This window comes from Hypomesus nipponensis, chromosome 18, assembly GCF_054491055.1.
Source record: "Hypomesus nipponensis isolate SF chromosome 18, ASM5449105v1, whole genome shotgun sequence".
NCBI classification, from domain to species: Eukaryota; Metazoa; Chordata; class Actinopteri; order Osmeriformes; family Osmeridae; genus Hypomesus; species Hypomesus nipponensis.
Genome location: NC_140378.1, coordinates 20,961,549 through 21,030,000, shown reverse-complemented (window position 1 = coordinate 21,030,000; position 68,452 = coordinate 20,961,549). Strand labels below are relative to the sequence as shown.

General features: G+C 49.2%; 3 protein-coding genes across 3 annotated transcripts in view; 1 reads left to right on the top strand and 2 right to left on the bottom strand.

Moving 5' to 3' along the window:
- The first annotated feature begins 7,778 nt into the window (after positions 1-7,778).
- LOC146252677 (serine/threonine-protein kinase SBK1) lies at positions 7,779-13,806 on the top strand. The gene is made up of 4 exons (XM_084681203.1): positions 7,779-7,995; positions 10,623-10,835; positions 12,594-12,796; positions 13,012-13,806. Exons 2-4 carry the CDS (start codon positions 10,673-10,675, stop codon positions 13,780-13,782), a joined length of 1,137 nt encoding a protein of 378 aa, XP_084537329.1. The 5' UTR covers positions 7,779-7,995; positions 10,623-10,672; the 3' UTR covers positions 13,783-13,806.
- Positions 13,807-18,555: 4,749 nt separating this feature from the next.
- Positions 18,556-36,381, bottom strand: LOC146252676 (scavenger receptor cysteine-rich domain-containing protein SCART1). The gene is made up of 19 exons (XM_084679111.1): positions 36,321-36,381; positions 34,862-35,191; positions 34,448-34,555; positions 33,379-33,585; positions 32,546-32,758; positions 31,948-32,254; positions 31,234-31,283; positions 30,614-30,925; positions 29,759-30,061; positions 29,040-29,333; positions 27,852-28,142; positions 26,017-26,325; positions 25,559-25,740; positions 25,281-25,413; positions 24,070-24,354; positions 23,140-23,274; positions 21,611-21,709; positions 19,902-20,027; positions 18,556-19,733 (listed from the first exon to the last, which is right to left on the bottom strand). The coding sequence occupies exons 1-19, from the start codon at positions 36,379-36,381 to the stop codon at positions 19,495-19,497; spliced, it is 3,984 nt and encodes a 1,327-aa protein (XP_084535237.1). The 3' UTR covers positions 18,556-19,494.
- A 16,651-nt stretch (positions 36,382-53,032) lies between these two features.
- klhdc8b (kelch domain containing 8B) overlaps positions 53,033-68,452 on the bottom strand; it is a 37,114-nt gene continuing 21,694 nt past the window's right edge. The window contains exons 4-5 of the mRNA XM_084681089.1: positions 60,706-60,807; positions 53,033-58,422 (exon numbers count right to left, since the gene is read on the bottom strand). Of these exons, the coding sequence (XP_084537215.1) occupies positions 58,226-58,422; positions 60,706-60,807 (299 nt within the window). The 3' untranslated portion in view covers positions 53,033-58,225. The remainder of the gene's footprint in view (positions 58,423-60,705; positions 60,808-68,452) is intronic.

The window sequence follows — 68,452 nt, the reverse complement described above, 5'->3', positions numbered from 1 at the left end:
TCCTGGCTCCTCACTGCATCCTGGCTCCTCCTCACTGCATCCTGGCTCCTCCTCACTGCATCCTGGCTCCTCACTGCATCCTGGCTCTTCACAGCATCCTGGCTCCTCCTCACTGCATCGTGGCTCCTCCTCACAGCATCCTGGCTCCTCCTCACTGCATCCTGGCTCCTCCTCACTGCATCCTGGCTCCTCCTCACTGCATCCTGGCTCCTCCTCACAGCATCCTGACTCCTCCTCACTGCATCCTAGCTCCTCCTCACTGCATCCTGGCTCCTCCTCACAGCATCCTGGCTCCTCCTCACTGCATCCTGGCTCCTCACTGCATCCTGGCTCCTCACTGCATCCTGGCTCCTCACTGCATCCTGGCTCCTCACAGCATCCTGGCTCCTCCTCACTGCATCCTGGCTCCTCCTCACAGCATCCTGGCTCCTCCTCACAGCATCCTGGCTCCTTCTGGGTGAGAAACAGGTTTTAGGGCTATGGTTTATGAATGCAGCCGTCTGACAGGAATAGGAGCAGGAACAGAAAGAGAAAAAGAAAGAGGAGCAGGAAGAGGAAGAGGAGCAGGAAGAGGAAGAGGAGCAGGAAGAGGAAGAGGAAGAGGAAGAGGAAGTGGAGCAGGAAGAGGAAGAGGAAGAGGAGCAGGAAGAGGAAGAGGAGCAGGAAGAGGAAGAGGAAGAGGAGCAGGAAGGGGAAGGGGAAGAGGAGCAGGAAGAGGAAGAGGAAGAGGAGCAGGAAGGGGAAGAGGAGCAGGAAGAGGAAGAGGAAGAGGAGCAGGAAGGGGAAGGGGAAGAGGAGCAGGAAGAGGAAGAGGAAGAGGAGCAGGAAAGGGAAAGGGAAGAGGAGCAGGAAGAGGAAGAGGAAGAGGAGCAGGAAGAGGAAGAGGAACAGGAAAGGGAAAGGGAAGAGGAGCAGGAAGAGGAAGAGGAACAGGAAGAGGAGCAGGAAGAGGAAGAGGAGCAGGAAGAGGAAGAGGAGCAGGAAGAGGAAGAGGAGCAGGAAGAGGAAGAGGAAGAGGAGCAGGAAGAGGAAGAGGAAGAGGGGCAGGAAGAGGAAGAGGAGCAGGAAGAGGAGCAGGAACAGGAACAGGAAGAGGGGCAGGAAGAGGAAGAGGGGCAGGAAGGGGAGGGATCATTCTAGACTTCCTCTTTCCTGGAAGCTCCATCACTGGGTTGTCACATGTCCTGTGTGTGTTCCCTCTTCCTGTTTCTGTAACACACACAGTGTGTGCAGTGGCTCTGCCAGAAGGTTTGGGCCCCATGAAAAAAGTGGATCATTTCTATTAGCCTATTTTTTCAACTTTTGGGGGCCCTGTCAGTCAGGGGCCCTTAGAATTGTCCTAACTTTTCCCCCCTATACGGCGCCCCTGAACACACACACACATGCACGTGCACACACACACATACGCATGTACGCACAAACAAACACACACCTCCAAGACAGTTTCTCAAGAACAGGGTTCATGACCTCAGTCCTCCACTAGAGGTCAGTATGGGACTGGGTCTGCATGGATGCTAACCACACTTACAGTAAGCTACACAGTCTTCACTTGATCAGTCATCAGATGTCGATGACATAGATGTTTTACGTTGCTGATCGTGTGAGTTGAGATGACCTTCCATCTGGTGTCGAAGGTCACACTGGTGTTTTGGATGGTTCTGCTGATTACGAATGACCTGCTGGCCTGGTTATGTAACAGTGACCAGTTACACCAACTGAGATCTTCTGGGAGAAGCTTGGGTAGCTGTACTTCAGAGATAGAAGGGGGAGAAAAGAGGGAGAGAGGGAGGGAGAGAGGGAGAGAGACATGGTGAGAGAGGGAGAGGGAGGGAGAGAGGGAGAGAGACATGGTGAGAGAGGGAGAGGGAGGGAGAGAGGGAGAGAGATATGGTGAGAGAGGGAGAGAGGGAGGGAGAGAGAGAGAGAGACATGGTGAGAGAGGGAGAGGGAGGGAGAGAGGGAGAGAGACATGGTGAGAGAGGGAGAGAGGGAGGGAGAGAGACATGGTGAGAGAGGGAGAGAGGGAGGGAGAGAGAGAGAGAGACATGGTGAGAGAGGGAGAGGGAGGGAGAGAGGGAGAGAGACATGGTGAGAGAGGGAGAGAGGGAGGGAGAGAGACATGGTGAGAGAGGGAGAGAGGGAGGGAGAGAGGGAGAGAGACATGGTGAGAGAGGGAGAGAGGGAGGGAGAGAGGGAGAGAGACATGGTGAGAGAGGGAGAGAGGGAGGGAGAGAGGGAGAGAGACATGGTGAGAGAGGGAGAGAGGGAGGGAGAGAGGGAGAGAGACATGGTGAGAGAGGGAGAGGGAGAGGGAGAGAAGGAGAGAGACATGGTGAGAGAGGGAGAGGGAGGGAGAGAGGGAGAGAGACATGGTGAGAGAGGGAGAGGGAGAGGGAGAGAGACATGGTGAGAGAGGGAGAGAGGGAGGGAGAGAGACATGGTGAGAGAGGGAGAGGGAGAGGGAGAGAGACATGGTGAGAGAGGGAGAGGGAGAGAGACATGGTGAGAGAGGGAGAGAGAGAGGGAGAGAGACATGGTGAGAGAGGGAGAGAGGGAGGGAGAGAGAGACATGGTGAGAGAGGGAGAGAGGGAGGGAGAGAGACATGGTGAGAGAGGGAGAGGGAGAGGGAGAGAGACATGGTGAGAGAGGGAGAGGGAGAGAGACATGGTGAGAGAGGGAGAGGGAGGGAGAGAGGGAGGGAATAGAGAGATTGGAAATAAATATATATAGAGTGAGAAACATCTCAAAAGGAGTAAAAGATCAAAAAGAAAGAGAAAAAAGAGAGATTTAGAGAGTTAGACAGAGTCAGAAAGAGAGTTAGAGAGAGTTAGAGAAGGTTAGAGAGAGTTAGAGAGAGAGACAGAGAGTAAGAAAGAGTGAGAGTTAGAGAGTTAGAGAAAGAGTCAGAGAGAGAGTTAGAGAGAGAGTTAGAGACAATGTCATCCCTGGTTCCTCCTGTCAGAGGCAGTAAAACAGGCTGCTGATACATTCCTCTGTCCTCACCGTGTCATCACAGCATAGGTCAGGACTCTTCACACTTCATTACCCACAATCCCCTGCTATTAATACCCAGCCGTGCTGCTGCTGGTCAGTGGCTGGGGGTCAGGGGTCAGAGGTGAGGGGTCAGGGCCGTGATCTGGCTGTGCTGTGCTGTGTTCTCAGGGTAACTGACTGTAAGGTTTGTACTTCCTGTGTACCAGCTTTCAAAATGTCCGCAGACGTACTTATCTACTGGTGGTGCCGACTCAGAAGCACACAAAAGCTACACTTGCGAGTGCGTATGGATTTAGCCAATCGTGTGCAAAATCGCGGGGTGTGGGGAGGGGGTGATGGGTGAGAAAAAGAGTGAGATAGGGACAGAGGGAAAGAGACAGAGAGAGAGAGAGAGAGGGGGGGGGGGTTACAGGTATTTAAAGCTGGTTTATCCTATTAGCCTGTCTCAGTCTTATGGAACCTGGTCTATTCTCAGCCCCAAGACAAGGACGAGCAGCAGGGGCGCGGGGGGCCAGGGGGGCGGGGGGCCAGGGGGGCGGGGGGCCAGGGGGGCGGGGGGCCAGGGGGGCGGGGGGCCAGGAGGGCGGGGGGCCAGGGGGGCCAGGGGGGCGGGGGGCCAGGGGGGCGGGGGGCCAGGGGGGTGGGGCCAGGGGAAGGGCAGCAGGTACAGTAGTGCGTAGAACCATACCAAACAATTATCCCCAATTATCACTTTCTCTAGCTGCAACTGGTGCAGGATCCGAGAGGGACACTTTGTCTCTGTTAAGGAGCCCAGTCAGTCATGTGTGAGTTTGTCTGTGTGTATGAGTGTGTATGAGTTTGTGTATGAGTGTGTATGAGTGTGTGTATGAGTGTGTGTGAGTGTTTCTTGGCGCAATGTTGAGAAGGCTCATAAAACAAACGTTCATGGACCTTCTACAAATACCCCCTCCGGTCAACCATTCACACACACCCACACACACACACAGACACACACACACACACACACACACACACACACACACACACACACACACACACACACACACACACACATAACCACCTGGACCTACAGCTCCATCATCTTGTTCTGTGAGGAGGAACAGAGGGAGGTGCTGTTCTGTTTGATGAGAACATAAAAGATGTTATCATGCCATGTCCTAATTCCAGGGTTGTCAAGACTATTCTAAAACTGAGGCATCGGATCCCCTGCCCCCCTGCCCCCCTGCTCCTTATGGGGGGCGGGGAGGAGGGGCAGCAGGAGAGGGGGTTACAGGGGGGCAGTATGCAGGGCTTACAGCATATCTCACTAACCTGTCACCACCCACTCTGTTTCTCCTAGTCCTGAGTTCTGGGGAGTCTGGAGGGCCTGGGGGGCCTGGGGGGCCTGGGGGGTCTGGAGGGTCTGGGGGGCCTGGAGGGTCTGGGGGGCCTGGGGGGTCTGGAGGGTCTGGGGGGCATGGAGGGTCTGGGGGGCCTGGGGGGTCTGGAGGGTCTGGAGGGTCTGGGGGGCCTGGAGGGTCTGGGGGGCCTGGGGGGTCTGGAGGGTCTGGGGGGCATGGAGGGTCTGGGGGGCCTGGGGGGTCTGGAGGGTCTGGGGGGCCTGGGGGGCCTGGAGGGTCTGGAGGGTCTGGGGGGCCTGGAGGGTCTGGGGGGCCTGGGGGGGATGATGATGATGAAGGTGAAGAGGTGGAGGTTTTCTGAGAAGAAGAGGAGAGAGAGAGAGAGAGAGAGAGAGAGAGAGAGAGAGAGAGAGAGAGAGAGAGAGAGAGGGGGACATGATTAGGGAAAAGGGAGAGGAGGATGAGGAGTTAACTCACTCTGATGTGAAAGTGAGTCGTCAGCTGGGACAGTAAAGCTGACTTCATCTCCATGTAGAACTTGATATCCACAATCATTACAAACCATCAATACATCATTTCTGCAGCACAAGGTGGCTAGTGTGTGTGTGTGTGTGTGTGCATTTGTGCATTTGTGCGTGTGTTTGATTATGTGTGCGGGTGTGTGGATGTGTGTGTGTGCGCGGGTGTGTGTGTGTGCGGGTGTGTGTGTTTGTGCGCGTGTGTGTATGTTTGTGCGTGTGTGTGTTTGCAGGTGTGTGTGTGGTCACAGATCGTGCTTTCATTGGCGTGGAGTGGAGAGAATAAGAGACCCTCTGCTTGTCCAACATACACACACGTATTAGTCACCCTGCTATATCACCCCTCACTCCCAGGGCAAAACAACCCTGTTCTCACACACACACCTGCGTACACACACACACACACACACACAGCAGCTGGGCTGGTTGCTAGCGTCCAGAAGATGTTGTTTTGGAAATGTGGGCCTGATGGAGGAGGAGCCTTCAATCTGTCCTCACCGCTGCCTCGTTCCATTCCTCTCTCACCCTGGGGACGAGAGACAGCGTGTGTGTGTGGGGGGGTTTGGGGGTGTGGTGTGTGTGTGTGTGGTGTGTGTGTGTGTGGGGGGGGCAGGTACAGTGGCGCCAGCGATCCCTAATGTATGAAGTCAAGATGTCACCAATCACTACAGTGATGCCATAACCTAAGACACAAGGCCGTCAGTAACTTAAATCATGGAGAACACTGTTTAGGACAGATGGAGGCAGATGGATGTACAATATTAGGTGAAAACCTACTATGCACTGTAAGCAGCTGTATTTTTGTCTGACTTTCACAACGTTCACATGACAAACGTCTCTCCTGTTTTAGTCACGTGTTGAAAGGCAAAAATAATGTGATGGACTGAACCTTAAAGACCCACCTGAGTGACAACTGATTAACCTCTGTCCCTCCTCCCCCCTCTCCTCCCCCCTCTCCTCCCCTCCTCCCCTCCTCAGCCTGTTTTCTGCAGCAAGTTCATGTTCTGATGTTCATGTTACACATCTAGCTGTTCTCAAGGCAGCCTCATCATCCCAACAGACACACATAGGAACACACACACACTGAGACACATATAGGAACACACACACACTGAGACACTTATAGGAACACATACACACACCTCTGTTCTTTGACACTCCCCCCGCCCCCTGCTGTCAGAGGTGGCCCCAGGCCCCAGAGAGGCGGCGTGGCCCAGCGAGGGGCCTCTGGGCTGGCCTCTCTCAGTGGCCTGACCCCCTGGTTACTCTGGAGGGTTGAGGATCTGTTGGACCAGCAGCTTCACATGCTGTGTGTCACTCTGTTTATTCTTGGTATCAATGATCCTACATCTAAAGGTTTTGACTCCTAAACTTTGTGTGTGTGTGTGTGTGTCCGCTGCGTGTGTGTGTGTGCGTTCTTCCCAGAGTGACTGTAACTCGCCTGTGTGGTGATCAGGGTTTCTGAACCCTGAGAGAGAAACTGCGATGCGGCTCGTGACTATCTCCCCGGGCAATCAGCCCGCGCGCTTGAGTTCTGTCTCATCAACACATTCTCAGTGTGCTCGCGTCGGCTCGGTTAAAAAGCAGATAACCCTAACAGCAGATGACAGGGTTTCTGCTTCACTTTTATTCGTTTTCACATCAAACATTTTCTCCCAAACCACGGTCAACCTCTAACTTTACGTTGAGGTTCTGATGCGGGAACAGCCTATATAAAAACACATGAAACATGAAAACATATGAGAACCGTACATTTGAGTCTGAAAGGCTGTGATGTGTATGTGTGTGTGTGTGTGTGTGATTCCACAGGCAGTGGAAAGAACATTCCCATAAGCACATGCTCCTCTGGTTCCCCTGGGAGCATGTGTGTGTGTATGAATGTGTGTGTGTGTGTGTGTGTATGATTGTGTGCGTGTATATGTGTGGTGTGTTTATGTGTTTGTGGCTGTTTTTGCATGCATGCATCTTTGTATTTCTGTGTGTGTGTCTGTGTGCATGTATGTTTGATTGGTGGGTTTTGCTTTTCTGTGTACAAGTGTGTGTATGTCTACGCATGAATGTTTGCTTTATGTGTGTGTGTTCTGTGTATGAATGTGTGCCCTTTGAGAAAGGCAGTTTTAAATCAGCTGTTGAAGTGAACTGAGACAGGCAGACAGACAGACAGACAGACAGACAGACAGATAGGCAGACAGACAGACAGACAGACAGACAGACAGACAGACAGACAGACAGGCAGGCAGGCAGGCAGGCAGGCAGGCAGGCAGGCAGGCAGGCAGGCAGGCAGGCAAACAGGCACACAGACAGATAGGCAGACAGACAGACAGACAGACAGACAGACAGACAGACAGACAGACAGGCAGGCAGGCAGGCAGGCAGGCAGGCAAACAGACAGATAGACAGGCAGACAGACAGACAGACAGACAGACAGACAGACAGACAGGCAGACCGACAGACCGACAGACCGACAGGCAGGCAGGCAGGCAGGCAGGCAGGCAGGCAGGCAGGCAGGCAGGCAAACAGACAGTCAGACAGGCAGACAGACAGTCAGGCAGACAGGCAGACAGGCAGACAGGCTGACAGACAGACAGACAGGCACACAGACAGGCAGACAGACAGGCAGACAGACAGACAGACAGACAGACAGACAGACAGACAGGCAGGCAGGCAGGCAGGCAGGCAGGCAGGCAGGCAGGCAGGCAGGCAGGCAGGCAGGCAAACAGACAGTCAGACAGGCAGACAGACAGTCAGGCAGACAGGCAGACAGGCAGACAGGCTGACAGACAGACAGACAGGCACACAGACAGGCAGACAGACAGACAGACAGACAGACAGACAGACAGGCAGGCAGGCAGGCAGGCAGGCAGGCAGGCAGGCAGGCAGGCAGGCAGGCAGGCAGGCAGGCAGCACTAGCCCCTTTCTCCAGTCCTCTGATCCACTGCACAGCTGCAGCTGAGGTGAGGGAAGGACAGAGGAGAGGTCTACACCTCCAGACACACACACACACTCACACACACACTCACACCTCAGAGCTCTCTGCACCTCCACACACACACACACACTCACACACACACACCCTCACGCCACAGGCAGGCACGAGGTGTGTGTTGCTGCATGGGCTCTACAGTGTTCATTCAGAAGTTTGTCATCGACCACAGCGAAGGTAAGACTGGAACTGTAAGCTCTGGGGTTGAGGGGATATCTATCTGGAACAGAGGATGAGCAACACTTTAATATGGAAAGAAATTAGTAATTCATTCAGTGAATTCAGTTATTCATATACTGTACCTGTATACTGTATCTTTTTAAGGGGAAAGAGTTTTCATTCATATTATGTTAGATTCCTGTGATATGTACTGTAATATAGATATCTTCTAAATGTTAATATTTACATGCTAGATGTGTGTTGGGGCAAAAAACATTGTCGTAGAAAAAGTGTGTACGTTTAATGTTTTAACATGAATGTTTTTTGCAATGTTACAAACATATTCCCAATACTAATACCAAAATGATAATTTGAGAAAATACTAATTGTAACATATTCTCAATTACTGAAAAAGATTTGTTTACATTGAAATTGGCATTTTGTTTACAAATTGCATTTGAAACTGACAGTCACTATCATAACTATATGGGAATATATATTCCACAAATATCAAAACCTTTTTTTCATTTAATTCGTATCGTAGATGTACTTGTACAACACCATATCCATAGAATACCAACTTGGTTCCCGATTGAGATGATTCCATCTTTGAGTTTAGCACAATTACACAAAACTGTTTGTAAACGATTGCATGCCGTCACCTGTAGTTTTTCAATTAGACTTTAATATTTAGGATATTTCATTAATTCATTTATTCAACATTATTAAGTTAATTAAAGTTAAAGTTACGAAGAAAAGATGGTGCCGTAATGAAAACCAACAATATTGCAAATACAAATGGTTGTACTGCACAGATAATAACTTTGAGTTTGTTGTTTTGCCCAGTTTTGTTTAAATTAAAATACATTTATATTGTATTATTTTTATATGTCCACAATACACAAAAAAGTGTTGATTTTGGAACTACTTTACACCTAACTAACAACCATGACAAACCAGCATCAGTGTGAAGGATTCGTTCATGTATTAAACTGACACTCACATTCCAAATAGTTCAAATCATAAAAGCTTTTTAAAATATTTATCGAATTCATTACAAAAGCATGGAATTGTGTCCTTGACTTCATGTCTACAATAGTTACAGTGTGAATTAAATGTAAGGTCCAAGACCATTTTTTCAACACGTCGAATCATTTTCGTAAACTCTTAACGCACCAACACACCGATGGCAAACGGCTCATTTCATGCTCCAAATCACACACTGTAAACTCAACTCCAACAAAAATTCATAACACAATGATACACTAACACAATACAATTTGTCTATCAAAACACATGTTCTCTTTCAACAGGAACGTTTAGTCAGTCAAAGCACAATGTCATAAAAACACATGTTCTCTTTCAACAGGAACATTTAGTCAGTCAAAGCACAATGTCATAAAAACACTGAAACACTCAAAAACGCTCAGATGGAATTACAGAAACTGCATTATTCTATATTTGTCAAGTTTCAGTATTTTGATGGATTTAGTTTTTGCACTGCAGTTTCTATTGAAGCCGCTCTACATTTTTGTTTTGTTGGTTTAGTAAATATGCATTTTGTTTCTTTTGCTGCAGAAATTCAGAACAAAAAATGAATGACCCATCTCAGAGTAGCCTCATAGAATGTACGGTTTATGAAAAAAGAAGACAGAGAATTGCTGCAGTAAAGGCTTCATTTGCAACAGGACATTACTGCAAGATAACAGAAATATGCAATATACCTGTCATTTACAGTATTTCATCCCTATCTAGCTTTCATCCCTCGCTAGTTACCCTAGCTCTGGTCCTTCTCTGAGCGCCACCACACATTCTAACTCCTCTCCCTCTCCCTTGCTCCACTCCTCTCCCTTGTCCTGGTACTTGTCTCCCTCTCCCTTGCTCCACTCCTCTCCCTTGTCCTGGTACTTGTCTCCCTCTCCCTTGCTCCACTCCTCTCCCTTGTCCTGGTACTTGTCTCCCTCTCCCTTGCTCCACTCCTCTCCCTTGTCCTGGTACTTGTCTCCCTCTCCCTTGTCCCACTCCTCTCCCTTGTCCTGGTACTTGTCTTCCTCTCCCTCGTGCAGCAATACTTTTTCCTTTCTATCTTCGTGTTGCTCTATTATTCTTTTTCCACACAAAATCATCCCAAAGAGGTCCTCTTTACTGTCTGTACCATATAGTCATTCGATATGGTCAACCTCAACACCTGAGTTCCTGGTTGGGAATCAGCTGTGATTTACGTATTTGCATAACTTCAAACAGCTGTTTCTCCGTAGCAATGGAATAACATACAGGGGATATATTTGTGTTTCAATTTACAATATGAGCAGCTTTTCACTTTGACTTTAGCCAATAAGTGAGGTTTAGAACATGATGTTATCTGTTCTGACAAAGTGTGAAACCATTTGTATATTGGGCAGTAAAAATCGATGGATTTGGTCTTGGTTGAGCTTGTGTGTAAAATAAGTTCAACCATTTTAAATTTGTGTTTACTCTATGCATTTTGTGCTAAAGCAACAACAAAAATGTGTTAATTGTATAGCCTACACAGACAGATGTTGTGCTAACTGTGTAAAGAGTTTAAGAAAACTGTATTGAAAAAGTTGTCATAGCGATTGTAAAAAAACTGTTATATGTTGTTGTTGTTGTTCTGTGGTTGCCAGGTTTGTAAGGAGACCTGAGTGCAGTTGCCAGGTTTGTGAGGTGAAGCATCATGATTGAGCTGGGTCTGGCAGACGGCAGCCTGATCGACGAGCTGGTGGAGCTGACGGCACAGAGCCTGAGCCAGCTGGAGATCAACGAGCACTTCAACGTCGTCAAGGAGATCGGCCGGGGGAAGTACGGGAAGGTGCTGCTGGTCACGCATCGCTGCAGAGGTGAGAGGCATTCTGGGAAATGCCAAACTCTGTGGAATGATCCAGGTTCTGCTGTTGTGGTTTGAAGGGGGCCTGACTCATGGGATGAGTGTAGAAATACAGAAATCCTTCAAATGATCAATGATGATGATGGTTTTGTTGTAGTTGTGTTGTGGTTGTGTTGTAGTTGTGTTGTGGTTGTGTTGTAGTTGTGTTGTGGTTGTGTTGTGGTTGGGGATAGCAGGGGTAATCTGGTAGCTCCCTGGATAATTGCGTACCATTTAGGCCCTACAGCAGTGGCCTGGGTTCAAATCCGGTTCTGGCATTTCCTATAACATTTAACTTAAAACTGTCCAGAAAAGCATGAAAACTAGCCAAATTTGTCTTTAAACATGATTAGGGGGTTTGGGTGTGGCTCAGTGGTCAAGACTTCAGCAGGTTTAAGGAAATCTGTTTGTAGCTTTGTTTATTGGTGATGTTTTATGATTGTCTTTTCCCTCTGTATAACTCGAGACATGTACAGCTGTGGCCAAAAGGATTTGGAACTATTTTAAGAGCAGATTGACCACTGTAAAAGAGGGGACTGTTTGCATATATTGAAAAAGTTTGCCCCAAAAATAAATGAAATGTGCCTTATTGTATTCCAGTAGTCTATAGAAAGATGTGAAAACATTTTCCTCAAAAACTAAACCAGCAAACTTGCAAAACACAACATTTGTCACGACTATCATCTCAGTGCGCCTGCGCCTCGTCCATGGCGGGACGAGTTATCCCTTATTTCTCAGCGTGAGAAACGGTTGAAAGGCGTGAGTCTCGCGGAGGATGCGTGAATCCTGAATTTAAAGCATTCTGACATGTTTTAAAGACAGCTCTGAGAGATTTAACAAAACTTTCAACAGTGTTTGACTAACCTTTGAGTGTTTTTCTCAGTGACGCTTTGAAAGGCCTGTTAGAGGGTTACCGAGACTTCTGACAGTTTTAGAGAGACCGTTTTGGGGGCTGTTTCTAGCAGTGCGACCAGATATCTGGAACAGGATCTGTGAAAACAGACAGGTTGTAGGCTACGTTTCCGTCTCAGGTTTCCCTCAGTAACGAGCGCCCCGCCCTGCTAGTATCAGTCACCGATTTGTTTTATTCGTTCTTCGCACAGGTCTCATTTGTTTGTCATAGCTTTAGATTATTTATTTTACGTTTAGGCTCTCAAAGTCTCATGCATTTGCCGTGAGACTCACGCATTTCAGCCATTTCTCACGCAATTACGCTATTACTCAAGCTGAGAAGTAAGGCATAGCTTGTCCCGCTATATACAGTAGGCTACAATTAATGGTCGAGGCGCAGGCATACGGAGATGATAGATGTCTCGAGTTATACAGGGTTATATGCCAATCAGAAAATATCACCAGCACCCTAGTCGGACTGAATTTTTACCCAAACGTTGACAGGTAGGCTATGGGAATCTCACACCAAACTTTTGATAAAACTTGAGATCCCTGCATTTAGCAGATTTTCTCTATATTTAGACACTTGAAACTTGAACAGAGCTCATTTGAACTGAAACAGATTAGTTACTTACTGATCAGACAGATTTTCCATTTTCAAAAAGTGGGTTATGTATGTATGATGAAACCAACATCTCCGAATCACTTATATAGATCGATTAGATCAAAAAGAAATTGATTAGAATTTAGTAAAAATTGATAAAAGTCTTACTGAAGCACAGTTTAGTTTGAATCATCCGGACTCAAGCGAATCTCCGTGACCAGGTGTCCTGTGTTGCAGGGACTCCCATGGCACTGAAGGTGATGCCCAAGGCCTCCACCCGGCTGCCGGCCTTCCTGAGGGAGTACTGCATCTCCCTGCATCTCTCCTGTCACCCCTGCATCGTGGGGCTGTTTGGCATCGCCTTCCAGTCGCACGATCACTACGGCTTCGCCCAGGAGCTTGTCATTGGACGGGACCTGTTTGCTGTCATCCAACCAAAAGTGAGTGAGGTTTGCGTTTCCGAACTGAAGCTTTTGTTGTTTATGTGGTTTCTCTCTTTTAGTCTTTTGCTTTTCTCCTTTCTTTCTCTGATCCTTTTTTCCTCCTTTCTCTGCCTCCCCTCCCTCCCCCTCTCTCTCCTCCCCCTCTCTCCTCCCCCTCCCCCCTCCCCTTCCCCCCTCCTCCCCCCCCCCCTCCCCTCCCCCCCCCTCCTCAGGTGGGCATCCCAGAAGCATCAGTGAAGCGCTGTGTCCTCCAGATCTCCAGCGCTCTGGAGTTCATCCATGCCTGTGGGCTGGTGCACCGAGACATCAAGCCTGAGAACATCCTCCTGCTGGACCAGCTCTGCTGCCGGGTCAAGCTGGCCGACTTCGGCCTGGCGCAGAAGACAGGCACCCTGATCCGCTCCATCACCGGGACGCTCCCCTACATGTCCCCGGAGCTGTGTGCCCTGGCTCCAGGGGAGGGTGACGGCCAGGCCCAGCCCCTCAGCGTGGAGCCCAGCCTGGACACCTGGGCCCTGGGCGTGGTGCTGTTCTGCATCCTCACCGGGTACTTCCCCTGGGAGCGCTGCTCTCCTGGAGACGACTTCTACCAGGAGTACGCTGACTGGTGGAGGACGAGGGCGGTGTCGCGAGCCACCAGGAAACAGGAAGAAGAGGAAAGAGGAGAGGGGAAACAGGAAGAGGAGAAACAGGAAGAGGAGGAAAGAGGAGAGGGGAAACAGGAAGAGGAGAAACAGGAAGAGGAGGAAAGAGGAGAGGGGAAACAGGAAGAGGAGGAGGGAGGAGAGGAAGTCCCGCCCCTCTGGCGGAGGTTCACGCCGGTTGCCATGGAGATGTTCGGCCGCCTGATGGCGCTGGAGGCGGGGCAGAGGTGCGATGTACAGGAAGTGAGGTTGTACGTGGAGAAGGACTGGATCAAGGAGGCGTTCGTTAACGGGCAAACGGAGAGCGGAGGGGGCGGGGCTAATGTCCAGAGCGGGTAGGAGAAGCCCCGCCCACCTGGAGAAGGTGGGGTTTGAGGAGAAACCACCCCACTCCACCCCCCCCCCCCCCCCCCCATGTATCTCTCCCCCCTCTCCTCCACCCCCCCACCACGTGGACGGCTGAAGTGAACAATTTCACACCAGCGTGGGTGATCACAACCCCTGTGGTCGGTGCGGGGGCGTGTGTGTGTGTGTGTGATCCGCAGAGTTCATAATTCAGACATTGTGCACTAAACCTGTGACATCTTGATATGCAGTCAAATGCAAAGAAAATGTACAGATGACTAAATAGTTGGGCTGTGAAAAAATCTGATTAATCACATATTACCGATTTTGGGCCTTCTCGCTTTGATGCTCGTAGCCACTCGCAAAACTTTGGTGAACCCCTTGTCCTCAACAATATTAATCGGTGTACAGCTTTTTTCAATCAATTTGGCAACTGTTCTAGTCACCTTGTCCCAGGGTTAGTGAGGGGCCTACGCTGTTCAGTGAGGGTGGTTTGGCACATTCCACTTAAACTCCCCTCGCCGACCAATGCATGCTTCGTGTTGTCTTCCCGCAGAGTGTGCATATCACTTTGGTTTTATTGAATGTTCCATCTTTGTTTTTTAGGAACATGAACTTTCCATCCAGAAGGTTCCTCAGGTCCTCAGGTTCCATGTTTTGTATAAGAGTGGCGACTAGTGCAGATTGGGTGGAATTGTGGGTATATTACATTAAATGCGTAAAAAACAACTAAATAACCCTGTAATTTAATCATAAAGTGTTAACAGAATATTTTTCACAGCTCTACTAAATAGTAATCCTGTTAGGAGGAGACATCTAGGTATTACCAGTTAGCTGTGACACTGAGTAAGTGTGAACGCAGGATGTCTTTATGGGAATAGTTATGGATTGAATAGGTATTTACATGGGGATTGAGGGTGTTTATGCATTGTAAATATTCTAGAACTCTTGGAAGGGTATCGCTCAGTGTTCTAGATCTCTTGGGAGGGTATCGCTCAGTGTTCTAGATCTCTTGGGAGGGTATCGCTCAGTGTTCTAGATCTCTTGGGAGGGTATCGCTCAGTGTTCTAGATCTCTTGGGAGGGTATCGCTCAGTGTTCTAGATCTCTTGGGAGGGTATAGCTCAGTGGGAGGGCGTTAGAACTTCTATTATGTTCACGTTTTGGACAAAGATTTTCTGTTGAAAGAATATGTTATTATTTACGTATATTATTATATTGAATATTGACTATATTATTATTTACGCTGTAACTTCTCTATAAAGTAGCACGTTGTACACTTGTGACTGTGTGTCCTGAGAAGCACAAGAAGCAGCAGTTCTTCTGATTTGTATCTGTAGTAGCCCGTGGACGACGTCTAAACCCAGGCATCCGCCCTGGGGTGGGTGGGGAGGGGGTCACTGTGTTTCAGAGGGGTGGGTGGGGAGGGGGTCACTGTGTTTCAGAGGGGTGGGTGGGGAGGGGGTCACTGTGTTTTAGAGGGGTAGGTGGGGAGGGGGTCACTGTGTCTCAGAGGGGTGGGTGGGGAGGGGGTCACTGTGTTTCAGAGTGCTTTTGAAAATAAACACACGCATCTTTCATCTCTGCACTCCGGACTTTCATGCTGTCTCCTGGGAGGGTCGCATGTCTCTCTCTGGAGCCAGAAACATAACTCTCCCTGACACGCACACATACACACACTCCCTCTCTCTGCCCTTTTCACCTTCTGACAGCATCTCTCTAAATCCTCTCTCACTTTCTTTCTTTCCCTCCCCCTGCCCCCTCTCTCCCCCTCCCCCCTCCTCAGCTGCAGCTGGCTCTGTAGTGACGGACATCCTTCCCTTCTCTGGAGAGTTGGGGGAGGAGGGGGGAGCAGGGAGAGAGGAGAGGAGGGGAGGAGAGGGGAGCAGGGAGAGAGGAGAGGAGGGGAGGAGGGGGAGGAATCCTGGCACCATTCTTCACAGCATACTTGGCGTGTTACACTAACTAGGGTCATGTTTCTTCCCTGCGGGGGAGCGAGGGGGGGTAACATGTGACTGCTCCTCAGTACAAGCCCCGCCCCCCTCTGTGGTTCAGAACCAGACACATTCTAGTCCCACTCCAACATGCTGATATCAAGACCATCTATCTCTATGGAGACGTGTAAATGTATACACATATTTGGGACAAAACACATAGCAAGTGCTGGTTGAGTGATGTGTTCATGCAGCTCACTCTTGTAATCCAAAGTGATGTACAGGGTGGATTTGAACTTGTGACTTCTTAGTCTGAAGTCAAATGCTCAGTGAGCTACAGCCGTTCCCTCTTCCTCTAGATAGGTCCCCCTCCTCCTCCTCTAGATAGAACCCCCTCCTCCTCCTCTAGATAGGTCCCCTGATCCTCCTCTAGATAGTTCCCCTGATCCTCCTCTAGATAGGTCCCCCTCCTCCTCCTCTAGATAGTTCCCCCTCCTCCTCCTCTAGATAGGCCCCCCTCCTCCTCCTCTAGATAGGTCCCCCTCCTCCTCCTCTAGATAGGTCCCCTCCTCCTCCTCTAGATAGGTCCCCCTGATCCTCCTCTAGATAGGCCCCCCTCCTCCTCCTCTAGATAGGCCCCCCTCCTCCTCCTCTAGATAGTTCCCCCTCCTCCTCCTCTAGATAGGTCCCCCTGATCCTCCTCTAGATAGGTCCCCCTCCTCCTCCTCTAGATAGGTCCCCCTCCTCCTCCTCTAGATAGTTCCCCTGATCCTCCTCTAGATAGGTCCCCCTGATCCTCCTCTAGATAGGTCCCCCTCCTCCTCCTCTAGATAGGTCCCCTCCTCCTCCTCTAGATAGGTCCCCCTCCTCCTCCTCTAGATAGGTCCCCCTCCTCCTCCTCTAGATAGGTCCCCCTCCTCCTCCTCTAGATAGGCCCCCCTCCTCCTCCTCTAGATAGGTCGCCTGATCCTCCTCTAGATAGTTCCCCTGATCCTCCTCTAGATAGGTCCCCCTCCTCCTCCTCTAGATAGGTCCCCCTCCTCCTCCTCTAGATAGGTCCCCCTCCTCCTCCTCTAGATAGGCCCCCCTCCTCCTCCTCTAGATAGGTCCCCTCCTCCTCCTCTAGATAGGTCCCCCTGATCCTCCTCTAGATAGGTCCCCCTGATCCTCCTCTAGATAGGTCATCCTGATCCTCCTCTAGATAGGCCCCCCTCCTCCTCCTCTAGATAGGCCCCCCTCCTCCTCCTCTAGATAGGTGAACATAAAGCTGCTGTTGGTTCCAATCCCAGACACTCAGCAACATAAATACCTGCACTAGACGTGACCACTAGCCTGTTAGCACTGAGCAGGTTATTGTGGTCTCTCTTTGGAGAGATCTAGATGACCAAAATACCAACCGGTGTGTCATCGCTGTGCATGTCCCTTAAATAGTCTGGAGCGGTTCAGGGTGTGAAGTTACCTGTCAACAAGGCCATCATTGTTGTGGAAAATCACCTAATTCCTTTGGATAAAAAAAGATGATTAACTCATTTTATCCATAGACAGAGATGCAAAGTACAAATACTTTGTTACTGTACTTACATAGATTTAAAATGTTCTCAATTTATTTTTCTGACTACATTTTTTTTGAAAAAGGTTTGAAAAAGGGTTTCTGAAAAAAGTTTGTAAAGGTTTAAAAGACATTTTTGAAAAATCTTTCTCCAAAACGTTTTGAAAGGTTGAAAAAATATTTTCGAAAAACAACTTAAGAAAATAAGCTTGCATTATTGATGAGCACTCTACTATACTCTACTGTACTCTGCTTTAATGTACTGTTTTAGGTTTTCTCTGTTCTCCTCCTCTCCTCTGCTCTGCTTTACTGTTTGTTGACTGTTTCTAAATTAACGATGAGTACTTGATGAGGACTCTATTGTACTCTGCTCTACTTTACTCTACTTTACTCTACTCAGATGTAGGCTTCTCTGTTCTCCTCTCCCTTCTCCCCTCCTCTCACATTTTTCTTTTTAAACATTTTCCCAAAAACATTTTTCGAAAAACAGGTCATGGCTACTTTTTACCTAATTAGGCGTAGGTCAGAGCCCATAGGTCTTTACTTTAACTTGAGTGAAAAAGCGTAGTCAGTACTCCAGCTTAGAGACTTTTTAAACAGAGTTTAACTTTCTCCCCCACTCCTTCTCTCTCTCTCTGTGTTCTCATGTTCATGTCAGCGCATGGCCAGCTGCTCATAGTCATTAGGGAGAGAAATACGTCTCTGAGAGTCTGCTGTAGTCCGGTACATGCGAAAGCCTCATTAAAATACTGTAACACACGCTCACTCGTAACCCTGTACGAGCTGGTGGCAGGAATGCAGTTGGGTTAGTTCGCCTGACTGGGGTGTCAGTGCTCGTCACTGGCAGCTACACACACACATACACACACGAAGAGAGAAAATCAACACGTAGTTTACAAACGTTCAGTCTCTTAATGAAGACTGCGGCCGTGATGGAATTTCAGCGCGTGGTTTAGTTCAACAGCTGGTTTTTAAACGGCTGGAGGTTCCTGTCGCTCTGTAACAGCACATTCCTCCGGAGAGACGGCCTCGCGGTAAATCGCCTCTCATGCTGTGTATCAAACTATAGCGTTTCATAAACATACAATTTAATACACAACACCTGAGCAGTTTCCAGCGTCCCAGACAGAATGTGACGGTCAAGATCTACCGAACTCAGAATCACGTTCTGGTCGTTATGTTGTCATCGTCTCTTATTCTCGAGTTGCCGCCCTGCTAGCTTTTGTAATAAAATTACAACGACAACACAAGTATTAAAGCTTCTGCTTTAATGTTTAAAACCGTGTCCAATATAAATGTAACAACATTATCTCATATTCTAAAATGTGCATTAAGAATGAATAGGAAAACAGTTTGTTCTGCGTTGACACAGTTTATCATGCATATAAGTTGAAGAGAATAATCAAAACCTTAAAACTAAGTAAAAAACATTTAAAAACGACATCAACTATTAAAATGGAATGAAGTCACAGCAAAGATCCATCGAGATTACTACACTGTTAACAATAATTCTATCGAACCCAAGCAAATCTAATGAATGTCATACATTGTAAAGGACAATGAGAAACATGCGTGGCTGTGATGGTAACGACTGCGTGACAGCTGTGGTCGTGAAGCAGCCAAACAACAGCTAATAAATCATGTTTCCTGTCTGACAGGAACTTCCTTTTCGCGAGGTCATGTTCCAGAAATGCGTGTGTTCCGCAGACTATAGCGCTGATGCGCATCACGTAGCCACTCCACTGATGTGCGGTGAATTTAAACTTATGGATTCGTTTCACAGCTTGGAGCTTGTTGTCTTACAGACCGACGTGGCTGTCACGTCATGTTTCGCGAGGCAAGCATTACAAAAACTACCAGACATGGTTACAGTTGCTGCCTGTGTGACTCGCGTTGGGTACAAACGTTTGCTAACAAAAAAATCGTAAATGTAAAAGAAAAATACAATTGGCTTCGAGAGACACGGAAAAAGTTAGGAACTGCCATACTCCTATTAACATGTTTAGTAAAATAATGCTATTAATTATCTCTATTCTCTATCTCTAATAATAATATCTCTAATATTTATAAAAATATTAAAGCAATAATTATATTACTATATATATTAATAATTTAAATATAACCTTGTGTATATCAAGCCAAATGCATAGTTTGTTGAAGACGTGTTCATCTACACACCTGCAGTCTAAAAGGAGTGTGTATAAACCTGATCGCCCCAGCCTCTCTACACCAGTTGGTCTGGCTGTAGGTAACCTTCCTCATCCTCCTCTGCTTCTACGTCACCATGGCGACCGTTCGTCTGTCCTGGCTCATCGTCATGGTGATGTTGCGGGATGTCGGGGATCTCATGGACCAGGACTGCCTCCTCTATGATTGCCATGGGGATGGAGCTGACGTCGTCATAGCTACCCTGGGAGTCCTCCTGCTGTACCTTGAAGGAAGCCGGTTCTGCAAACAGGTTCACTGCACAACATGGAAACACAAGAAGACGCATGATCTACCATGTAACTACCTAACAACACTTTACATGAAGGTTATATTAACTACCATGTAACTTACCTAGCAACACTTTACATGAAGGTTACATTAACTACCATGTAACTACCTAGCAACACTATACATGAAGGTTACCATGGCTGCGGTCGTCCTTGGTTACCGCCGGTCCGCCAACGCTGAGGGTCTTGGCGGCGTTGTCGTCCTCCCCAGCGATGTCATCGTAGGACTGGGAGGAGTCAGACGCTCTGCGACCGTTACCTCCTGTACGAGGAGAGAACTGCTGCTGAATGGTTCAGCTTGACGCTCGAGCACAGTCTGGGTTTACTGGCCACATTGCAAAGGAAATCAGCAATAAACCCAACACCCATCCTGCACATGTGAAACACCCATCCTGCACATGTGAAACACCCATCCTGCACATGTGAAACACCCATCCTGCATATGTGAAACATCCATCCTGCACATGTGAAACATCCATCCTGCACATGTGAAACACCCATCCTGCACATGTGAAACACCCATCCTGCACATGTGAAACATCCATCCTGCACATGTGAAACATCCATCCTGCACATGTGAAACATCCATCCTGCACATGTGAAACACCCATCCTGCACATGTGAAACACCCATCCTGCATATGTGAAACATCCATCCTGCACATGTGAAACATCCATCCTGCACATGTGAAACATCCATCCTGCACATGTGAAACATCCATCCTGCACATGTGAAACATCCATCCTGCACATGTGAAACATCCATCCTGCACATGTGAAACACCCATCCTGCATATGTGAAACATCCATCCTGCATATGTGAAACATCCACAATGTTCATCTGAAACTCACAACACTGAAACACCTGACAGTCATGTTAACTCACCCAGGGTCAGGGTCAGGGTTAACTCACCCAGGGTCAGGGTTAACTCACCCAGGGTCAGGGTCAGGGTTAACTCACCCAGGGTCAGGGTCAGGGTTAACTCACCCAGGGTCAGAGTCAGGGTTAACTCACCCAGGGTCAGGGTCAGGGTTAACTCACCCAGGGTCAGGGTCAGGGTTAACTCACCCAGGGTCAGGGTCAGGGTTAACTCACCCAGGGTCAGGGTCAGGGTTAACTCACCCAGGGTCAGGGTTAACTCACCCAGGGTCAGGGTCAGGGTTAACTCACCCAGGGTCAGGGTCAGGGTTAACTCACCCAGGGTCAGGGTCAGGGTTAACTCACCCAGGGTCAGGGCCAGGGTTAACTCACCCAGGGTCAGGGTCAGGGTTAACTCACCCAGGGTCAGGGCCAGGGTTAACTCACCCAGGGTCAGGGTCAGGGTTAACTCACCCAGGGTCAGGGTCAGGGTTAACTCACCCAGGGTCAGGGTCAGGGTCAGGGTTAACTCACCCAGGGTCAGGGTTAACTCACCCAGGGTCAGGGTCAGGGTTAACTCACCCAGGGTCAGGGCCAGGGTTAACTCACCCAGGGTCAGGGTCAGGGTTAACTCACCCAGGGTCAGGGCCAGGGTTAACTCACCCAGGGTCAGGGTCAGGGTTAACTCACCCAGGGTCAGGGTCAGGGTTAACTCACCCAGGGTCAGGGTCAGGGTTAACTCACCCAGGGTCAGGGTCAGGGTTCACCTACCCAGGGTCAGGGTCAGGGTTAACTCACCCAGGGTCAGGGTCAGGGTTAACTCACCCAGGGTCAGGGTCAGGGTTAACTCACCCAGGGTCAGGGTCAGGGTTAACTCACCCAGGGTCAGGGTCAGGGTTAACTCACCCAGGGTCAGGGTCAGGGTTAACTCACCCAGGGTCAGGGTCAGGGTTAACTCACCCAGGGTCAGGGTCAGGGTTAACTCACCCAGGCCGGTCAGCGAGTCCAGCTGGTTGAGGTCTGGCTCCTCGTAATTTCCACTCTCAAAAGACGATTGTTTCCTTACGGACCTTCCTGAAAATTGAACTGTGGAGAGATCGTTACTGTGGGTGTCAGCGCATCGACTTTCATTTAATCTCATCTTTACTTGTTTATCTAATTTATACTATTTATTACTGATAAGTGAATTAAAAAAAGAGAGTATTCTGGTCTTGAATTCCTGTGTAGGATTATTATGGCTACAAGGTAATGCACGTAAGAAATAATCTTGTATTTTATTCCATAAACATTTTTGTCTATGTTTGAAGATGTTTTAAACCCCATGATGTGTAGATGTTGTTTTTGCATCAGCTGAAGGGGATTCCAAAAACAGTGAAAATATATACCAGCCACAGTAAGACTGCTCTTTTATTCTATTTATTTAGACAACATTTTGTATCTGGGTAGTAACATCTAGGAGAACTTGACTGCAGGTCAAGAGGTCAACAGGTTCAAATCCCCTGTACTGTAGGTCAATTTTGATAAAAGCCTGTTTGTACAGTCTCCATCCACCTGCTCTCACACTGCCCTCTGCCCCCCCCTGCTGGCTACAATCCTAACATGCATTTATTTCTTAAATCACTTACTGTATATTAAGAAATCCTTTGGAATGAGTATTTTCAAAAATATAGACAATATACAATATCTAGTACACTCTCCACTATAATAAACTGTAAGACGATACAAGTTATAGTTGTATGGAACATAATCTAGTTAAATCTATAGTAGGTTAACCCAAAATGTACAGTTTACAGTTCCATGTAAAGATTTACAATCCAGTCAGTCTGGAGAAAACACTAGAGTAGGGTCAGATGGCTGAGCGGTGAGGGAGTTGGGCTACTAATCAGAAGGTTGCCGGATCGATTCCCCGCCGTGCAAAATTACCTTGTGTCCTTGGGCATGGGCAGCCTACTTGCCTCGGGGGAATGTCCCTGTACTAAGTCGCCCTGGATAAGAGTGTCTGCTCAATGACTAAATGTAAAATGTAGTAGTTCCTGATGTAGGCCAGGGTCTCTAACCCTGCTCCTACAGAGATACCTGCCTGTACATTTTAGCTCCAACATTAATCTAGCACATATGGTTCTAACAACTAGCTGGTTGATCTGGTAACTCGTGTTGTCAACTAAGTAAAAACCCCCACAGGCAGGAAGCGCTCTGGGAGAAGGGTTAGAAACCCCTGGACTATTATCAGCTACAGGGGTTGTCTGATGTCATCTACAGGTGTTGTCTAATGTCATCTACAGGTGTTGTCTAATGTCATCTACAGGTGTTGTCTAATATCAGCTACAGGTGTTGTCTAATGTCATCTACAGGTGTTGTCTAATTTCAGCTACAGGTGTTGTCTAATGGTCATCTACAGGTGTTGTCTAATATCAGCTACAGGTGTTGTCTAATTTCAGCTACAGGTGTTGTTTAATGTCATTTACAGGTGTTGTCTAATTTCAGCTACAGGTGTTGTCTGTAGACGGTGCACGTACATTTGACGCTGTAGACCAAGCGTTTCCAGAGGAAGAAGCAGAGGAGGCCCAGTGTGACCAGGGCCAGCGCCCCCAGGGACAGCCCCACCACCAGGGACACGGGGAGCCCTGAGGGCTGGGGTTCTGCCTGGTAACCTAGGAGCAGGAGAGACAGACAGGCAGGAGCAGGAGAGACAGACAGGCAGGAGCAGGAGAGACAGACAGGCAACGCTTTGCATTCAGGTCACTGCTGATTGTGTAGTGATGAGTAATGAACAGCTCCTGGGTTCCCCATATATAACTGTAGGGTTAGATCCCCATATATAACAGTAGGGTTAGTTCCCCATATATAACTGTAGGGTTAGTTCCCCATATATAACTGTAGGGTTAGTTCCCCATATATAACAGTAGGGTTAGTTCCCCATATATAACAGTAGGGTTAGTTCCCCATATATAACTGTAGGGTTAGTTCCCCATATATAACAGTAGGGTTAGTTCCCCATATATAACAGTAGGGTTAGTTCCCCATATATAACTGTAGGGTTAGTTCCGCATATATAACTGTAGGGTTAGTTCCCCATATATAACTGTAGGGTTAGTTCCCCATATATAACTGTAGGGTTAGTTCCCCATATATAACAGTAGGGTTAGTTCCCCATATATAACTGTAGGGTTAGTTCCCCATATATAACAGTAGGGTTAGTTCCCCATATATAACAGTAGGGTTAGTTCCCCATATATAACTGTAGGGTTAGTTCCCCATATATAACTGTAGGGTTAGTTCCCCATATATAACTGTAGGGTTAGTTCCCCATATATAACTGTAGGGTTAGTTCCCCATATATAACAGTAGGGTTAGTTCCCCATATATAACAGTAGGGTTAGTTCCCCATATATAACTGTAGGGTTAGTTCCCCATATATAACCACAGTACTGGTTTCTTTTCCCAACCTTGGCAGTAGACGTAAGCGTCGGCAGAGCTTCCCTTGCAGCTCTCCTGCTGGACGCAGTACTTGATGTCCCTGTGTTTCTCCTCGCAGCTCAGGGTGGTCTCTGGCTCTGGGCCCAAAGCCGGCTTTGTGTCAATGGAGTCAGAGGAGGAGCAGCCCAGCTTAACACACAGGAGGTCTGCTTCCCTCCTCTTGCCCTGCAGGGAGCACACAGGCTCCCAGGTGCCACGGTAACGCACCAGGACACGCCCGCCACACTTCCTGGACACGTTGACTTCCACCCCGGCTGTGGAAGAGACGTCACAAGCAGTTTGACAATAAAATGACAATGCTGTCTAACACCAACCTACTGCCCAAGTCACTTCCTGTTGCCCAAGTCACTTCCTGTGGCCCAGCTCTAGCCACTTCCTGTGGCCCAGCCCTAGTCACTTCCTGTGGCCCAGCTCTAGTCACTTCCTGTGGCCCAGCCCTAGTCACTTCCTGTGGCCCAGCTCTAGCCACTTCCTGTGGCCCAGCCCTAGTCACTTCCTGTGGCCCAGCCCTAGTCACTTCCTGTGGCCCAGCTCTAGCCACTTCCTGTGGCCCAGCTCTAGTCACCTCCTGTGGCCCAGCTCTAGCCACTTCCTGTGGCCCAGCCCTAGTCACTTCCTGTGGCCCAGCTCTAGTCACTTCCTGTGGCCCAGCCCTAGTCACTTCCTGTGGCCCAGCTCTAGCCACTTCCTGTGGCCCAGCCCTAGTCACTTCCTGTGGCCCAGCCCTAGTCACTTCCTGTGGCCCAGCTCTAGCCACTTCCTGTGGCCCAGCCCTAGCCACTTCCTGTGGTCCAGCTCTAGTCACCTCCTGTGGCCCAGCTCTAGTCACTTCCTGTGGCCCAGCTGTACTCACTTCCTTTGTCCCAGCTCTAGTCACTTCCTGTGGTCCAGCTCTAGTCACCTCCTGTGGCCCAGCTCTACTCACTTCCTTTGTCCCAGCTCTAGTCACCTCCTGTGGCCCAGCTCTACTCACTTCCTTTGTCCCAGCTCTAGTCACCTCCTGTGGCCCAGCTCTACTCACTTCCTTTGTCCCAGCTCTAGTCACCTCCTGTGGCCCAGCTCTACTCACTTCCTTTGTCCCAGCTCTAGTCACTTCCTGTGGCCCAGCTCTAGTCACCTCCTGTGGCCCAGCCCTAGTCACTTCCTGTGGCCCAGCCCTGGTGACTCTTGGGATGCTCACCTACACAGGCCACAGACACCAGCCCTGTAGTGCAGCTCTCGCTGATGGTCTTACACTGTCCCAGCTGCTCCTCAGAGCCCAGACAGCTGACATGGAGCCCCTTCACTGCTCTTCCTCCTCTCCTGGGTGTGGACTGCATAGGTGTATCCAAAGCCGTAAACAAAAGGTTGTTAAGTGGGGCCAAGAGAGGGATATATTAACATAAATCAAATCCACTATCCTCCCTCTCCCTCTCCCTCTCCTTCACCCCCTACCCCCTACCCCTCCCCAGTAAGGACCTTGATGTTGATGGCATTGCTGCAGCCCTGGCAGGCTATCTGAGACTCATTGCGGCTCCAGCCAGCGTCACACACCCCCAAGCCACCCAGGAACAGCTGCCCAGAGCAGTTCCTCTGATGGGGGGAGGGTGCGGGGGGGGCGTGGGGGAGGACCGGGCGGAGGGTGGAGGCCGGGTAGGTGCCTGGGAGGCAGGAGGAGAAAAACACAGGACGTGCAGTTACAGTGTGTGTGTGTGTGTGTGTGTGTGGAGGTGTGTGTGTGTGTGTGTGGAGGGGTATGTGTATGGGTGTGTGTATTTGTTTCGGTGTGTGTGTGTGTGTGTATGTATGTGTGTTTCACCCTGTGTGTGTGTGTGTCGGTGTTTGTGTATGTGTGGAGTTGTGTGTGTCTGTGTATGCCTGTGTGTGTGGAGTTGTGTGTGTGGAGCTGTGTGTGTGTCTGTGTGTTTGTGTCTGACCATGGCAGCGTAGGTAGAGCTGCTTCCTGCTAGTCGAGGTCTCGTTGTGTTCACACTCCCAGATGTTGCTGCCGTTGCTGCCGTTGCCACAGCGGTAGCTACGATCCCACCAGGAAGTGCTGCTGCTGTTTCTGGACTCGTGGGACTCGTAGTCCCCACAGCCCAGGTTGTGACAGAGCACGCGGCCCTCTGCGGAGGTCCAGCCCTCGGAGGGGACACGGGTACAGCCATGCTCTCTGTACACAAACACCAAGCCCTCGCACTTCATCCCCGGAACGTCCGGCAGTTTCAGCACCATCCTCCTCCACTCTGGTGGAACCAATTAACCAACTGATATGTTAATTGATTATTTAATTAAACCAGCAAATTAGCCAGTTGACCAATACAGTTATAATACAAAAATTACCAATAAATTGACTAACTTTTACAGACACACACATACAGGTGTGGAGGGTGGAGAGAGGAGGATGGAGGGTGGAGGATGGAGGGTGGAGGGTGGAGGGTGGAGGGAGGAGGATGGCGGGTGGAGGGTGGAGACAGGAGAGTGGAGGGTGGAGGGTGGAGAGTGAAGGGTGGAGGATGGAGAGTGGAGGGTGGAAGGTGGAGGGTGGAGGGTGGAGGGTGGACAGTGGAGGGTGGAGGATGGAGAGTGGAGGATGGAGGATGGAGAGTGGAAGATGGAGGGTGGAAGGTGGAGGGTGAGGGTGGAGGGTGGAGGGTGGAGGGTGGAAGGTGGAGGGTGGAAGGTGGAGGGTGGAGGATGGAGGGTGGAGGGAGGAGGATCGAGGGAGGAGGGTGGAGGGAGGAGAGTGGATGATGGAGGGTGGAGGGTGGAGGGAGGAGAGTGGAGGATGGAGGGTGGAGGATGGAGGATGGAGGGTGGAGGGTGGAGGATGGAGGATGGAGGGTGGAGGATGGAGGATGGAGGGTGGAGGGTGGAGGGAGGAGGATCGAGGGAGGAGGGTGGAGGGTGGAAGGTAGAAGGTGGAAAGTGGAGGGTGGAGGGTGGAGGATGGAGGGTGGAAGGTGGAGGGTGGAGGGTGGAAGGTGGAAAGTGGAGGGTGGAGGGTGGAGGATGGAGGGTGGAAAGTGGATGGTGGAGGGTGGAGGGAGGAGGGTGGAGGGTGGAGGGTGGAGGGAGGAGAGTGGAGGATGGAGGGTGGAGGATGGAGGGTGGAGGGTGGAAGGTGGAAAGTGGAGGGTGGAGGATGGAGGGTGGAACGTGGAGGGTGGAGGGTGGAAGGTGGAAAGTGGAGGGTGGAGGGTGGAGGATGGAGGGTGGAAGGTGGAGGGTGGAGAGTGGAGGGTGGAGGGTGGAAGGTGGAAGGTGGAAGGTGGAGGGTGACCACACCATGAAGAGTGGGCCAGCCCTGTCGCAAGTCGGGATCGTTAGAAGTGAGGAGGAGCAGAGCTCCAACAGGGAGTGAGGAGGAGCAGAGCTCCAACAGGGAGTGGGGAGGAGCAGAGCTCCAACAGGGAGTGGGGAGGAGCAGAGCTCCAACAGGGAGTGGGCCTACACAGGGTGGTTAGCTGAACACCTCCTTCTGAGTTGTTTCAGTCAGGAGTGGGAGGTACACTCCACACCGTTCCCTTGACGCAGGAAGTTCTGTTTTGTTTGGTAGTTTGGTTAAATAAACGCCTGCTATTTTCAACCAACCAACCCAAACCGTGTTTTTCAGTAGTGCTGTGCTGTTCGCTCCTGGCTACACCCCTTGGTTGCCACAAAACACAGACACATGAATAAACACACACACACACACACATGGACACACACACACACACACACATGAATAAACACACACACACACCGAGCCCACCACGCTGCCAGCACCTACCAGAGCACCGTAGGCCTGCAGGAGGGCAGGACTGATCCAAGGAGACAGAGCAGCCCCTTCTGCTCCCTGCTGGGCAGAGCGTTCTCACTCGCGGGTCCTTGAGGTGCGGTGAGCCAAAGTACGGGAGCACCCTGAGGGCCGGACCACAGCCCAGCTCCCTGCAGATGGCATCCTTGGCTTCAGCCGCCTGGAGGGCTTCCTGGCAGACCAGCCTGGTCTTGCCCCGGTAGAACATCTCCACATTCCCAGAGCAGTAGTCTCTGGGATCTACTAGTTGAGTCTTGATGCTGCCTGAATCACATCACAGCCAGAATCACATCTGCCCTCCACAGAGTCTGGAAATACAATGTTGATATCTAGTCCCCCCCCTCCTGTGTCCCAGTCTCCTGCTTCCCCCCCCTTTCCTCACCACCCTACTTCCACAAATCTCCCCATGCCTGCCCCCCAAGTTGGACCACGGATGATAGCCCCCCCCTAACTATCCCTCCCTCCCCCTCCCTCCCTCCACCCCACACCCACCTCCCCCCCTCCCCCTCCCTCCCTCCCTTCCTCCATCCACCCCTACCTCCCTCCCTCCCCCTCCCCCTCCCCCTCCCCCTCCCCCTCCCCCTCCCCCTCCCCCTCCCCCTCCCCCTCCCCCTCCCCCTCCCCCCTCCCTCCGTCCCTCCATCCCTCCCTCCCTCCATCCCTCCCTCCCCCTCCCCCTCCCCCTCCCCCTCCCCCTCCCCCTCCCCCTCCCCCTCCCCCTCCCCCTCCCCCCTCCCTCCGTCCCTCCATCCCTCCCTCCCTCCATCCACCCCTACCTCCCTCCCTCCCCCTCCCCCTCCCCCTCCCCCTCCCCCTCCCCCTCCCCCTCCCCCTCCCCCTCCCCCTCCCCCTCCCCCTCCCTCCGTCCCTCCATCCACCCCTCCCCCCTCCCTCCCTCCCCCTCCCTCCCTCCACCCCACACCCACCTCCCCCCCTCCCTCCCTCCGTCCCTCCATCCACCCCTCCCCCCTCCCTCCCTCCCCCTCCCTACCTCCCCCACTCCCCCTCCCTCCGTCCCTCCATCCACCCCTCCCTCCCTCCATCCACCCCTCTCCCCCCTCCCTCCCTCCCTCCCCCCTCCCTCCCCCCCTCCCTCCCTCCCTCCCCCCTCCCTCCCTCCCTCCCCCCTCCCTCCCTCCACCCCTCTCCTCCCCTCCATACCTGAGCAGAACACGTGTGCGGCCAGCCTGGTGCACAGCCCCCCCGTGCAGCGCACCCTGCTGGCCTGTTCCAGTGGCAGGCTGGGCTGGGCTTGGTGCAGGCTGAGGAACGCCACGACCACCTTCGGCCCCTCCAGGCCTGTCGGGGGCAGGGGGTCTCCGCACCCCAGGTCCTGGCACAGCCTCCCGGCCTGGCCGTCCGTGAAGCCCTCCTGGGACAGGGCCCCACAGACGCCGTCCCCACACACCTCCACCTGCCCCCAGCACTGTCCCTGCAAGCTCACGCTCCGGGATCCTGCACGGCAACCACCGGCAACCACATGGACATGCAGGGCACGGAGAAGCTGTTATACGACTGTGGAAATGCTCATTATAAACGTCTGTTGGATTTTTAGACTAAACTGTAAATACACAGTACTGTACAAAAGCCTTAGTGACAATTTATTTGTATTTTTTAAGTATAGAAAAAATGCCTTTATAAATGAAAAGACCGAACTAAATGTAACTTTTATATTACCACACAAATACAGACAGTTTATAAAACTATCTTTATAAAAGATAAGATAAAGACCAAAAAAGTATACGACAATATTCATGTAATGAATCTTGGCTTAAGAAGCCAAATACTTCTGCACTGTATATTTCTTTCTACAATATAAACATTTTTCAGTGAAAAAATAGAAAATCTCGGAATAACATGAATGGAAAGACGTATCACACCTGAACACTCGACGAAAGCTACCTCGCTCTGATTGGCTCCCTCAGTCTGACCCTCAGTCATTGGACAGTCAAATAGAGAGCCCTCCCTGGAGGAGCAGTTGTAGGAGCGCATGCGCTGGTGGTCAATGGCGGTGACGTTGAAGGACACACTGGCTTCGCAGCCCAGGTGTCTGCACACCATGTTGGCCGAGTCCTGGTGCCAGGTGGAGTTGGACCCAGACAGGAAGTAGGTGTGGCCAGCGTTCTGCACCTGCACCTCACCTGAACAGCCAGACCCGCCTGACAGGTACAGCAGCGCATGGTCTGAGGGGGCGGGGGGGAGGGGACAGATATATAGTCATTTATGTTAAGAACTAAATGTCTAGGTGTTTGTGGTGGTAAGACAATTTAACAGAGAACCGTAATACATTTTGATCAACATAACAAGCAATTTATAACATAGGCAACAACAGACAATTGAAAGCTACACGGCATTGGCAGTTTGACTAGAATACGTGTGGAGTTTGAAAAAGTACTTCAGAGATGACAGAGAATTTTAATTGTGATCTGGGAAATGTAGGTACCAAAACTACTAAGAACTGTCACCACGGCATCACGGGCACTGCACTAGATTTATATATACACAATCTATATATAACTGCTGAAATCTGTGTGTGTCACCTATATCATCGCTGGCACTGTGCTCTAATTCCAGGAATCTGTGTGTGTCACCAATTGTATCATGGGCACTATGCATTAGTTAACATAAAGAGAGAGTGAGAGAAACAGACAGAGAGACAGAGAGACAGACAGGGAGTGTGAGAGAGAGACAAACAATAACAATAATAATAATAATAATATAATAATATACGGTACCATCACAAGTCAGCATCTTCATCTTGGTCTGTGGGTTCTCTGGACGTCTGACATTGATGATCTTGATGCTGCAGTTTGACAGTTCAGTTTCAGGGGGACATTCTATCCTGTGTGGAAACACCTCGCCTGCCCCCTGGAAGAAGCGATCAGTGGTCCCCTGTGCCTTCCCACACCCCAGAGTCCTACAGACGCTGTGGGAGTTAAGGCTCGTCCAGCCTTCCTCGCTCACCCTCCACCAGGACCCGTCATACTGGAGCTCCACCCGGCCCGCGCACCGCCCCGGTCCGTCCATCAAGCGCACCTTCACACTGTCTGGTGTCACAGAGCAACGTGACGAGGGAAGAAGGAATGAAGAAGAATAAAGCTTTCATACGTTATCCTACTGACGAGCCCGGGTTGAGGTAGAGAGAGTTAGAGGTAGTGAGAGAGGGATGGAAGGGATAGATAGATTGAAGGGGGGAAGGGAGAGAGGGGAGATAGATAGATAGATAGATAGATGGAGGGAGGGACAGGGAGAGACAGAGACAGAGAAAAAGAGAAAAAGAGATAGACAGAGAAAAAGAGAGGTGATGTGTGTTTGCTGTGCTAAACAAGGAACCTAGAAGTGAATTCACACTGACCTGTGCACACCACCCGGGCCTCCTTACAGGACATGCTCCTCGGCTCATACCTTGGAAGAGAGACGCACACATGGTTCACACATGGTTCACACATGGTTCACACATGGTGCACACATGGTGCACACATGGTTCACACATGGTTCACACATGGTTCACACATGGTTCACACATGGTGCACACATGGTGCACACATGGTTCACACATGGTGCACACATGGTTCACACATGGTTCACACATGGTTCACACATGGTGCACACATGGTTCACACATGGTTCACACATGGTGCACACATGGTTCACACATGGTTCACACATGGTGCACACATGGTTCACACATGGTGCATGTAGAAAGTCAAGGAACGGCCTGTATTTACCAGGCACAGCGCAGAGTAACATCATCTCAGCTACCAAACATGTCACCCCAAAAAAATGATGTCTCAAATACCGTGCAACAATAACATCTAATTTACAGTATTTTATGTGATACTGCAATTGTGCAGCAAAAACCTCATTATCAAAAGTGCAACATCAAACTATTTCATAGAGTTAGTCTTTAGACAGAGCTACAGCACAATCTCAAATTCTAAAACACTTAAACATGGTAGAACCACCGGCTATATCATAGAAATATAGAAATATGCGACAAAACTAAATAAAGCCATGAATAACTGTCCTCAGTAAATACTAAGAGACAGAATGTGCTGCTGAGCGGTACCTGGACAGACAGTGCAGGAGGTGCTGGTCGTTCTCCTCACACTCCACCATGGTGATGCTGCCAGGCTGGGTGATGCTGCCAGGCTGGGTGATGCTGCCAGGCTGGGTGATGCTGCCTGGCTGGGTGATGCTGTCCTTCCCAGGATAGATCACCGGCCCGCAGCCCAGCTCTCTGCAGACCACCGCAGCGTCCTTTATGTCCCAGCCGTCGCTACACACCCCCTCCAACACCCCCGAGCGGTTCATATGCACCGAGCCGAAACAGCGAGAGGGCACCCTGTTGTGCATCAGCACCAGCTGGACGTTGTCTAGAGAGGGGTAGGCAGCTCAGGTATTCTATTCTATAACAATCTTTATTATCATTTTTCTGTATTTTTTTGTATGCAGCAACCACAGCAAGTTCCTTGTTTATGTAACTCACTTGGCAATAAGCTGAGGATGTGAGAGGGGGTGGAGTCTCACCTGAGCAGGTGAGGGTGAGGGGGTGGAGTCTCACCTGAGCAGGTGAGGGTGAGGGGGGTGGAGTCTCACCTGAGCAGGTGAGGGTGAGGGGGTGGAGCCTCACCTGAGCAGGTGAGGGTGAGGGGGTGGAGTCTCACCTGAGCAGGTGAGGGTGAGGGGGGTGGAGCCGTTACACTGGGCTGGCTCCAGACGCCCGGAGGAGCCACACCTCATCTGGCGACACATGCTGTCGGGGGTCATGTTGTTCAGACTGAAGGAGCTCTGGCAGACCGGGGTCCATGTGCTTCCATCCTCCACCAGCAGGGGGCCAGAGCACGTTTTGTTCCCACTGATACTCAGTTTGGTGTGGCCTGTGGACGGTAGGGGAGGTTTAATAACATTAATTCATATAATTATCCAATTTATGTCAATTTAATGGACAATAAACTTTTCTTATCTAATTTCCTGGGGTTAGTAGACCTTTCAGACTACGTTTACACAGAGGTTTTGAATGGATACAATTCACACACTCAATTACCCATAGTGACAAATTGAAAATGTTAAAAGAATTCTAGACTGTACACAGCCTGACAGACTAGACTGTACGCAGAGTAACAGACAGCTCACAGACTAGACTGTACACAGAGTAACAGACAGCTCACAGACTAGACTGTACACACAGTAACAGACAGCACACAGACTGAACTGTACGCAGAGTAACAGACATGAAACAGACTAGACTGTACACACAGTAACAGACAGCACACAGACTAGACTGTACGCAGAGTAACAGACAGCACACAGACTAGACTGTACACACAGTAACAGACAGCACACAGACTAGACTGTACGCAAAGTAACAGACAGCATACAGACTAGACTGTACACACAGTAACAGACAGCACACAGACTAGACTGTACACACAGTAACAGACAGCACACAGACTAGACTGTACACACAGTAACAGAGACAGACATCCCAGAGGCTTGCCTGAGCAGATGATGGATAAAGGCTGTGTGCATTTGGTGTCACGCCTGACCCCACACTGCCAAAGGTGCTGTTCGTCGCCGGAACACGAGCCCAGGGAGAAGGCCCTCCTGGGGGCAGAGCCGGCAGGCGGGGCCCTGGGCAGGAGGATCTGCCTCTTCTCGCCGCAGCCAAGAGCCCCACACGCAAGCTGGGCTGCTATATCTGACACTAGAGGACACATACCCATATGAGTTATTAGGGATGTTTATTTTCTTTATTTATATCATTGTTTAAGGGATAGTTATTAACTGATATCAGTTATAAAGTCACAGGTACTGAATGTGTTTAATCTCAGGCAGAATCCTATTCTGAGGGGAGGGGTACCTAACAGAATTGTACCTGTTCAGAATTGTTGACATTGATACAACAGATCGGCACAGCTCGACTATGCGCTGTCTGTGGTGATGAAAAAACGTTTTCAAAAAAAGTTTCCAAAAAGTTTCTTACGGTTGAATTTTTGGGTTTAAAAAAGGTACTTAAGGATGAAATAGATGGAGTTAGCGATGTCGACATGACTGAGAATAGAGACATTCCTGATCACCTATGGCCATATATGAGGGAGATGTTCAAAATTGTCAGTGTCAAAAAGGAATCCTGGCGAATGCGCTGTGCATCTACAGTGTCTTTTTGTATTAATGTATTAATATGATGTGAGGTCCAACAGGTGTAGTCATGGCTGCTTTTTACTTCAATATATGTCAGAGCCCACACTTCTTTACTTTAACTTGAGTGAAAAAGTGTAGTCAACTTTTACCATAGTCTTTAGGAACATGAGTATCTGAATTTCTACTTGAGTGAAGGATGTGTGTACTTTTACCATCTCTGTTGGTACTTTATTGGAGAAATATAAGATTCTATATTTATTTTAATCCAACGTTTTACATGAGAGACATTGAGCCTAACAAAACACAGACAAACCCTCCACAACATTCACATACACACTTCTCAGACTGTTCTACTGACACACTAATGGTGAGGACCAAAAATAAAAAGCAGCCTATAAACCAAAACAGTTTGATAAAACTCCTACCCGACTTGTCAGCGCAGAGGAAGCCAGGCCCGGAGGAGCTGTTGAAGAGCAAGCTCCCAGCGCACGCGCCCTCGCCCTCGCCCTTGCTCAGGCTCAACGAGATCTTCTCTGGAGAACAGAAACCAACGCAAACAAACATCGTTAGAAGGGTTCTAAATATGTCCTCGAGATATTTTGCATACAAACTAAATAATTTCTTACGTGTATCGACAACATTCTCAAAAACAGTTATTTAGCCTAAATTTGTATTCAAAAAGCAGAGCATGTCCTACTAATTGTTCAAGAAAAAATGTTTAGATGTTCCAGTTACAGAGTTTTAAAACATCAACAGAAACATAGATAGGGCCTATATTTAGCGTTGTACTATCGCAAACATTCTCCCGTCAATAACAGAAAAAATTACTCATAATTCACCTGTGCAATAAATCCTGCGGACGGTGTCCTTGTTGTATACGCTGACGTTCCACCCGGGGAAATTGCAAAACCAGAGGTGTTCCTCGGTTCCAGAACACGTCACCTCGTTCATCCAGGTGACACTACCCGGGCTGGGGTGCATCACGGAGCGCGCGTCTCCGGCCTCTGGCGCGACTCGCGCTCCGCAGCCGGCGCTCCGACAGACCACCTGTTCGTTAGCGTCGGTCCAGTCCTGGTCGCCTACGAACCCCCAGACCCCATTGCGAAAGACCTGGATGTAGCCCTGGCACGGACCTTCCCCCCCGTTCAGCTTCAGCCGACTTTCGACTCCTTGGTTTAAAACATTTAGGTTACGTTTTATTCGTTTTCAGATACTTTTATCCAAAGGGGCGTTTAAATAATGTGTGTAGAAAGTACAACAGGAGATAAAGGATCAGAAGGGAAGAATTGAAACTGTATTTCTGGTATTAGAGTCAAGGAACGTTATTTACTATCGCAGCTCGAGACCCAGCATGTCATTATTTGGCCTATCCACCAAAGTAGATTTTTGGTTTTGGGCTCGAAAATGTGCAATAATTCTTCTCTTTATATTGATGTTTGTTGTCCTCACTAAGAGGAGTTTCTAACAATGTCACACATTTGAAGGACTTCGTTGTAGTAGCCTATAATTAATTCTAATTAGTTAATTAAGTTCTACATGCATATCTACAAGTAAAAAAAATATTGTGAGATTAATTTCCCCAAAGTGTTTCCCCTCAAACAAAAAGTTTATGAAAAATAATGATTTCAACTTTTCAGACAATGTACTCCCCGCGGGACGTTAAGTTAGGTTACCGTGTTGGTACAATATGCTTGTATCCCACTTTTTATCTATTTAATAAATGTTGATAATAACTCATTAAATTACAGTGAAGTTTGTGAAATATCTAAACGTTTCATTCTTTAAGTATGTTGATCTCAGGGCAACAGGGTTCATCAGTGAGATGCGCGTGCATCGCAACGCACCAGGGCGGGAACGGCACTTAGCTACTTACTTACTTACTTAGCTATCTATTTATGTTTCTGTGTTACCATGTAAATAACATTTTATTGTTTAGAGACCAACATTGAAACCCTAACCCTAACCCTGACCCTTACATTTTTTATAGTAAAAATGTAATTGCATTTGTTACAAAAAATAACATTCTTACAGACTTTGTATTTTATAAGATTCCATATCTAACCTTTGACCTACAACGAACATGTAGGCCCTACATTCACCCGCATCCATCCATGGTGTCTAAAAAGTGTAAACCAATAAAACGTTGATCTAATTTCTCTTGGGGATGGACAGTACGATTAGTGGTAGAGCATTTACTTGCGAATCAAGAAGTCGCTGGTTCGCTTTGGATGAAAAGTATCGGCTAAATGAACACATCACATTCTAATTTCCAGATGTGTTAAACAGGTGTTTCCTCACCTCGTGCGGACTCCAGGTACAGCGCAGTCGCCCAGAAAAGCAACAGCAGCAAGCTCATCATCACAGCCGATCTTTACACCTCTGAGCTGCTCAACAGTTTAACGAGCTCTGCTGCAGCGCGTGGTGCCGTTTCCTTCAAACATGAATGTGTAGGCCGACCCCTCCCATCTGCAACACATCAGGACTGAAGGGAAACATTTTTATTCAAGGTGAGGAATCATCAATTTGAATCATCAATTCAATCCCCCCCAAATTGAAAATGTGTAATAAAAAACAACTGATGTATACATATTAACTGCTGTTTTGGTAAACAAGCAATTCCTGAATAATTTGGAGGTTAAGTTAACTAAACACCTTCCAGGGATGGTAATCAGTGCCATCATCACTGTGATGTTCAGGTTCTTCCACTCAAACACCGACAAGGATTAAGATAAAATAACATACAAATACATAATAACTATTGGTAACATAGTTATTGGTAATGGGTTAGGGCTGGGTTAGGGTACTGACGTGGACATTAATATCACTCTGTTGAAATGTTGAATATGGGTTACCAGTATGGAACTGTCTGATTGAAAATGAGTCTCTCACTCAACCCTTATATTATATTCTGTATTATTAAAAAACATATGTAAAGCTGTGACTGATTATGAACTATCAAAGTTAGTGAGCCTAAGTGTTAGATCTTGGTGTTAGAGGAGGATGTGAGAGAGACCATTCGTAGGAATGCAGAAGCCGAGCCAGAAGTCATGACGTACATTTATGGCCCAACTCCTGGAAGTGTCTGGAGCTGTCATACTGGGCAGCACTAGCATGTTGAGAGGGTCTGGGCAGCATTAGCATGTTGAGAGGGTCTGGGCAGCATTAGCATGTTGAGAGGGTCTGGGCAGCACTAGCATGTTGAGAGGGTCTGGGCAGCATTAGCATGTTGAGACGGTCTGGGCAGCACTAGCATGTTGAGAGGGTCTGGGCAGCACTATTATGTTGAGAGGGTCTGGGCAGCACTAGCATGTTGAGAGGGTCTGGGCAGCACTAGCATGTTGAGAGGGTCTGGGCAGCACTAGCATGTTGAGAGGGTCTGGGCAGCACTAGCATGTTGAGAGGGTCTGGGCAGCACTAGCATGTTGAGAGGGTCTGGGCAGCACTAGCATGTTGAGAGGGTCTGGTCTGGGCAGCACTAGCATGTTGAGAGGTTCTGGTCTGGGCAGCACTAGCATGTTGAGAGGGTCTGGTCTGGGCAGCACTAGCATGTTGAGAGGGTCTGGTCTGGGCAGCACTAGCATGTTGAGAGGGTCTGGTCTGGGCAGCACTAGCATGTTGAGAGGGTCTGGTCTGGGCAGCACTAGCATGTTGAGAGGGTCTGGTCTGGGCAGCACTAGCATGTTGAGAGGGTCTGGTCTGGGCAGCACTAGCATGTTGAGAGGGTCTGGTCTGGGCAGCACTAGCATGTTGAGAGGTTCTGGTCTGGGCAGCACTAGCATGTTGAGAGGGTCTGGTCTGGGCAGCACTAGCATGTTGAGAGGGTCTGGTCTGGGCAGCACTAGCATGTTGAGAGGGTCTGGTCTGGGCAGCACTAGCATGTTGAGAGGGTCTGGTCTGGGCAGCACTAGCATGTTGAGAGGGTCTGGTCTGGGCAGCACTAGCATGTTGAGAGGGTCTGGTCTGGGCAGCACTAGCATGTTGAGAGGGTCTGGGCAGCACTAGCATGTTGAGACGGTCTGGGCAGCACTAGCATGTTGAGAGGGTCTGGGCAGCACTAGCATGTTGAGAGGGTCTGGGCAGCACTAGCATGTTGAGAGGGTCTGGGCAGCACTAGCATGTTGAGAGGGTCTGGGCAGCACTAGCATGTTGAGAGGGTCTGGGCAGCACTAGCATGTTGAGAGGGTCTGGGCAGCACTAGCATGTTGAGAGGGTCTGGTCTGGGCAGCACTAGCATGTTGAGAGGTTCTGGTCTGGGCAGCACTAGCATGTTGAGAGGTTCTGGTCTGGGCAGCACTAGCATGTTGAGAGGGTCTGGTCTGGGCAGCACTAGCATGTTGAGAGGGTCTGGTCTGGGCAGCACTAGCATGTTGAGAGGGTCTGGTCTGGGCAGCACTAGCATGTTGAGAGGGTCTGGTCTGGGCAGCACTAGCATGTTGAGAGGGTCTGGTCTGGGCAGCACTAGCATGTTGAGAGGGTCTGGTCTGGGCAGCACTAGCATGTTGAGAGGTTCTGGTCTGGGCAGCACTAGCATGTTGAGAGGGTCTGGTCTGGGCAGCACTAGCATGTTGAGAGGGTCTGGTCTGGGCAGCACTAGCATGTTGAGAGGGTCTGGTCTGGGCAGCACTAGCATGTTGAGAGGGTCTGGTCTGGGCAGCACTAGCATGTTGAGAGGGTCTGGTCTGGGCAGCACTAGCATGTTGAGAGGGTCTGGTCTGGGCAGCACTAGCATGTTAAGAGGGTCTGGGCAGCACTAGCATGTTGAGAGGGTCTGGGCAGCACTAGCATGTTGAGAGGGTCTGGGCAGCACTAGCATGTTGAGAGGGTCTGGGCAGCACTAGCATGTTGAGAGGGTCTGGGCAGCACTAGCATGTTGAGAGGGTCTGGGCAGCACTAGCATGTTGAGAGGGTCTGGGCAGCACTAGCATGTTGAGAGGGTCTGGGCAGCACTAGCATGTTGAGAGGGTCTGGGCAGCACTAGCATGTTGAGAGGGTCTGGTCTGGGCAGCACTAGCATGTTGAGAGGGTCTGGTCTGGGCAGCACTAGCATGTTGAGAGGGTCTGGTCTGGGCAGCACTAGCATGTTGAGAGGGTCTGGTCTGGGCAGCACTAGCATGTTGAGAGGGTCTGGTCTGGGCAGCACTAGCATGTTGAGAGGGTCTGGGCAGCATTAGCATGTTGAGACGGTCTGGGCAGCACTAGCATGTTGAGAGGGTCTGGGCAGCACTATTATGTTGAGAGGGTCTGGGCAGCACTAGCATGTTGAGAGGGTCTGGGCAGCACTAGCATGTTGAGAGGGTCTGGGCAGCACTAGCATGTTGAGAGGGTCTGGGCAGCACTAGCATGTTGAGAGGGTCTGGGCAGCACTAGCATGTTGAGAGGGTCTGGGCAGCACTAGCATGTTGAGAGGGTCTGGTCTGGGCAGCACTAGCATGTTGAGAGGTTCTGGTCTGGGCAGCACTAGCATGTTGAGAGGGTCTGGTCTGGGCAGCACTAGCATGTTGAGAGGGTCTGGTCTGGGCAGCACTAGCATGTTGAGAGGGTCTGGTCTGGGCAGCACTAGCATGTTGAGAGGGTCTGGTCTGGGCAGCACTAGCATGTTGAGAGGGTCTGGTCTGGGCAGCACTAGCATGTTGAGAGGGTCTGGTCTGGGCAGCACTAGCATGTTGAGAGGGTCTGGTCTGGGCAGCACTAGCATGTTGAGAGGTTCTGGTCTGGGCAGCACTAGCATGTTGAGAGGGTCTGGTCTGGGCAGCACTAGCATGTTGAGAGGGTCTGGTCTGGGCAGCACTAGCATGTTGAGAGGGTCTGGTCTGGGCAGCACTAGCATGTTGAGAGGGTCTGGTCTGGGCAGCACTAGCATGTTGAGAGGGTCTGGTCTGGGCAGCACTAGCATGTTGAGAGGGTCTGGTCTGGGCAGCACTAGCATGTTGAGAGGGTCTGGGCAGCACTAGCATGTTGAGACGGTCTGGGCAGCACTAGCATGTTGAGAGGGTCTGGGCAGCACTAGCATGTTGAGAGGGTCTGGGCAGCACTAGCATGTTGAGAGGGTCTGGGCAGCACTAGCATGTTGAGAGGGTCTGGGCAGCACTAGCATGTTGAGAGGGTCTGGGCAGCACTAGCATGTTGAGAGGGTCTGGGCAGCACTAGCATGTTGAGAGGGTCTGGTCTGGGCAGCACTAGCATGTTGAGAGGTTCTGGTCTGGGCAGCACTAGCATGTTGAGAGGTTCTGGTCTGGGCAGCACTAGCATGTTGAGAGGGTCTGGTCTGGGCAGCACTAGCATGTTGAGAGGGTCTGGTCTGGGCAGCACTAGCATGTTGAGAGGGTCTGGTCTGGGCAGCACTAGCATGTTGAGAGGGTCTGGTCTGGGCAGCACTAGCATGTTGAGAGGGTCTGGTCTGGGCAGCACTAGCATGTTGAGAGGGTCTGGGCAGCACTAGCATGTTGAGAGGGTCTGGGCAGCACTAGCATGTTGAGAGGGTCTGGGCAGCACTAGCATGTTGAGAGGGTCTGGGCAGCACTAGCATGTTGAGAGGGTCTGGGCAGCACTAGCATGTTGAGAGGGTCTGGGCAGCACTAGCATGTTGAGAGGGTCTGGGCAGCACTAGCATGTTGAGAGGGTCTGGTCTGGGCAGCACTAGCATGTTGAGAGGGTCTGGTCTGGGCAGCACTAGCATGTTGAGAGGGTCTGGTCTGGGCAGCACTAGCATGTTGAGAGGGTCTGGTCTGGGCAGCACTAGCATGTTGAGAGGGTCTGGTCTGGGCAGCACTAGCATGTTGAGAGGGTCTGGTCTGGGCAGCACTAGCATGTTGAGAGGGTCTGGTCTGGGCAGCACTAGCATGTTGAGAGGGTCTGGGCAGCACTAGCATGTTGAGACGGTCTGGGCAGCACTAGCATGTTGAGAGGGTCTGGGCAGCACTAGCATGTTGAGAGGGTCTGGGCAGCACTAGCATGTTGAGAGGGTCTGGGCAGCACTAGCATGTTGAGAGGGTCTGGGCAGCACTAGCATGTTGAGAGGGTCTGGGCAGCACTAGCATGTTGAGAGGGTCTGGTCTGGGCAGCACTAGCATGTTGAGAGGTTCTGGTCTGGGCAGCACTAGCATGTTGAGAGGTTCTGGTCTGGGCAGCACTAGCATGTTGAGAGGGTCTGGTCTGGGCAGCACTAGCATGTTGAGAGGGTCTGGTCTGGGCAGCACTAGCATGTTGAGAGGGTCTGGTCTGGGCAGCACTAGCATGTTGAGAGGGTCTGGTCTGGGCAGCACTAGCATGTTGAGAGGGTCTGGTCTGGGCAGCACTAGCATGTTGAGAGGGTCTGGGCAGCACTAGCATGTTGAGAGGGTCTGGGCAGCACTAGCATGTTGAGAGGGTCTGGGCAGCACTAGCATGTTGAGAGGGTCTGGGCAGCACTAGCATGTTGAGAGGGTCTGGGCAGCACTAGCATGTTGAGAGGGTCTGGGCAGCACTAGCATGTTGAGAGGGTCTGGGCAGCACTAGCATGTTGAGAGGGTCTGGGCAGCACTAGCATGTTGAGAGGGTCTGGTCTGGGCAGCACTAGCATGTTGAGAGGGTCTGGTCTGGGCAGCACTAGCATGTTGAGAGGGTCTGGTCTGGGCAGCACTAGCATGTTGAGAGGGTCTGGTCTGGGCAGCACTAGCATGTTGAGAGGGTCTGGGCAGCACTAGCATGTTGAGAGGGTCTGGGCAGCACTAGCATGTTGAGAGGGTCTGGGCAGCACTAGCATGTTGAGAGGGTCTGGGCAGCACTAGCATGTTGAGAGGGTCTGGGCAGCACTAGCATGTTGAGAGGGTCTGGGCAGCACTAGCATGTTGAGAGGGTCTGGGCAGCACTAGCATGTTGAGAGGGTCTGGTCTGGGCAGCACTAGCATGTTGAGAGGGTCTGGGCAGCACTAGCATGTTGAGAGGGTCTGGGCAGCATTAGCATGTTGAGAGGGTCTGGTCTGGGCAGCACTAGCATGTTGAGAGGGTCTGGTCTGGGCAGCACTAGCATGTTGAGAGGGTCTGGTCTGGGCAGCACTAGCATGTTGAGAGGGTCTGGTCTGGGCAGCACTAGCATGTTGAGAGGGTCTGGTCTGGGCAGCACTAGCATGTTGAGAGGGTCTGGTCTGGGCAGCACTAGCATGTTGAGAGGGTCTGGTCTGGGCAGCACTAGCATGTTGAGAGGGTCTGGTCTGGGCAGCACTAGCATGTTGAGAGGGTCTGGGCAGCACTAGCATGTTGAGAGGGTCTGGGCAGCACTAGCATGTTGAGAGGGTCTGGGCAGCACTTGCCCTGTGTTGAGAGGAACTTCTCTGTGTGAGCACCTTAGTCTTAAATAGTGTAACTACAGTAATTACTGTATGTTCAATTCTGGTTGAGAGTATTCTTCTTAATTAAAACCTTTTTAGAGAGTAAATTATTTGACAAACGTCATCAATTCGAGTTTTTGAATGACACCCACACCACTGTGGAAGACACTAACATTTTATATTAATATTTAAATCTATGCTTATACATTTTTTAATGTATTTATAGTTGTCTTTGCAAATATGAATACATACTTTTATACTTTTTAAAATGTTACTATTAATATAAAATTATGGTCACGATCACATATAAATTAAATATTAATAAATAAATACATATATAAAAGAAGTAGCGGTGCACCTGGCGTGCCCTTAGATTGCGTGTAGCTGGGTTTCCTGTGTGAAACAAGCTGAGCTGACATCTGATAGTTGAGCTGAAGAGATCTGCTATCGGAGCTGAGGTGAGGAACTCTGATAGCTGGGAACTCACAGGAAAGTCCCAGGGGGTCAGAGCACCCATGGAGCTGGGGGGGGTAAGAGAGGTAGAAGATGGGGTTAGAAGATGGGGTTAGAAGGGAAGGGAAGGAAAGAGAGAGAGAGAGAGGGAGAGAAAAGAGAGAATACGTAATGAGAGAAATTGAGAGTAAAAGAGAAGAAAAAAAAATCACCATATCAGCCCTTCCACCTACATAGTATAATTCATCGCAAAAGAGGATGTATAGCACTAAAATATTAAAACATTCTGCTCTGCACACCTTATCAATGTGTGATCATCTAGCTGGCCTATCTTCCCAGGGACTGTTCTCAGAGAGAGCGTTTCCTGTGTAAGCCTCTGCTTCTCCGTTACACGGAACACACAACTTTATTCAGACGATCAGTCATGAGTAATTTGATTTTCAGTCGTTCCTCCTTGGTGAGAGAACACCCATGTGCACTGTGAGGATCTCTTCTGCTGTCATAAAGAAATGTTCAAGACAAAGCCTGACTGTTAGAACCATACATTTCTGTTGTACTTTCTGGGAGAACTATTTGTACATCGCTTTAAAAAAGTGTCTGGAAGCGTCTGCTAAAAGAATGAGATGTCAAATCTAATCGTTCTGAGGATGGCGGACCCTGCCTTGCACACAGCTCTCGACCTTACGCCTGCGTGGGTTCATGTTCACACAGGGAACACAACTTACTGCTGTACTTTTTATATCACACCGAATCGAGGACGCAAATGATTGTTTATTTCTGTGAGGGCTGCATATTGGGTGAGGATGTTTCTGTCTAACTGCAGAATGTGCTGTACCTTAGAGACCCCCCAAGAGTACTAGAGAAGGGGGAGGGGAGAGAGACAGAGAGAGAGACCGGGAGAGAGACAGAGAGAGAGACAGGGCGAGAGACAGAGAGAGACAGGGCGAGAGACAGAGAGAGACAGGGCGAGAGACAGAGAGAGAGACGGGGCGAGAGACAGAGAGAGAGACAGGGAGAGAGACAGGGCGAGAGACAGAGAGACAGGGCGAGAGACAGGGCGAGAGACAGAGAGACAGAGAGAGAGACAGTAGAGCTGTCAGGGGGGTGTCAGCAATTTTCTCAGGGGGGGCGTGCCCCCCCCTGCCCCCCCCCTGACAGTGCTACTGTATCTCCTGCCTCTCTCCCCAACTGCCCCCCCCCCCCCATCGCGAGTCGCATATTGTCCGTCATCCAGATTTATTTTTTATTTTTTATTAATAGAAAACGTGATTTCAACTTCACTGTAGGACAAACCAACCTTACATTTTTTTGAAACACGTTTAAGCCCATAGAAATCAACGTATCTCCACACTCAGATCCTCATCCTGTGTATCCACACTGTGATACTGACACCCCTGTGTCACCCCTCCCCCACAATAGGTTGCACTGGGCCAGGTGAGAGTGCAGTCTATAGCCTAACAGTACATACTGTAGAAGCTGAGGGAGCTTATCGTCGAAAAAGGCTAGCCCAGTTAGACGCTGGTAATGCAGACACCAAGTTAAAGAAAAAAGTAGGCCAAGAACAAATATTTGATAAACTGTTTTTGAATTTGAAATGACTTGTTTACATTAGGCAACCTAGCGTACGTTGGTTAGCTACAGTAGTTAATCTAATTAGCTAGTGCTAGTTAAATTCGGTATTTTGGGAGGGCTGACTGTTTTACCTTGCTTGTTTAGACAAACGAAAGGTTACTACTACAGTCTAGAAAGAGTAGCCTATTACTAACTTATGCAATTCGAGCCGATCCCACCGAGAGCGTTTTTTCTTTTTTACTTTGCACTTAAAACCATCAGAAAAAAATGTTTGCTATGGTAGGTCAGTACAGCTCTGTTAAATACCATATGCACATTTTGTCTTTAGGTCTGCTGGAGTTTTTGAGGCAGACAATAATTTTGAAAATTATAGCATTAATTTTGCTATGTGTTTTGATTTTGGTGTGCCACCCTAAGATTTTCCCTTGCCCCATCTGGCCACCCCTATGAAACATTTCTGGGGGCGCGCGACTGGAGACAGAGAGGCCGATAGAAAAATGAGAGATTGAGGATATCTCTGGGCGAAGGGCAGAGTAGAGCCTACTGCAAGTCTTGCTGATAAATATGTATCTCAATGTCACAACTTGAGGGACAGTGAATCAACCTTGTATGATTGTTGAAACTTCTCTGTATCTTTAACATGTAATTATGTGTTTTACTTTTCTATAATAACACTCACACAAACCTTATATTATATTTTGTGATATTATTAGTCAGTTAGACTCCTTGTTATGTTATATGTTGAAAATAATATATTGTCCCTTCACTGTGGACTGCTTTGGCAATATTGTTTAACCTGAACATTCATGCTGATAAAGCATTCTGAACTGAGAGAGAGAGGGGAGAGAGAGAGGGGGGGAAACAGACAGAGAGGGTAGAGACAGAGAGAGAGGGGAGAGAGAGAGGAGAGAGAGAGGGGAGAGAGAGAGAGGGGGAAACAGACAGAGAGGGTAGAGACAGAGAGAGAGAGGAGAGAGAGAGGGGAGAGACCCCCTTCTCACCACCAGAAACCACAGGGGAGCATCTCTGCACTACATGAACACCACAACTTCCTGTCTCAGCAGGAAGGAGTTCTGTCACACAGCATCAGATGCTTATCATGACTCTGTGGTTATATAATCTATCTTATGTCCTATATCTTATGTAGTTAAATGGCAGTTAATCTAACCTTCATGTAGAAAGCAACAAGATTTTTGTTGGGTAAAGTAATTATATACATACATCAATGATGAGTACCTGATGAGGACTCGACTGTACTCAGCTTTCATCTACTCTGTTTAGGCTTCTCTGTTCTCCTCTCCTTTCGCTGTTTCGGAAAAGTTTTGAAAGGTTGAAATTTTTGTTTTTAAGTCCTCTCCTTTCACTGTGTGAAAACCGTTGAAACATTTTTTTCCAAAAATATATGTTATGGATGAGACAGATGGAGTTAGCATGTTGACATGCCTGAGATTAAAGACAATCCTGATCACTCCTGGTCATATATGAGGGAGATGTTTGAAATTGCGCCAAAAAGGATTCCTGGTGAATGCGCTGCGTGAGGTCCAGTTACCAGCGTGACACTAAGACAGGGAGTAGGAATGGCTTTGTATATCGCAGAGCCCATACTTCTTTACTTTAACTTGAGTGAAAAAGTGCAAACAGTACTTCAACTTTTGAGTCTTTTTAAACATGATTATCTGTACTTCTACTTGAGTGAAGGATGTGTGTACTTTTGCCATATCTGGTTACATGGCAGTTAATGTAACCTTCATGTGAAGGGTTTCTTACTTACATGGAAGATAATGTAACCTTATTGTGGAGATGTCCAGCCTGCAATTCCACTGCCTACCTGTAGGTGGGAGACTAACATAATAGTTAACCCAGAGCAGACCCACAACAACAGGCATGGGTGACAGGAAATAGTATTCTGTCTTCATTCTAGGTGAATGTAAACATGGTTTGTGAGCTGCAAGTCTGTGATACAACTTGACGATGATTCTGTCTGTCAAAATTCCCGGCAGAAGAAAAACTTCGGTTTTGAAGAGGAGACATCAAAGCTAACCCCAGACTATCTAAATAGATGTGTGTGTGTAGATGTTGTATGCGTGAGTGTAGTGATAGACACAGGAAAAGTAAGTAGAAGTAAAATCTAATCTAGAAGTAATCCCTGGGTCCCAAACTTCCTGAAATGAGAAATAGACTAACAATAGAAAAAGAGATGTAGGGAGAGAGATGGTTGAGAGAGAGATGGAGGAATGGAGAGGTGGAGGGAGAAAGAGAGAGGGAAATACATACACAGAAAGATAAATGGAGATAGATGCAGAGTGGGAGAAATGGGAAGAGAACTAGAGGGAGAGAGACAGAGGGAGAGACAGAGAGAGAGGGAGAGAGAAAGACGGAGAGAGAGGAAGAGCAGGATGGGAGAGATGAGGGGAGTGGAGAGAGGAGTGGAGAGAGAAGAGGAGAGAGGAGGGGAGAAAGGAGAGGAGGAGAGAGAAGAGAAGGGAGAGAGGAGGAGGGCAGCTGCTGAGACATCCTCTATACATGAATCACTCTTCCTCTTACTCAGTGCTGTGGTTGGGTCTGGAAAAAGCTTTAAAACAGACGACTCCTCTGATCCAGACCTGACCCGAGAAACGGCAACACTGAGGGTGTGTGTGTGTGTGTGAGAGGGTGTGTGTGTGTGTGTGAGAGAGGGTCTATGTGTGTGTGTGAGAGGGTCTATGTGTGTGTGTGAGAGGGTCTATGTGTGTGTGAGAGAGAGGGTCTGTGTGTATGTGAGAGAGAGGGTCTATGTGTATGTGTGTGAGAGGAGATTTGTGTGTGAGATGAGGTGTGTATGTGTGTGAGAGGGTATGTGTGTGTGAGGCAGAATGTATTTGTATGTGTGTAAGAAAGAGGGGATGTGTGCGTGACAGTAGGTGTGTTTTAGAGAGTGAGAGTGTATGTATTTGAGAAAGAATGTGTGTGTATGTGTGATAGTATGTGTAAGAGAGAGTTTATGTTTGTGTGTGTATGTGTGATAGTATGTGTGAGAGAGAGTTTATGTTTGTGTGTGTATGTGTGAGAGAGAGTACGTGTGTGTGTACTGGGTGACATACTGCAGCAGCTCCAGTAATAGCTGCATGCTGCTGTGGGCTGCAGGGTTAGAATAACAATGTGAGTTGGAGGAATGCATTCATATACATACACTACAGAGCTGGCCCGTGGCTCTGATGGCTCTGTAGTCATACCACATTTACATCTTATTCTCGCTTTTATTCTACATAACAAACAGTGCAAACAGAAAGTACAGCAGAAGATGAAGGATCAGAAGTGTTTCTACGGTAACACTCTTGCAAGAAGTGTTTCTACGGTAACACTCTTGCAAGAAGTGTTTCTACGGTAACACTCTTGCACTTTAGAGGTTCATGTTGTCTAATTTGTAACTTGTTTAACTACTTGCTTTTATGTTTCTTCCCATTGGCACTTGGTTGCTTATCAGTGTATGCTCATGTTTTGGCTTCCTGCAATGTTTTTGGGGGCTATCTTGTTATTTATGATCATTGACCTATGCACTTTTTGTAAAGCTCTCTCTTGGAAGTCGCTTTGGGTAAAAGCGTCTGCTAAATAAATACATGCAAGTGCATAACTGTTGTTTTGGTGGTCAGTCAAGGAAGAGTCTTATTTACCAGACACAGTGTAAAGTAGCCACATCTCAGCTAGCAGGCACAATGTAAAGTAACCACATCTCAGCTAGCAGGCACAGTGTAAAGTAACCACATCTCAGCTAGCAGGCACAGTGTAAAGTAGCCACATCTCAGCTAGCAGGCACAGTGCACCGTAACCTCTCAACCACAGCACTACACCATACAGTGCAGGAAAATCAACCGGTTTGTGTCCCAGAATATTATGTTAGCTGGTGTTACAGTATGAACTACAGAGGGTACACTTTCTGAGGAAATTGTGGGGTGTGCTTCTGTATTCTCGTACGCCCTTCAACTGGTTAGCTCCTGCGATTCCAACATAGCAGAAGTGTAGTAGTTAGCTAGCTCTACAATTTACCGGGGCTAGGTCTGAATCTAGGTGCGAAACGGAGCACACCTGCACAGCTTATTTTCTGAAAAATACGGTATATGCAGGTACCAACGCTAGTGCTAAATAAGTATTTAAGTAATAAGTAAGGCTTGTGAGACTGCTCACCAAAAGAACGAGGGGAATGAAGTAACATTACTTTCCTAGACTTTTATCTACGGTACTAATGCTGTGGGCTCGCTGATATTGCTGTCCAGTGTTGCCAGGTCCGCGGTTTTCTCGCGGAATTCGGCTACTTTTGAAGGAAGTGTTGCCGTGGGTTGAATTTTTTGTCCGCTGGTTCGGGTAGACCCATTTTGCATGCAAATTACATGAATATCTTTAAATAAAAATCCATATTTTAAATTAAAGAATGTATTTATACCCAAATCCTACCAAACTGACTCCAGATCAGCACACATGGACATGGGGCACGCCCACATACACACACGCACTGTGCGTGTGCACACGTGCCTAATGGTCTCAGTCTCCTGAGCAAATCTCCTGAAAACTGCTTTTAATGCTGGCATACTAAACATTTGGTGTTTTTTTGTAGATTTTACAATACATTTGGTAATTTTTGAGGTTCATGTTGTTTTAATTTGTAACTTGTATAACTGCATGCTCTTATGGGTCTTCCCTTTGGCACTTGTTTAGTTTTTCACAATGTGTGCATCATGTTTTGGCTGCTTGCAATGTTTGGGACTACCTCTTGTTATGATCAGTGACCTATGCTCTTTTGTAAAGCTCTCTCTTGGAAGTCGCTTTGGATAAAAGCATCTGCTAAATGCATAAATGTAAATGTAATGATAGCAATGCTGTTGGACTTTAAAAGCAGTTTACAAGGTTTGGCAGGGGAATGTTTTGAGTTCTGATATTGGGCTGGTTTTATTGGCCATTGGGCTGGTTTTGATTGGCCATTGGGCTGGTTTTGTCACCCAGACCTGGCAACCCTGTTGCTGTCTGTCTCACTAGACGTCTTATGTGTGCTGGTGTTGTGACGTTAGGCTACTACAGAGTTCCCTTGTGCTACACAAGGCACTTTTTGCCACATAAACTTAATTTCAGCCTAAACCGTGCAACGGAATGTAAATCCCTATACAAGCAAAGCAATCTTGACCAAGACAAACATTTTGACACCGATGTTGTCTATGTAGTCCCAATAATAATAATAATAATAATAATAATAAGAAGAAGACTTTATTTCTATAGCATATTTCATATACAAATTGCAGCTCAATGTGCTTTACATAAAATAAATAAAAACAAAAAAACAAACAAAAATATTGGGGGATCCTTCACAATAATAATAAATAATAATAATATATATGAGAGATAACAATTAGACTGTAGTCGTACTGTAGCTGGTGTTACAGTATATTATAGACTGTAGCTGGTGTTAGGAGTATATTATAGACTGTAGCTGGTGTTACAGGAGACAAAGAAACAGGGCAGAGGATCTCTTGGAACATTAGGACGTGCTGCCTTGAAACCCCCGCTGGAACATTAGAATGTGCTGCCTAGGAACCCCCTGTTTTCAAGGGATAACCTGGTCTTGAAGAACCAAATAGGTTTGAGATCCAGGTTAGATACCAACGCAACCCAGTTACCTTGGACTGTTGAACGGTTCATATGGACGTGTGTGAGTGTGTGTGTGTGTGTGTGGACAGCCACACAGCATTTGCAGACTGTCAGCAGCAGGTCATGTGACCCCAGAACACGGACACCATTTACCGTTCGTTAGCATCGGAGCGCTAATAGTCCCAGGTCTCCGCTGTAACGACGTCCATCAACCTTTCAGCTCGCGTCTCTTCCCAGCAACCTCTCCTCGCTCACGCAGCGCCAATACGGCGAAGGGTTCCTTTCGTTAGAAGCACAGCGCAATTGGGTCAACTGTGTTCCGCTCTTAATTACTCCGCTATTAAAATCAATTAGGTCTGACCGCGATTCAGAGATGCAGCTGAGCCGTTACCACGGTGACCTGATGACAGACTTCACTTACCTCCTTCCCCGACATCTCTCACATTCTATCTCTTTCTAGTTCTCGCTTTGTTCTCTTCTCTCGTGCTCTAGCTCAACTTCCTTCTCTTCACAACACGTTTTTGTTCCTCCCTCTGTTCTGTGTCACTTCATCATGTGTCACTTCATCTGTCATTATCCCTCTGCTCACCTCCTTTAGTATCTTTCTGTTTTTCTGTTCAGAATCTCTGCCGTTCTATATATATTTTGTGTATTTAATTTTATACCTCATCTATAACTAGATCTGAGTGATTGGTCTTAGATCTTTAACCCCCCCCCCCCCCCCCCTGTAGTCTCCATCTCTTCCTCTCGTACCCACCCTTCCACCTCTCTGGGTCGCCAGCAACGGACTGGGAGAAAAAGTGGTCCTGGAGTTACTGTCAGACCGGCCCACTCAATACACGGCACGCAGCCCACTCAATGCATCGAACGTATCATTCTTTTTCCCCCTGAGCTTTTCAGCTCCACCTTACGTTCTGGTGCCGATGACATGCTCTCACTCTCAAAAACAGCTTTGTCTGCTAGCGAGTGACGCAAATGTTGAGTAGGCAAGGCAACTTGATATATTATATGTTATACGTGTTCAAGCTGTGTAATATGGGACAGTATGAGATGCTAGTGATGTCAGAGGAAGGGCCGGTTGGTGATGGAAATGGGACGGGATTTTGGACCATCCCAACCCCGTCGGCCCACTGGGGATTCCCCTGGTATTCTCCCCTGGGGCCTGGTCATCAGGGTGAGGTAGACCTGGTCATCAGGGTGAGGTAGACCTGGTCATCAGGGTGAGGTGGGCCTGGTCATCAGGGTGAGGTAGACCTGGTCATCAGGGTGAGGTAGACCTGGTCATCAGGGTGAGGTAGACCTGGTCATCAGGGTGAGGTAGGCCTGGTCATCAGGGTGAGGTGGGCCTGGTCATCAGGGTGAGGTGGGCCTGGTCATCAGGGTGAGGTGGGCCTGGTCATCAGGGTGAGGTGGGCCTGGTCATCAGGGTGAGGTAGGCCTGGTCATCAGGGTGAGGTAGACCTGGTCATCAGGGTGAGGTAGACCTGGTCATCAGGGTGAGGTAGGCCTGGTCATCAGGGTGAGGTGGGCCTGGTCATCAGGGTGAGGTGGGCCTGGTCATCAGGGTGAGGTGGGCCTGGTCATCAGGGTGAGGTGGGCCTGGTCATCAGGGTGAGGTGGGCCTGGTCATCAGGGTGAGGTGGGCCTGGTCATCAGGGTGAGGTAGGCCTGGTCATCAGGGTGAGGTAGACCTGGTCATCAGGGTGAGGTAGACCTGGTCATCAGGGTGAGGTAGACCTGGTCATCAGGGTGAGGTAGACCTGGTCATCAGGGTGAGGTAGACCTGGTCATCAGGGTGAGGTAGACCTGGTCATCAGGGTGAGGTAGACCTGGTCATCAGGGTGAGGTAGACCTGGTCATCAGGGTGAGGTAGACCTGGTCATCAGGGTGAGGAGACACCCAGCACAGATGAGTCATCACCATGGGGGGGGACCGGGGGAGGAACCGGAGTCGTTAGAGTCCGAAGGAGCGTGGAGCTAATCATCCTCCTCATTGGAGGAGCAGGAGCTATACATCCTCCTCACAACCCACAGAGAACACACATCTCCTCTCAGCATACACAGAGAGAGAGATAAACATGGGGAGGCGAGGCCACCATACTCCAAACAGCTGCTGTGGTGAGGCCTCTCTCTACCTCTCTCTCTGCCTCTCTCTCTGCCTATCTCTCTCTCTGCCTCTCTCTCTCTGCCTCTCACCTCTCCTTTCCTGTAATGAAAGGAGTGACATTTCTATCACTGACAGCTACTGGTGCACCTGCACCCACCAGATATAGAAACACACGCCAGGGGCTGTCATGCTCCGTCCCCCTCCCCCGTCTGCTGGGCCTGGGGGGAGGGGGGACGGGGGAGAGAGAGAGATACATACATTAGAGAGAACGAGACAGAGAAAGACAGATTTAGCAGCGAAAGAGACAGAGTAGCAGAGTGAGAGGAGAAAAGCAGAGAGAGAGAGAGAAGAGAGGGGGGGTGAAGGTAGCCTGGTCCTACCACACTCTCGTACATTTCATTTGTGCAGAGAGTCTGGGTTTGTAGAGTCTGGGTTTGCAGTATATATGCCAGTTTTCTTTGCCACGTTTTTACCGGTCCAATCAGCGAACAGAGGGAGTGGCTGAGAACGATGACGTTGATGTTGTGCGCTAGTTTCAGTTGAATTTCAGTAATGGCAGCGGAGAAAGATGCGAGCGAAGCCATTCAGTCCTTTGTGGCAACGCTGCCAAATATCCAGAAGTGAAAGCCGAAGCAGGAGTTTTGTTGGTGGCCATGATGTTGTGGCCCTCTTCCTCATGGGGTTCAGGAAAAGTAGATTTTCTAGCAACAGCAGATAGCTCCGTTAGTGGTGAAGGAGTTTGCTACGGCGAACGCTAGCGATTGGTTATGCCAGATCCAGAATGGCTCTGGGAAGATCCAATAATTTTAAACTTCAACAGAGTACCCGTCTGCAAGGACGTTAACGCTTGTCAATGGAGCGAGCCCAGACTTACTGTACAAATGAAATGTACGAGAGTTTGGTAGGACCAGGTAGGGTGAAGGCACACTCTTTCAGGAATCAGACACAGGCAAAGAAACGCCAGAGTCAAAATAGTTTATTACAGAAGTCATAGATGAGGCACTGCCTCACATCTAGTATAGGCACTGAACTACTACATACACACACGCACTGTCCCTACCTGCTATACAGTCACAACACCCACCACAATTTCAGTAATAGAACACACACACACGCACACACATCCCACCACTCCAAACACTGTCCCTACCAGTTGTCCAGTCACAACACCCACCACCACAACACCAGTGTTACAGAAAAAAGATTCCTGGTCGTCAAGGGAGGACACCTTTCACCACAGCAACACACACTGTCACTATAGCAACGCTTCTCCACGGAGACACATTGTCGGGGACAACCGTTCTCCACTGGTTCTACCTTGCTGTGCTGGGCCTGCCTGCTCTAGTCCTCAGGGAACATAGATCTAGAAGCACCAGATCCCCTTCAAGTGCCTCAAATTAGGATCTCCGACTGGGTCGCTCAGGTGTTTCATCTATTCATCTGGCTTTCATCCAACTTGAGATTAATTTGTGTCCTGATTGATCTGCAGTGAAACACTGAGCTCTACTCCTCGATATGGTGTTAATCTGCAGTGAAACACTGAGCTCTACTCCTCGATATGGTGTTAATCTGCAGTGAAACACTGAGCTCTACTCCTCGATATGGTGTTAATCTGCAGTGAAACACTGAGCTCTACTCCTCGATATGGTGTTAATCTGCAGTGAAACACTGAGCTCTACTCCTCGATATGATATTGATTGCTGGTGGTCATGTAAGATAGCCTGACGTTGTCATACTCATAATTCTAGTCAGAATATGAGTCTGATAACTCTGCGTTGGGCTGTGACTATGGGGCGTGTTTCAACCAAACTCGTAAAACAAATGCCTCTTCGCTCAATTGGATAGATCTACAACCAATCAGAGCAACGTAATATGTTGTTTGTTGAAAACAAATTCAACCCAAGCGCTCTTTGTTGATTATGTTACTGTTGATCATCTGTCCATCATCGTATAAAGCCCGCCCTGGCAATTTCATTGGTCCGCCCAGTTCCTGGTTCTATATAGTTTGTCCCTAATACGAGCCCATCCAGACCCCACTTCCCAAACAAATGTTTTTGTGGGCGGGGCTAAGTTGGGCTGGCAGCCAGGCTACATGTAAGCCCTACACACAGACTTTTCTTTATTCCTGTTTCTAACCATCTAACCATTTCTAACCATCATGACAGCCCTGGAGCGACCACACGTCCGGACAGTCTGGTTTTCCAGCCCTTTGTCCGGGCCGCTGTTCCGTGTCCTCCTTTTTGCTCTTCTGTCCTCCTTTTTGACCCTTCCTGCCCACCGTCGCAATTTACCACTTGGAGTTCAGAACTCCACTTGGCCATTAAGAGCAGCAAAGATCAATATCATACCTTCTGTAAGCTCCGTGGCATTGATATAGACGTGAGCAGTAGGGGGAAAGGGGCTTTAGAGCAGCATGCCGCTACAGAACATCATAAGGATAATGCTGTTTCTGACGGCCACTCTTCTTTAACATCATTTTTTGCTCCAAACACAACAACAGCGGATTATAAAACAACTGCTGCTGAGCTGACCAAATTATTTCATGCTGTGAAACATAACTCTTCCAGGAGTTTAGACTGCAGTTTAGACTGTTGACTTACTAAAATGACTAATGTTATTGTCTTATGCTCACTACTAATGGCCCCCATCCCCCTGGTCAACAACTTTTTGGGATTGTCCTCCCTTTTGACCCTTTGTCCTCCTGTTTAGAGTCATGCTTCTGGTCACCCTACCTGGAACTGTCTGTAGTATCATTAGGCTGGGCCTCCGGCCTGTCAGCTAGTTAACCAGTCAGATAGTTGGCTAGTAACTGTTAGGCAGTCTGCTAGCTTAGCCAGCTTTTTGGCTAGCTTAGCCAGCGCTAGCTTAGCCAGCACTTGCTTAGTCAGCGCTAGCTCTAGCTCTGGGCAGCTCAAGTCCAGTTTCTGCTGAGTCACACAGGCTGTCGCTGGGGTTTTAGGGATTAATAACGTTACGCTCCAACATGCCAGCCTGGGGGTGTGTGGCACGCTAGTGGACTTCATGTGTGTACGCAAACCATTTGGTATTTTGCTGTCCATCATAAATCTAGTTTAAACATGTCATGAAAGGCTTTCATTGACCTTTAGCCTCTGCTATTCCCAAACACAGTTAATAGCAGTATATAACGCTAGGCTGGCCATTCTACAGTACTAATCAGTTTAGTATTTTAGACTGTACCTTTTACAGCTGACAGCGGTACATTACTGCTGATAGCGGCCTGACGGCAGCTGGCAGTATCCTCGTTATCCCTGCTCAGTAGCTTCACATCACAGAGACTCTACAGCACAGCTTCATAGACCAGGACCAGGGCTAGGACCAGGGCTAGGACCAGGGCTAAGGCCAGAAGCAGAACCAGGCAGAACCAAACCAGACCATCTGACCTCACTACAACACAGTTATACATGAAGTGATAGAACCACAAACATCAACATAACTAACTAAATAGCAACAGTGGATATCAACAAACCAGTGGAAACGGTCAAATTTTACTGCTGTGAAATCACGTTCAATGTAGTAAATCCCTTAACGTTTCACCTTAGCTAAGGAAACCATTTAAGGGATTCAGTGCAACACCCTTAAGTAGATCCCTTAGCTAAGGAGACATGTACCCTAAGGCCGTGTTCACACTTGAAAGCTCTGCCTTCAGTGCTTCTTTACATGCAACCCCATAGGAAAAGGAAAAAGGCCGCTGCCTTTTAAAAATGTCTTAAAAGCGCAGCGCCCGACGCCCTTTTGAGGTAAATTTTCTCAACTTTTTAGAAAAAGCGCTGGGTGACGTCAAGTGCCTTTCTGACAGCTGACCAATGAAGACGAGGAGAGTAGGTATGCGTGTACCTTCCCTAGTAACCTACCTTAGTTACCAGGCTATGGTTCCTTAAACGCCACAGCTATTTTATTTGCCATAGTAGCTAGCTGTCGGTAAGTAACCAGCAGAAAATAACAGATAATAATGTATTGCTAGAATGTATGATTCCCGTTTATATATATAGGTTATAGAATTAACGCGCTCAAAAGGCGCTGTGCTTTTTTCTCAAAAAATAAGTCAAGTGTGAACGCGGCCTTAAGTGTCATAATTAAGGAAAAAACTTAAGGTGTTTTGTGCAACTGGCCCCAGGAGAATATTCACCAACACTTAATCACTCTTAAAATTACAATACATTTCTAATAAAAAACAAAACAAAAAACAAATATATAAAAAACATAATATATTGTTAGAAAACAATAATGCTACCTGCGGTTCCGGAACACAGTTGCCATTGCCCGGACAACGGTGTTCATGGAGATTCCGCATTGTGACAGATCAGGCTTCCATGGTCAGGAGCGCACCATGTTTACATATGTTAAAAAAAGGTTCAGTCTGATTGGAGAAGGTGTGGAAACGCTCCAGACAGCATCTGCCTCATGTCCCCTGTAGAGGACATGGTTCTGGGGCCTCATGTCCCCTGTAGAGGACATGGTTCTGGGGCCTCATGTCCCCTGTAGAGGACATGTTTCTGGGGCCTCACGTCCCCTGTAGAGGACATGGTTCTGGGGCCTCACGTCCCCTGTAGAGCACATGGTTCTGGGGCCTCATGTCTCCTGTAGAGGACATGGTTCTGGGGCCTCACGTCCCCTGTAGAGGACATGGTTCTGGGCCTCATGTCTCCTGTAGAGGACATGGTTCTGCGGCCTCATGTCTCCAGTAGAGGACATGGTTCTAGGGCCTCATGTCTTCTGAGAGGACACCTGTGGCTTTCTAACAAACGTAAACGACCTCAGGAACAGTCGTGTAAATATCGTTGGTCAATTATGAAACTTTACTAGATGAGAAAACTGTGAAATTTGTTTTCCTGAAAATATGTTTGGTAGCCAAACACATATTGTGCCAAATGTAAACATTTTCAAAAGCCTTTTTTCCAGGTTTTAGGATGATCCAGCCCTGGCCAAGCTGCTCTGCTAGCACACAACTGGTACTGGATAGGGGGGGGGATGTCTGAAACAAGAGGACACTATGTTAGTGTGTGAGGACAGCGTGTGTGCAGACAGTGTGTGTGTGTTGAGACAGTGTGTGTGTGTGTGTTCCCTACCAGCAGGATGCTGTGTTCATTGGGGCGCTGGGCAGCAGTGTGTGATTAGAAACAACGCCGTGTATCGAATCAAGCCGCCCCAATATAGGAATTCACTAATGCTGAAATAGATGAGCTGATTCTGAAGGTTTATAACACACCTGTGACTGTGAGGTAATGAAGTACTGTACTGTACTGTACTATACTGTACTATACTGTACTGTACTGTACTGTACTGTACTGTACTGTACTGTACTGTACTGTACTGTACTGTACTGTACTGTACAATACCCTACTCTGTTGTATGTTATTCTACACCAGCTTTTCAGCTGTTTAAACAGGTTCAATATATTATTTTATGTTATCTGAATTCTTTATGAATTTATGTAATCAAAATATAAAGTATATATATGGATGTCATAATAAGGGTTAAATGTACATGTGTTTGTTATAATGTATCTATAAAGATTTAACTGAGACAGATACTAAAGTCCCTGTGTTTAGACTGGCTATATCACAGTGTGTGTGTGTTTTTGTGTCTGCCTGTGTAGTGTGTGTGTATGTATGTGTGTGTACAAGCACGTGCGTGTGTGTATATGTGTGTGTACAAGCATGTGTGTTTGTGTGTGTACAAGCACATGTGAGTGTGTGTGTGTGTGTGTGTGTGTGTGTGCACGCACGTGGGAGGATGGCTAAAAAAGATGCTTTTCAGTTTCACACCACATTATTTATGCTTCTCTACTCACAGATGCACAACTTAGAAAGAACACACACACACACGTACACACACACACACACACGGGTCCGTGCCACTGCCCTGGGCACGGTTCTACTGCAGTAAAGTCCCGAGAATAGAGAAGCATGGAGAGACAGACGGCCTCCAGACTCCAGAGAACTACCCCCTGCTTTGATCCTGATGCTGCACAGTTCAAAAGGTGTGTGTGCGTGCGTGACAGAGAGTGTGTGTGAGAGACTGTGTGTGAGTGTGTATATGAGTGAGCCTGTGTGTGTGAGTGGCCCAGGGGTCCCTGCATCACGCCCCCGGGCCACGCCCCCGGGCCACGCCCCCGGGCCACGCCCCCCAGCATCACGCGGCCTCTCTCAGACAGAGAGCCTCCACAGCGTGGCTGGGCCCCTGGGCCACACCCCCCAGCATCAGCATCATGGTGGGGGTCTGGAGCAGGGAGCAGGAGCAGCGTGGGGAGGGCATGGAGGACACCGCCTCCCAGCGCCGGCGCACAGGGTCATAACTCTCCACCGAGGACAGGGGGGCCGGCTGGTTACCTGCACACACACACACACAGTATTAGATTAGATCATTAGATTAGTATGAACCCTGTATTTCATGCAAGACAGGTTACATATGATGACTGATGGATATCTAATATGTTGACCAACAGTACGTGTCCACTACAAAGACAATGCTTTCCCATTCATTGTCAATGGAGCCAGGCGAATCAGTTGTGTGGTGCATTGTGGGAGGCGACACAACGCAATCGAAGAGATTCGAGTTGAGATGTAGTCTCTGTAGTGGACACACACCGTTAGTCATCAACACACGCAGCACCATGCTACCATATGCATCTGCTGGGCCAGGGTGTTTATCAGTGTTAGTCTGAGAGGAAAGAGAGAGGAGGAGAGAGAGAGGAGAGAGAGGAGGAGAGAGAGGAGAGGAGAGGAGGAGAGAGGAGGAGAGGATAGGAGGAGAGGAGAGGAGGAGAGAGGAGGAGAGGATAGGAGGAGAGGAGAGGAGGAGAGAGGAGAGGAGGGGAGGGGAGGGGATAGGAGAAGAGGAGGAGAGGGGAGAGGAGGGAAGAGGAGAGGAGGGGAGGGGAGAGGAGGAGAGGAGAAGAAGAGGAGAGGGGAGAGGAGAGGAGAGGAGAGGAGGGGAGGGGAGAGGAGGAGAGGGGAGAGGAGAGGAGAGGAGGAGAAGAGGAGAGAGAGAGGAGGAGAGGAGAGGAGGAGAGAGGAGGAAGAGAGAGAGCAGGCCAGAACAGGTGTTCTTCTACAGACAGATCATTAGTATGGCTTCATACTGTCTCCATCATTGCCTGGATAGAACACACACCTTTTCAGGGAGTGACGCACAAACATAAGAATAGCCATAACTAAACTGCCGTCACACACTCACACACATTAACACACCTCCTACGGCTCTTTTGAAAACCCACTCACTTTAGATTTCTTTCTACCCTCTGTCACAAACACACACACACACACAGTCCCCACCACAGTCAGCAAGGTGCTGAAGGGCCCACAGGGATAACACAGCCTTCCTGTCGCCCCTGAAGGAGACGCTGATGACAACCTGGTCCTGGAGAACTGAAGATGAAGAAGTCCATACCAATTTCAAATTGCTGTGTGTCTCCATGGAAACGGGAACAACTTAGCAGCTGGGAATGTATATTGACAAGGAAAGAGAGAATGTGTGTGTGTGTGAGAAGTGTGTGTGTGTGTGTGTGTGTGTGTGAGAGAGAGAGAAGGAAAAAGAGCAGTGTGTGTGAGAGAGGTGTGTGTGAGTATGTGAGAGTGTGTGTGTGTGTGTGTATGAGTGAGAGAGAGAGAAAGAGAAAGAGAGGTGTGTGTGAGAGAGTGTGTGAGACACAGTCACATCAGCTGTGTGATGAAAGCTTTTCATCTTCTCAGAGAGGAAACACTTTGCTCTCTCCTCACACACTTCCTGCTATCGCTTTGATCTTCCGCCTGGAGACCATCATAATCAAGCCTTCACTATCCCTGGAGAGCTCCTATTGGCTGTTTCAGTTCTCCTCCTATAGGCTGTTTCAGTTCTCCTCCAATCACCAATCAATCCTACTCACTCCTCCAATCACCAATCACTCCTCTTCTCACCTACAAATCAATCCTCACTTCTCTTCTAAGATTAGCTTCTCCAAAACATCTCCTCTCCTCCCTCTTTCCTATCCTCGACAGAACAGAACATGAAAGCAGTCAACAAGATGGAGGGAGATAAAGAGAGAGATGGAGAATAGGGTGAATTATCCCCCCTCCCCCTCTCCTCTCCCCCTCTCCCCAAACTCCCACCCCTCCAGATCTGTCTGTTCTAAACATGGAGAGAGACACAGACAGGGGTTTCTTTCACAGGTTTGGTGAGCACATGCCCCCATTTCTGTCCTTCAACTGTAAAGAACCAGGGATGGTGTGTGTGTGTGTGTGTGTGTGTGTGTGTGTGTGTGTGTGTGTGTGTGTGTGTGTGTGTGTGTGTTACGGCCAGACAATGCATTTGGAAGCGGAGATCTCCAGTTTAAAACTTCTGTTTCTCATTTCCTGTTGCACTCCTGAGAAGTGATTCTCCTTTCCTGATGTGTCTTTCCCTCATCCCCCCCCCATCCCCCCCCCCTCTCTGTCTGTCTCTCTATGTTGTTTGTGCAGGACCACAAGCTGAGACAGTGACACATCATTTAACTAACTCTATTAATAAACCAAGCTTGTACACAAGAACAAGACTGCCATACTAAACCCCTGTCTGAGCACTCTCCCTTTACGCACACACAGTACGCACCGTGTGTGTGTGGATGTGTGTGAGCGTGCGTGGATGTGTGTTCTCACCCAGTCCCCCAGCTACGATGAGGCGTCCTCCCAGACAGCCGGCCACAAAGTCAGCTCTCTTCTCCCTCATCCTGGAGCCCCGGGACGGCTTGATCCACACCCCTGCACACACACACAGGGTCACAACACACACCTGCACACACACACAGGGTCACAACACACACCTGCACAGGGTCACAACACACACTTGCACACACACACAGGGTCACAACACACACCTGCACGCACACACACACACACACACACAGGGTCACAACACACACCTGCACACACCCCTGGTCACACGATCATGTTTTCCATCTCCCCTCCCCTCTCTCCAGTGATCAGTACAGAAGCTCAATTGAAAATTAGGGAGTTAGGAAGGCTTCTTCCTACAAAGACCACTTAACACACACACACACACACACACACACACACACACACACACACACACACACAGGGTGGCGTCTAGGAAGGAGGCTGTCTGGATGACTAGCAGCTTTAACACATAAGCTGATTGGACCATGTCAGCTCTACAGCCCAGACATGAGAGAGGGAGAGAAATGGGGGGGAGAGAGAGAGGTAGAGAGAGGTAGAGAGAGAGAGAGAGGTAGAGAGAGAGAGAGGTAGAGAGAGAGAGAGGTAGAGAGAGAGAGAGGTAGAGAGAGAGAGGTAGAGAGAGAGAGGTAGAGAGAGAGAGAGAAGTAGAGAGAGAGAGAGGTAGAGAGAGAGAGAGAAGTAGAGAGAGAGAGAGGTAGAGAGAGAGAGAGGTAGAGAGAGAGAGGTAGAGAGAGAGAGAGGTAGAGAGAGAGAGAGAAGTAGAGAGAGAGAGAGGTAGAGAGAGAGAGAGGTAGAGAGAGAGAGAGAGAGAGAGAGAGAGAGAGAGAGAGAGAGAGAGAGAGAGAGAGAGAGAGAGAGAGAGAGAGAGAGAGAGAGAGAGAGAGAGAGAGAGAGAGAGAGGGAGAGAGAGAGAGAGAGGGTTGTTGTTTATTTATCCTGTCCTGCAGTCTGCAGATGGAGTTAATGTAACGGTCCACCTTCCTCTGGAGGCAGGGCAGAGAGGGAGGCAGGGCAGAAAGGGAGGCAGGGCAGAGATGGAGGCAGGGCAGAAAGGGATACAGGGCAGAGAGGGAGGCAGGGCAGAGATGGAGGCAGGGCAGAGAGGGAGGCAGGGCAGAGATGGAGGCAGGGCAGAGATGGAGGCAGGGCAGAGAGGGTGGCAGGGCAGAGATGGAGGCAGGGCAAAGAGGGAGGCAGGGCAGAGATGGAGGCAGGGCAGAGAGGGTGGCAGGGCAGAGAGGGAGGCAGGGCAGAGAGGGAGGCAGGGCAGAGAGGCCCAGCTGGAGGGGAGCTGTGGGTTTATTTAAAGACCACAATCAATCCTGCTCTCTCTCTTACACACCGTCTACCTCTCTCTCTCTCTCTCAATCCTGCTCTCTCTCTTACACACCGTCTACCTCTCTCTCTCAATCCTGCTCTCTCTTACACACCGTCTACCTCTCTCTCTCAATCCTGCTCTCTCTTACACACCGTCTACCTCTCTCTCTCAATCCTGCTCTCTCTCTTACACACCGTCTACCTCTCTCTCTCCCCTCACATTGCTCAATAACTGAGACCAGTGTATTCCCCATACACACAGTGTGTGTGTGTAAACATTGTGATAGTTCCCATGCTCTGTCTTAGTATTCTGAAACCAGAATGGTCCCCACAGTGAATGAGCCCCGTACAGCTCTGTAACTGTCTTCTATAACAATGTCTTCATTTAGCAGAGGGATTAGAACATGCTGCCTCTTAATCTTGTGTCAAGTGCTCTAACCACTAAGCTGTCCCCTCTCCTTGGGTTTGGACAAAATGAGTCAAATGCTCAGTAACAACGGTCAAGCATTTGACTGCAAATCAAGAGCTTGCAGGTTCAAACCCTGTGTACGCTGTTTGGGATAGATGACATTACAGTAAACTATGTTACAACGCTACTATACTGAACAGCACAACTAAATACCACTAAACATATAATATTAAATAAATAAAATATGATGTACCTATACTACCCTACAATGTAACTATACTGCACATGAACTTAATCACACACACTTATTATGACAGTACTGCAATATTTAGAAATGAAATGCAGTACACACAGTGTGTACTTGTATGCATGTGTGTGTGTGTGTGTGTGTTAAGACAACACTGTATGGTGTGATGACACTTCATTCATCATTCCATCTGTTGCTGTCGTGCAACTCTGCAGAAGCTTGTCCTGAGGGGTGTGTGACTCCTGCTCTCTCAAACACACACACCCCACACTGCTGGGGTGATTTATGCTGCACTGATTAAAAGGATCAATGTTGTAATCCTCCTCTCTCAAGAGACAGAGCCACACTACTACAGCCCAGCCTGCGGAGAGTGGGAGGGTGCTATTAAGGAGGGGAGGAGAGAGGAGAGAGGGGAGGAGAATGAAGGAGAGAGGAGAGAGGGGAGGAGACTGAAGGAGAGAGGAGAGAGGGGAGGAGACTGAAGGAGAGAGGAGAGAGGGGAGGAGGCTGAAGGAGAGAGGAGAGGAGACTGAAGGAGAGAGGAGAGAGGGGAGGAGACTGAAGGAGAGAGGAGAGAGGGGAGGAGACTGAAGGAGAGAGGAGAGAGGGGAGGAGACTGAAGGAGAGAGGAGAGAGGGGAGGAGGCTGAAGGAGAGAGGAGAGGAGACTGAAGGAGAGAGGAGAGGAGGCTGAAGGAGAGAGGAGAGAGGGGAGGAAACGGAAGGAGAGAGGAGAGGAGGCTGAAGGAGAGAGGAGAGAGGGGAGGAAACGGAAGGAGAGAGGAGAGAGGGGAGGAGACTGAAGGAGAGAGGAGAGGAGACTGAAGGAGAGAGGAGAGAGGGGAGGAAACGGAAGGAGAGAGGAGAGAGGGAGGAGACTGAAGGAGAGAGGAGAGGAGACTGAAGGAGAGAGGAGAGAGGGGAGGAAACGGAAGGAGAGAGGAGAGAGGGGAGGAGGCTGAAGGAGAGAGGAGAGGAGACTGAAGGAGAGAGGAGAGAGGGGAGGAGACTGAAGGAGAGAGGAGAGGAGGCTGAAGGAGAGAGGAGAGGAGGCTGAAGGAGAGAGGAGAGGATGCTCTTAAGGAGGGGAGGAGGGGGTGAGGAGAGGGAAGACAGGTGAGGTGGAGCAAGGAGGAAGAGAGGGGAGGAGACAGAAGGAGAGAGGAGAGCTAAACAGACTGTGTTGATCTCAGCTTGTGTAGAAGACTCAGCACAAGCGTTTCGCTCAAACAGGGTTGGAGCCATGAGAGGGACAGTGTTTAAAGAGACGCCATTATGGTGAACGTGGGTGTGAGCGTGTGTGTGCATGAGAGCATGTGTGTGAATGAGAGTGTGTGTATGAGAGCGTGTGCAAAACTAAGTGTTGCCGGTCCATTCCAATCCTCTCTGACCTTCACCCACTCCACTGGATACCCTCCACACACACACACACACACACACACTGTCATACACACACACACACACACACACACACACTGTCATACACACACACACACTGTCATACACACACACTGTCATACACACACACACACTATCATACACACACACACACTATCATACACACACACACACACTGTCATACACACACACACACACTATCATACACACACACACACACTATCATACACACACACACACACTGTCATACACACACACACACACTATCATACACACACACACACACTGTCATACACACACACACACACTATCATACACACACACACACACTGTCATACACACACACACACACTATCATACACACACACACACACTATCATACACACACACACACACTGTCATACACACACACACACACTGTCATACACACACAGCCTAGTGGGGAGGTTGACCTCGGTTGAAGGGTTTCAGCTGCAGGATAAACTCAATACTCTAATTCTCCCCCTCACTACCTCTCTGCCTCTTTATCACTCTCTCAGTATCCCCATCTCTCTCTCCTCCTGCCCCCCCTCCCCATCTCTCTCTCTCCTCCTGCCCCCCCTCCCCATCTCTCTCTCCTCCTGCCCCCCCTCCCGATCTCTCTCTCTCCTCCTGCCCCCCCTCCCCATCTCTCTCTCCTCCTGCCCCCCCTCCCCATCTCTCTCTCCTCCTGCCCTCCCTCCCCATCTCTCTCTCTCCTCCTGCCCTCCCTCCCCATCTCTCTCTCTCCTCCTGCCCCCCCTCCCCATCTCTCTCTCTCCTCCTGCCCCCCCTCCCCATCTCTCTCTCTCCTCCTGTCCCCTCGCTCCTTCTCTATATATCCACAGGAACACATCTCCTCCATCATGGTTTCCCAGTTGAATACTGATCAACTGTGTCACACACACTGCAGTAAAACAGTCACAGTATCCAGTCACTCACACATACACACCTGCCCCCCCCCCTCCCCCACCCCCCTGCCCTCCCCCCTCCCCTCCCCTGCCTTGCCCCCCTGATTGACAGGTCTACGTCCTCGCTAGTTTTACCTTCTCATCCTCTACTTATGCAGGAGAATCATAATCAGGAGCCCACAGCCATGCAGAGATTAGAGGTGTTTGGAACACTGACGGACAAATGGATGACAGTCATTATAAACAGGCACCAAGTCCATTGCCATGGGGATGCAGTCGCTAGGGATTACACAACCAACCTTCCGGAACCGAACAAACATTCTAGACCCACCCGGAACCTTCCTGAATTTCAGAGAATCTTCCAGAACCTATATGCTGTGTTCACACCAAAGGGCGAGATTACATTTAAACAGAGGGAGGGAGAAACAGAGAGAGGGAGGGAGAGAGAGAGGGAGGGAAAGGGATGGAAGGAGGTGTTAAGATTTTGGTAACATCCCTCATGGTTTGGTGGGTTCAGATCAAAGCTGCCTACATACTCTGAGGAGGCACTGGGTTCGCCTGCCAGGGCGTGCCCAGGGGCAGGAGGACAGCTCCATGTGCACACCAGCCAACCCCGCTGGGTTCTGCTTCTACAATAGCCTGCCAGAGGAATAGGCTGGGTAATGGTAATGCACTGAAGTCTGTGATGTGATTGCTATATAGGGACGGCTCTGTGAGGTGGTGGGGTTGAGATCAAGAGAGAGAGGGGGAGAGAGAGGTGGGGAGAGGGAAGAGGGTGGAAGAGAGGGGGAGGGAGGGAGAGGAAGAGGGAGGGAAAGTGAGAAGGGGAGAGAGGAAGAGGGAGATGCCCTTAATCACATCATCCGGCCCTGTATTACTAGTTGCCAAGACAACGCCTTTAGACTGTGTAAAGTGAGCCTAGATCTTAATCCATACCAACATTTCAAATCCCCCACCACATTGTAAACCACATGGAGCAATAGCGTCATGCTTCATGTCGATGGTGACTTGAGGCTAAAGCGTTATTTTAAGAGATTTACAGAATGAGTGTTAGAGAACAGAACAGAGTTGTCAAACAGCCAGTCTTCTTACTGATGTCCTGTTTCCCTCCTTCCTGTTGGTCTCAGTGCAGCACAGATGACATGTGCTCACGCTAATGTAGCAGAAAAGAAAGAGAAAAGAGATTTATAAAGAGGCAGAGGGCGAGAGACCAAGAGAGACACAGAATGGGATGGAGGGAAGAGGATTTATAGATAATGGGGTCTTCATGCTTCTCTAAACCCTTCTCCCCCCTCTCTCCCCTTCCCTCACTCCACCACCCAGCTTGCGATACCAAAGGAGGAAGAAGAGTGTCTTCAATTCTTTCTGCCTCAGGCTCTCCCTCTCTCCCTCCCTCCCTCCCTCCCTCCCTCCCTCCCTCCCTCCCTCCCTCCCTCCCTCCCTCCCTCTCTCCCTCTCTCCTCTCTCTCTCTCTCTCTCTCTCTCTCTCTCTCTCTCTCTCTCTCTCTCTCTCTCTCTCTCTCTCTCTCTCTCTCTCTCTCTCTCTCTCTCACTCACTCACTCACTCACTCACTCACTCACTCTCTCTCTCACTCTCTCTATTTCACGGTAGCTGGTCGGTTTTCCAGCAGTGTAAGAAGGGCTCTCTGAAAGTCACACTGAATCCACATAACTATTTACAACAACTTAGAGTCTCAGGAGAACAACTACTGAAGCAGAACTCATGAAGAACCCAAACAAGACCTCACAAAGACTACTTCTGTGTGTGTGTGTGTGTGTGTGTGTGTTTGGGAGAAGGTGGGCAGGTACTTGTAGGAGACAGACATTGATGATATGAGGAGATAACTTCATGTACTGACGTCCCCCAAAGACAAACACACACACACACACGCTCACACACACACACGCTTACACACACACGCTCATGCACACAGACACACCCACACACAGGTTTTTAAGGGAGTACCTGGTGTCAAGGTAAACAGATAAGAGCTTAATTGAGGATACGGCTGGAAGGAAGCTCTCTCTCCCTATCTCTCCCTGTGTTTCCCCTCCCTCTCTCTCCCTATCTCTCCCCTCTCTCTCCCTTCTCTCTCCCTGTGTTTCCCCTCCCTCTCTCTCCCTATCTCTCCCCTCTCTCTCCCTGTGTTTTCCCTCCCTCTCTCTCCCCTCTCTCTCCCTGTGTTTCCCCTCCCTCTCTCTCCCTATCTCTCCCCTCTCTCTCCCTGTGTTTTCCCTCCCTCTCTCTCCCTCTCTCTCCCTGTGTTTCCCCTCCCTCTCTCTCCCTATCTCTCCCCTCTCTCTCCCTGTGTCTCCCCTCCTCTCTCTCCCTGTGTCTCCCCTCCCTCTCTCTCCCTGTCTCTCCTCCCTCTCTCTGCCTGTGTCTCCCTCCTCTCTCTCCCTGTGTTTCCCCTCCCTCTCTCCCCCTGTCTCTCCTCCCTCTCTCTCCCTGTGTCTACCCTCTTTTCTCTCCCTGTGTCTCTCCTCCCTCTCTCTCCCTGTGTCTCTCTACCCTCTCTCTCCCTGTGTCTCTCCTCCCTCTCTCTCCCTGTCTCTCCTCCCTCTCTCTCCCTGTGTCTCTCCACCCTCTCTCTCCCTGTGTCTCCCCTCTCTCTCCCTGTGTCTCCCCTCTCTCTCCCTGTGTCTCTCTCCCCTCTCTCTCCCTGTGTCTCTCTCCCTCTCTCTCCCTGTGTCTCTCTCCCCTCTCTCTCCCTGTCTCTCCTCCCTCTCTCTCCCTGTGTCTCTCCACCCTCTCTCTCCCTGTGTCTCCCCTCTCTCTCCCTGTGTCTCCCCTCTCTCTCCCTGTGTCTCTCTCCCCTCTCTCTCCCTGTGTCTCTCTCCCCTCTCTCTCCCTGTGTCTCTCTCCCCTCTCTCTCCCTGTGTCTCCCCTCTCTCTCCCTGTGTCTCTCCTCCTCTCTCTCTCCCCTCCTGCGGTCTTCCGTCAAGCAGAGACTTCACATGGAAATGTTCGGATTAAAGCTTTTTGAACAGTAAAAAAATAACATGTTACAGTCACACACACACACACAGCCTGATATAAAAAGTCTGCCTTCATCATAGACTACAGTTCTCTCAGGTGTAAAACGACTCACAGACACACACACAGACACACACACAGACACACACACAGACACACACACGTGATGACACTTTCTCTACTTCTCTCTCTTAGTTCAGCTGAGTATAATAATTTAATTAAAAAAAAAAAGTAAACTCCTTTTCTTATCTCTCTCGTCTTCTCTCTCTTTCGGAAACACTCTTGAAGACCAGAAACACTCTTGAAGACCAGAAACACTCTTGAAGACCAGAAACACTCTTGAAGACCAGAAACACTCTTGAAGAACAGAAAAGCTTTCCATCTCTCTCCCTCTTCGTCCGCATGTCATTAACTTTCCTCTGTGATCGCCAC

Coding starts and splice junctions, on each gene's coding strand:
- LOC146252677 (XM_084681203.1), top strand. CDS start 10,673: ATGATTGAGCTGGGTCTGGCAGACGGCAGCCTGATCGACGAGCTGGTG. Junction 10,836..12,593: donor GGTCACGCATCGCTGCAGAG/GTGAGAGGCATT, acceptor CCTGTGTTGCAG/GGACTCCCATGGCACTGAAG. Junction 12,797..13,011: donor TTGCTGTCATCCAACCAAAA/GTGAGTGAGGTT, acceptor CCCCCTCCTCAG/GTGGGCATCCCAGAAGCATC.
- LOC146252676 (XM_084679111.1), bottom strand. CDS start 36,381: ATGATGAGCTTGCTGCTGTTGCTTTTCTGGGCGACTGCGCTGTACCTG. Junction 32,759..33,378: donor TTTATCCATCATCTGCTCAG/GCAAGCCTCTGG, acceptor TACCGTCCACAG/GCCACACCAAACTGAGTATC. Junction 23,275..24,069: donor CGCTTACGTCTACTGCCAAG/GTTGGGAAAAGA, acceptor TCCTGCTCCTAG/GTTACCAGGCAGAACCCCAG.